The sequence below is a fragment of the Ursus maritimus genome, unplaced genomic scaffold (assembly GCF_017311325.1).
Source record: "Ursus maritimus isolate PB19 unplaced genomic scaffold, ASM1731132v1 scaffold_12, whole genome shotgun sequence".
In the NCBI taxonomy this organism is placed as follows: domain Eukaryota; kingdom Metazoa; phylum Chordata; class Mammalia; order Carnivora; family Ursidae; genus Ursus; species Ursus maritimus.
In genome coordinates this window covers 58840241-58912329 of record NW_024423564.1, presented here as the reverse complement: position 1 = coordinate 58912329, position 72089 = coordinate 58840241, and the positions used below count along the sequence as shown (strand labels likewise).

The following is a 72089-nucleotide window of genomic DNA, read 5'->3' as shown; positions in this document are numbered from 1 at the left end:
TGCCCAAAAGTTTCCTTCTCAGCAGTTTTTCCTCTTCCCTCACATAAACACCTAGAAATAATTTCCTGGTCTATGTCCCCTGGAAGCCAAAGAGCACCTGGACAAAGAGAACCAGGTCACGCTTAAATTGCTTGGTGGAACACCCCCTTCTTCCACAGGCTGCCCGATTAAGCAAAGGTTTTGTTTTTAAAAAGGGGGTGGTGGGAAAAGTGCTGACAATAATGGAAAGCTGCTGCTGGGGGAGAGTTTAAGGCTTGACTAAGATTCACAAAATATAATCAGCATGTCCATAGCCACAGTGTAAACTTTGCAAAAAGAATCCAGTTGGGCGTTGGCACTGTCGCTAGAACAAATTGCTCAACACCTCTGAACTCTGCTTTCCTCTGCTTCAAAGTGGAGACTGGAGATGATAATACAGACTTGCAGGATGGTGAAGAGGATTACAGATTAAATCCATAGAACTATGAGCCTCAGTGCCTGGTAGAGGGCAGGTGCTTAAGAAATGGCTCTTTGACTGCTTACAAAACAGTCTTGATATTCACAACAACCCTGTAAGGGAAGAGTTACTGACCCCGATGTTTCAGATGAGAAAATACAGATTCAGAAAAATAAAACACGCTCAAGATACCACAGCCCTGGCTTGCACTGAGAGGATCTGTAAGCAGATTTATTTGGCTGCAAAGCCTGTTCTCCTTTCAGTAGACACACACACACACACACACACACACACACACACACACACCCCACTGCCACGTTGGTTCCTGCAGATGCAGCGAGAGGAAGGAGATTTTAAGCATGTTTTGTCTCCATCTGAGTTGCTTCCTCTCCTCTGGCTCATTTCTTCCATCTCTGCAGCCCTGGCTGGGGCCCCCATGATCCTGGCAACCTCCCCCTACCCCACGGCTGCCGCCAACTGAGGCTCCCACACAGCCAAAAAGGCATTTGAGAAACCGCATCCCCTCCACTCCCCACCATGCGCCTTTGAAGTGGGCCTGTCATCTGACCGGTACCTACTCAGGCTACAAATCCCAGACTCCGTCCTACCTGGAGCCCGGAGCTCACCGTGGTTCAGTGCAGACACCAGATAGTCTGCCTTATTTTGCACAGAGCTTTATTTCAATCCAGCCTAGATTTACTAAGCACCTACTCTGTGCCAGACACTAGGCTTGGCTCTGGAAAGAGAGAGAAATAAGTGAAACACAGGCTCTGCCTTCAAAGAACCCATGTAATAGGACAAAATCCAATTTGGTTCAGCTTAATAAATTATCACTGAGCACCTATCATATGCAGACCTGTGCTGGGCACCAGAGAATACGAAGATAAATCACATGTCCGTCGCCCCTGGAAGAGCTTCCAGTCAAGGGGGCAGTATCCTACTTAGCACACTAACACCCACCAGACACCCATCGCCTACTAAGGCTCCCACATTGTGCTTCATACACATTCTCCGCAGTCCTCGATATAAAATAACCTTGGAGATAAATGTTTGAAACAGCAGAAAAGTTTTTCTGTCCAAAATCAATCATGATGATGAGGATTCTAGAATTCAGGTCTGCTTTTTGTCTCAAAAGCTGCTAGTTTCTTGGCAGGGTGGTGGCAGATCCGTTGTTCCTATTATTACCTCACATTTGAATGCTGTGCATAGATTTTCCAAAGCATATCCCCTCCATTATCTCATCTGCGCATCAACCTCCCTGTCCTGAGTAGTACAGGGTTTTCTGGGGGGGGAGGCCCAGAGACTGTCACAAGTCAAAGGAAGGAGGGCTGGCCGACATCAAGCCCTGTAGTGCCACCTGAGTCCTCACAACACTCTGGAAAGGAGCTAACATATTTCCCTCTCCTCGACTGACATTTGAGGAAACTGAGGCTTACAGCATTGTTCCCAAGTACACAGAACTAGTCAAGATAAATCCTGGGTTTGAACCCAGGTCCCACAGCAGCCAGTACCTCCAACAGCCAGGTCTGTCCTCAAAACCAACCAGCGTTCTCGTCACAGAGCTGGGACAGCCTGGCCTGCCTTGCTGCGGGACAGAAATGGCTTTGTGGGAGCTCACCACAAGCTTGTTCCCTCGGCCATATGACTTTGGGAGACTCTCAAACTTCTCTGGGCCTCAGTTTCTCATTTATCAAGAGACAAGCTAACCTCTGGGTCTGTATCGAAGGGCTCTGTCAGGGTCTGCGCAGACGTGAAATGGACAGGAAGGTGTTGGAGAAGTCATGTGTGTGCAGGGCTGCCCTCCATAAAGGTTCTGCTGACCTGTGACTATGGAATCAGAAGCCTGGGAGACAAAAAGCAGACAGGCCATAATCCCCACCCCCTACCCCCACCCCCACCTCCACCCCAGGAGTCCTGCTCTGGAACCAGGACCTGTACCTCCAAGGGGCCCAAGTGAGATCCATCGTCCACAGAGCCAGACCTCTGCCCTGCTGACATGTCTGCCTTTGCCTCCTCTGCCCAGCTCAACTTGCAGACTTGGGGGGAGGGGCCATCACAGAAACAGACGGTCTGGTCACAGGGTAATGGCATCCATGCCAAGAGCCCACTTTGTTTTAATGAATGACACCAAACACTTAGGCCATAAACTCTTCAGATTGCTGGGTCTGGCAGTAATTACATGCCTCCCATTAATAAATCCTACTTCTGAATGGTTTACTGCACCCCTTTCTTCAAACACTGCAGGCTGAAACCTGTCAGATGAGGCCAGAGGTCTTGTGAAGAGAAGGCAAATAAGACAGGGCAGCTTTCTGGGCAAGAAAAGCGACAGCCAGTGGCAGGGAGAGGGGCACAGGCTGGCCTCCACATCGGATTCTGGGTTGGAGGAAGGCTTCCAATTCCCACTCCCACACTCAATCAGTTGCTGTCTCATATTTAACCCCCAAATTTATCTTGAACTATCTTCACTGCCTTGATTCGGGATTCCCCAGTCTCACCCCAAATGGGATGACAGTCTGCCTTCTTGTCCCTATCTAGTTCACCTGCCACATTACTGCCAAGGCAGTCTTCGCAGTGTAAAGGTCAGACCATGTCCCTCTCCTGGATTAAAACCCTGCAGTGATCCACAACACTCCAGGATAACCTCCAAACTCTTCTCCAGTCAAGGCCCCTCAGGAGTGAATCCGGCTACCTGCCCAAGCTCATTTCCCAGAAATTGCTCTTCCCACCATACTCACGCCAGCAGATCTCAGTGTGTGGTCCTGGGGCCTGCAGCATCAACATCACCCAGGAGCTCTTGGAAAATGCAAGTTCTCAGGCCCCACCAGAGCTATGGATTCAGAAGCCCAGAGGTGAAGCCCCTCTAGATAATTTTGATTACATAATTTTTTTCAACATTTTTCTTTTTAAGTAATATCTACACCCAACAAGGGCCTCGAACTCAGAACCCTAGATTAAGAGTCACAATCTTTACCTACCAACTGAGCTAGTTGAGCACCCCTGATTGCATAATTTTGATGATGGTTTTGAAAAACACCACTTTACTCACTGTCTCTTAAGCTTTTATGTGAGCAGGAACCACCTGTAGATTCTGACTTAGTTGGTCTGTGGTAGAGCTCAAAGTTCCACTGTTCCAGCAAGTCCCCGTGCAATGCCGATGCCCTTGGTCCACACACCAAACTGAGCAGCAAAGCTCCAGACTTCAGGGAACTCTGTAATCTCCCAAGCATGCCTTCTGCTCCTTGCTCTATGCCTTGTGAGTCCTTTTCCTGTGCCTTCCCTACCTTTCGCTTCCATCCTTTCTCACTTCCCTATCCATGAACATGCCTACTCACCTACCAAAAGTTCACATAGAGAGCCCCTGCACTCATAAGACCTCCTTAACCCCTCCAGGTGGATGAAAGTCCTCTTTTCCCTCTGCTCCCACATGACTCCACACACACCCTTCCCGTCAGAGCACTGGTCACACTATACGGTCTGTCTGTGCTTCCCTGTCCACGAGGAAAATGTTAGCAACAGGACCTCTCGCCTCTCTGTGACCGCGGCACCAACACACTGCCTGGCACACAGCTGGAGACCAGTGGATTGTGAGTGAATGACTGACTGACTGAATCCTTAACAACCAGCCCTACTGGTGGGTAGAGGAGGAAAGTATCTGGGAGGGTTGGCTGTTTATTCTCCTACCTACCACGGGACCTGTACGAACTGCCAGGTTCCTTTTAAAACAGGCAAGAGCAAACTGCTTTCTAAATCGAACTGATGGCCTAATCCTGGAAGACAAAAAACACAGAGATGGTCCCTCTGAACCATGAACCCCAGAGAAAATTTCCAAGAGAGACTATCCAAACAGGAGGTATGTACACGGGCATTCCTCAGACAGGCAAATTCCACACCCTGAAATTTCACAAAGGAAGTTCCTTTATGAATGTACGCCTTCCCACCATACACATTTATTGAACCCCTACTGTGTGAGAAGCATTGTTAAGGAGGGGGATAGAAGATGAACCAGATCTCTTCCCTGCTCCCAAGGTGTGCATACAGTGGGGGAAATAGATAGAAAGGGGTCAGGACCACACAGAGGGACAAAGCCTGGAATTCAGGTGGGCACGGACCACAAGGCAGGTGCTTTGCACTCTGCCAGGAAGGATGAGGACAAGCATCAAAGAAGAGATGATACTGGAGTTGAGTCTTGAAGGCTGAGTTCATGTTTCAAGATACCAACAGGAGAGAGGGTATTGCAGGCCGAAGGCACAGTGCAAGCACAGGAGTGGAGGGTAGGAAGCACACACCCCGTTAGGGGAACCGCCATACTCTGACACAGGAGGGGTAAGTGGTCTGGGGTGGAGGTTGATGTCAGGAAGTTGAGCAGAACCAGGTCAGTCATTTAGCAAACATTTATCGAGCCCCGGCCTGGCACGGAGGCAAGCCCTGGAGAGGCAGACAACCATAAATAACATGGTTTCTGCTCTCCTGGAGTTTATAGTTTACAGTTTGGTAGGAGCAGTAGGAAAAAAAACAAAGAAACAAATGAATAAAATCTTTGCACAATGTAGTGTGCGATTAGCTGAGGCCGAACAACAGTGAGCGATTTAACTGCAGATAAAATGGTCAAGGGTGGGCTCTCTGTGGAGGTGAACTGAATCAGAGGAGGAAGAAAAGAAGTAGAGAGAGAAGAGAACCCGAGGCAGAGAGAAAAGATTAGACAAGACTCCGAAGCCGGAAGGAACACAGCAGATTCAAAAATCAAGAGTGGATGGAATTAGTGAGTGAATTTGTGAATTTCAAACAGTGACCAATTTGAAAGAAGGGACGGGAAACGTGGATGGGCCACACCACCTGGGTCTTGTGGCCATAATGGGCACCTGTACTGATTCTAAGCACCATGGAGCCCAGGGGAGGGCTCATGAGCAGGAGGATGGTATGAGCTAGTTTGTTTGGAGTATTTTGTTTACCCTTTAATTTTAATTCTTTTTCTCCAAAACGATAACTCTAGCTCCTTAGTAGAAAATGGGGGTGGAAGGGGATTGGTGAAGACAGATCTTCGCTAGAAGCTATGCGATGGTCCTGCTGAGAAAAAAAGCCGGGCCCAGAAATAACATAATGGCCAAAAGGATAAAGGGAATAGCCTCGAAAGAAGGTCTCCCTTAGGAAAATTCTACACTAGAAGCTCCAAAGAGTAACTTCCTGTACTTAAAGCGAATACACAGCAAGTTCTCTTTCAGGAGGTATCCAGCAGAAAGAGCACCTCCCCGTTCTGCAACATGCCTTCCATCTGCCTGAATTCTGGGTGGGGAACCAGCCATCTGACTCAAGGCATAAGGAAGCTCTACAGCAACTATATTCCTGGCCAACATACGTACGGAGGCTGGCAGGCACTGAGACAGGCGGATAACACAATTTTCCACCTTGCCATGGGTTGCCCTAAGGCAAAGTACCCAGCCAAGTCTCCCATCAGGCTGAGCTCCTGAGAATCTGGGATCTGAGAAACAGTGGGAAAGGAGGTGGCTCCACAAAGGGAATGGCAGGTTGTACTTAGTAGGCACACATCTGACTTCCTTTCTTAAACCCTCTATGGTGCCTGTCCTATGAAACACACATCATAGCATTTAGCAGCATTTTAGGAAGGGGCGTTTTTACTGGGGCTTTTCAGACATTTCAACAAATCCTAGTGTTAGATCTAAAAGATCTCCGAGGATAATTTAATCCAACCCCCTTTCTGACAGACAGGGAAATGAGGATCCCGCGAAGGGTGATTTTTCTGAAATCATGTAGCTCCTTTTTATGAAGCTGCAGCTGTCATGTTGGTCCTAATTCTCAATTCTGTGCCCTTTCTCTAGGACTCTATTCACACTTTAGTGAATAACTTACTGAGCATTTGCTACACACGGGGCTCTAATTCTCTATCCCATTACAGAAATAAATTTTTTAAACATTAAAACACGAATACATGCAGTATAATGAAATGGAATGCATGACTTGTTCACATCTCTACTGCAGTCATGGACTCTGGGATATTTTGGAACTCCTGAGAGCAGGGAACTGAGTCTTATTTGTCTCTATGTATCTAGTTAAGGAACTGGGCAGATAGCACTGTTTATCAATGAACTGGGGGGAAGGCATTCTGGTTGTTTGAGGATTGTTGACAACTATAAAATGAGGCCAAGTGACGTCTGGTGCAGACAGTTCCAAGCAGCCCTGCTTTCCTGGTGGCTCTCTGGATGGAGATACTGCCGGTAGTGGGTGGGTGGCAATGATTTTTTTCCCTTGCTGGTCAATTGCCTTTTCAGGTGGTCTTTATTAAGTCATCAATCTTTCAACCCTGACAGTCACTGTGACCCACTGCAGCTCAGGAAAGGAATCTTTCTTAATTACCAGACCTTTCTTGCTCCCTTGAGATCCCTGAGTACTACACCAGGTGGAGCTGATGGATGTGTCATCTGGTTCTATCAACGAATGAAGTGTCTTATTTGCTCAAACCTGAGGGCCCAGCTTGCAATTCCAACACAGTCAGAAGCCCTGGCAAGCCACCCATATTTTACATCTCCAGGAAAAGACCTCTTTGCTCCAGCTTTTGGAATACTGCTAAGGGGTTAATAACACAGACTTCAGAGTCAGACCCCCCGAGCTTGGATTCCCATCTCAGCCACTCACTAGGAAGCAGATTGCTCGAGTCCCCAAGCGTTGATTTCCTCATCTGCAGTGGGTTTCCCTCACCTGTGCCACTTCGAAAGGCTGGCAGGCTCCGTCCTTGGGCCAATTTCTCTTCTCTGTACTCATTTCCTTCAGGATCTTACCTATGGCTTTAAATACGATGTAGATGCCAAAGACTCTCAAATATTTGTCTAGCCCAGACCTCTCATCAAAACCATCGACTCAATATTTAACCATACGAACATCTCAACTGGACCATGGAATGGACATCTCAAAGTCAGTATGCCCCAGACCAATCCCTTGATTTCTACTCTGCCCTGTCTTCCCCCATCTTGGTAAATAACAACTCCATCCTACTGGTCATTTGGGCACAAGACCTTCAAGTGGTGTACTTTCATGTTCCATGTGCAAAGCCTGCCTGCTGCACCTTCTGCAAACCCACCTCTTCATAACACCATTCCATCACCACTGATGTCCAAGGCCCCGGTAATCCCTTGCCTGGATTATTGCAATGGTCCTCGCATTGGTTTTCCAGCTTCTGGCCTTGCCCATGGTGCACAGTGCCATGGTGATACTTTATAACATATGATGAGGGGTCACATCTCTACTCAATCACTTCAGTGATTTCCTATGGCACTCCACAGAAGTTAAAGTACTTACAATGCCCTAGAGGGCTCTACAAAATACTTCCTCCTTTCTCACAGCCAAAACTTCTTCTCTTCCCTCTTCTCCCCCCATACACACTCCCTCTCCTTCAAGCCATCGCAACCTATCCTACACCACACTCCACTGTGCCTCCAACCTCCAGGAGGCACAAACCCACCTCAGAGCCCTGGCAGGAGCTCTTCCATCTGCCTGGATCATGCTTCCCCTGGTTATCCAAGGAGCTCAATCTCTTACTGTCTCCGTCTCTCTACTTAAATGTCACATGATCAGAAAGACCTTCCTTTATCCTTCTGCACCAGAACGACCTCCTCTTTACTGCACCATTATCCTCCAGTCCTGCTTTAGTCCCCCTCTTAACCTTAACCTTAAGCTTACTACCACCTGAAGCCCTCATTCAGTTGTGGGTTGTCTGTCTCCTTAACTTACACGTAAGCTCTGTAAGAGCAGCAATTTTGCTCTGTTCACCACTGGGTCCCCAGCATCTAGAATAGTGCTTGGCATATAGGAGGTGCTTTAGAATGAATAAATGACTACATTTTTAAAATGGTCAGTAACTGCTTCCCTACTAGGATGGTGGAGCAATTGAATGGGATGGTAAATAGGGTCTGCAGGTTCTCCTTCCAGTGAAGCTTCCAGTATAACTGCAGGTCCTGGTAAGTGATAGGGTGAAAACATCGTGAATTGGGCCCACTGAAGAAATCTGTCTGTGAGACTCTAATTTTTTAATTATAGAAGTAATGAGGTCAGCTCAACATGGCCCTTTTCAACACGCATTTAAAGAAAATCTACTGGAGTTGAACCAAAGTGGACAGGTGCATGAGCACACACCTAAGACTTATCCCATGCTTCTACTTCCAAATCTTGCTAAGTTGTCCTCCATCAGTTGAAAGAACAATGGCAGCAAATAGAATCAGTTTGTGGATAGGTACCAGACCAGCCTGAACATCCACGGAATCAGCCTGAGATGGAGGAAGATACATCTGGATCTCTACAAATGAACATCTCCAGCTCTGAGTATTGAGGTACGAAGCGGGGAGCCGTGAAACCGCGCACAGATATCGGAAGATAAATGGAAGGGGGAGGGAGCCGCCACGTTCGGGCAACGGGAAGCGGTAGCCACCTGCACAGGGGAGCGGGCGGACTCCCGGACGGCACCCGCGAGAGAGCAGACTGAGACCGTGAGCCGGGGAACAGGCGCAACCAGACTGAAAACTGGAGCTCTGGTGCACTCACTGGAACCAGACTGAGACCGGGAGCTCTGGGAGCACACGGGGGCGGCTGGCGGCGTTAGAAACACAAAGGACAGAGACGCGCCGGCCCTGGAAGTGAGGGCTGGGATGCCGGCTGTGGGGCGCACATCCCGCGACGCTGCAGGGTTGAGCAGCACCAACAGAAACAGAGTTAAAGTGGCCAGAACATCAGTGGAGAACGGTCCGCGATCCCTCTGTTCTGAGACAGAGGCTGGGATTCGGCCACTGCTGCTCTGACTCTCAAAAGAGGCACAGCAAACCACCAGGGAAAGCCGCCAGAGAACAAAAGCCTGGAAATACCGGCTCACAGTGCACCCATCCCCATCCCCCCTCCCAGGGGACACGGAGACTCGACCCAAACAGGGTTGCCTGAGTATTGGCACGGCAGGCCCCACCCCCAGAAGGCAGGCTGAAAAATCAAGAAGCCCACATCCCTTAGGTCCCTATAAAACAAGTGTGCACTGCCTGGGTCCCGGTCAATAATTTGGGCTCTGGACAACCCCACAACCTCTCCTCATCAGAATGATGAGAAGGAGAACCCCCCCCCCCAGCAAAGAAAAGACAATGAGTCTGTGGCCTCTGCCACAGAACTAATGGATATGGATATAACCAAATTATCAGAAGTGGAATTCAGACTAACAATGGTCAAGATGATGTGTAGACTTGAAAAAAGTATTAACGAAAATGTTAATGAGAATATAGAGGCTCTAAGGGCGGAAATGAGAGTGAATCTGGCAGAAATTAAAAATTCTATGAGCCAAATGCAGTCAAAACTAGAGACTGTGACGGCCAGGGTGAATGAGGCAGAAGAACGTATCATCAAATTGGAGGATGGGTTAGTAGAAGACAAAGCTAAAATAGAATCTGGACTTAAAAAAATCCATGCTCAAGAATGAAGGTTAAGGGAGATTACTGACTCAATGAAATGTTCCAATGTCAGAATCATCAGCATCTCCGAGGGGGTGGAGAAAAACAGAGGTCTAGAAGAGATATTTGAACAAATTGTAGCTGAAAACTTCCCTAGTCTAGCAAGGGAAACAAACATTCATGTCCAAGAGGCAGAGAGGACCCCTCCCAAGCTCAACCAGGACAAACCTATGCCACGTCACATCATAGTGCAATTTGCAAATATTGGATCCAAGGATACAGTATTGAAAGTGGCCAGGGCAAAGAAATTACTCACATACCAAGGCAAAGGTATCAGAATTACGTCAGACCTGTCTACACAGACCTGGAATGAGAGAAAGGGTTGGGGGAGCATTGTTAAAGCTCTTTCAGAGAAAAACATGCAGCCAAGGATCCTTTATCCAGCAAGGCTGTCATTCAGAATTGACGGAGAAATAAAGACCTTCCAGAATCGCCAGTCATTGACCAATTCCGTAACCATGAAACCAGTCCTACAGGAGATATTAAGGGGGGTTCTATAAAGGTAAAAAGGCCCCAAGAGTGATACAGAACAGAAAGTCACAATCTATAGAAACAAAGACTTTACTGGCAACATGGCATCATTAAAATCATATCTCTCAATAATCAGTCTCAATGTAAATGGCCTAAATGCTCCCATAGAATGCCACAGGGTTGCAGATTGGATAAAAAGACATGACCCATCCATTTGCTGTACAAGAGACTCATTCTGAACCTAAAGATACATTCAGACTGAAAGTAAAGGGATAGAATACCATCTTTCACACCAATAGTCCTCAAAAGAAAGCTGGGGTAGCAATTCTCATATCAGACAGATTGGATTTTAAACTAAAGACTATAGTTAGAGACACAGAAGGACACTATATTATTCTTACAGGATGTATCCAACAAGAGGATATGACAATTATAAATATCTATGCCCCCAACAGGGGAGCAGCAAGATACACAAGCCAACTCTTAACCACAATAAAGAGACATATAGATAAAAATACATTAATAGTAGGGGACCTCAACACTCCACTATCAGAAATAGACAAAACACCCATGCAAAAAATCAACAAAGAAACAAGGGCATTGAATGCCATACTCGATGAGTTGGACCTCATAGATATATATAGAACACTACACCCCAGAACCAAAGAATACTCATTCTATTCTAATGCCCATGGAACATTCTCAAGAATAGAACATGTTCTGGGACACAAAACAGGTCTCAACCGATACCAAAAGACTGAAATTATTCCCTGCATATTCTCAGACCACAACGCTTTGAAATTGGAACTCAACCACAAGGAAAAATTTGGAAGAAACTCAAACACTTGGAGACTAAGAACCATCCTGCTCAGGAATGATTCGATAAACCAGGAAATCAAAAATCAATTTAAACAATTTATGGAGACCAACGAGAATGAAAACACAACGGTCCAAAACCTATGGGATACTGCAAAGGCAGTCCTAAGGGGGAAATACATAGCCATCTAAACCTCACTCAAAAGAATAGAAAAATCTAAAATGCAGTTTTTATATTCTCACCTCAAGAACCTGGAACAGCCACAGAGGGACAGGCCTAATCCATGCACGAGGAAGCAGTTGACCAAGATTAGAGCAGAAATCAATGAATTAGAAACAAGGAGTAAAGTAGAGCAGATCAACAGAACTAGAAGCTGGTTCTTTGAAGAATTAATAAAATTGACAGACCACTGGCAAGACTTATCCAAAAGAATAGAGAAAGGACCCAAATTAATAAAATTATGAATGAGAAAAGAGAGGTCACAACCAACACCAATGAAATTGGAAGGATTATTAGAAACTTTTACCAACAGCTTTATGCCAATAAATTAAGCAATCTGGAAGAGATGGAGGACTTCCTGGAAACCTATAAACTACCAAGACTGAAACAGGAAGAAATTGATTTTTTAAACAGGCCAATTGATTATGAAGAGATTGAAACAGTGATAAACAACCTCCGAAAAAACAAAACTCCAGGCCCGGACAGTTTTCCTGGGGAATTCTACCAAACATTCAAAGAAGAAATAATACCTATTCTCCTAAAGCTATTTCAAAAAAATAGAAACAGAAGGAAAGCTACCAAACTCATTCTATGAGGCCAATATTACCTTGATCCCCAAACCAGGCAAAGACCCCATCAAAAAGGAGAATTACAGACCGATTTCCCTAATGAATATGGACACCAAAATTCTCAACAAGATCCTGGCTAATAGAATCCAACAGTACATTAAAAGGATTATCCATCATAACCAAGTGGGATTCATCTCTGGGATGCAAGGGTGGTTCAACATTCTCAAATCATTCAGAGTCACAGATTTTATCCAGAAGGAAAAATTCAAAAATCATATGATTCTCTCAATAGATGCAGAAAAAGAATTTGACAAAATACAGCATCCTTTCCTGATTAAAACCCTTCAGAGTGTAGGGATAGAGGGTACATTCCTCAATCTCATAAAAACCATCTATGAAAAGCCTACAGCAAATATCATTCTCAATGGGGAGAAGCTGGAAGCCTTTCCCTTAAGATCAGGAACACGACAAGGATGCCCGCTCTCGCCACTTTTATTCAACATAGTACTAGAAGTCCTTGCAACAGCAATCAGACAACAAAAAGGGATAAAAGGTATCCAAATCGGCAAAGAAGTCAAACTGTCTCTCTTCGCAGATGACATGATACTATATATGGAAAACCCAAAAGAAGCCACTCCCAAACTATTAGAAGTTATAGAGCAATTCAGTGATGTGGCAGGATACAAAATCAATGCTCAGAAATCAGTTGCATTTCTATACACGAATAATGAGACTGAAGAAAGAGAAATTAGGGAATCCATCCCATTTACAATAGCACCAAAAACCGTACGTTACCTTGGAATTAACTAACCAGAGACGTAAAGGACCTATATTCTAGAAACTACAAATCACTCTTGAAAGACATTGAAGACGACACAAAAAGATGGAAAAATATTCCATGCTCATGGATCGGAAGAATTAACATAGTTAAAATGTCCATGCTAACCAGAGAAATCTACACTTTCAAAGCTATCCCGATCAAAATACCGATGACATTTTTAAAGAACTGGAACAAACAGCCCTTAAATTTGTGTGGAACCAGAAAAGGCCCCGAATCACCAAGGAACTGTTGAAAAGGAAAAACAAAGCTGAGGGCATCACAATGCTGGATTTCAAGCTGTACTACAAAGCTGTGATCACAAAGATACCATGGTACTGGCACAAAAACAGACACATAGACCAATGGAACAGAATAGAGAACCCAGAAATGGACCCTCGGCTCTTTGGGCAACTAATCTGATAAAGCAGGAAAAAACATCTGGTGGAAAAAAGACAGTCTCTTCAATAAATGGTGCTGGGAAAATTGGACAGCTACATGCAAAAGAATGAAACTTGACCACTCTCTCACACCATACACAAAGATAAACTCCAAATGGATAAAAGACCTCGATGTGAGACAGGAATCCATCAAAATCCTAGAGGAGAACATAGGCAGCAAACCTCTAAGACATCGGCCACAGCAACCTTTTTCATGACACATCTCCAAAGGCAAGAGAAACAAAAGATAAAATGAACTTGTGGGACTTCATCAAGATAAAAAGCTTCTGCACAGCCAAGGAAACAGTCAAAACTAAGAGGCAGCCCACGGAATGGGAGAAGATATTTGCAAATGATGCTACAGATAAAAGACTGGTATCCAAGATCTATAAAGAACTTCTCAAACTCAATACACGAGAAACAAATGAACAAATCATAAAATGGGCAGAAGATATGAACAGACACTTTTCCAATGAGGACATACAAATGGCTAACAGACACATGAAAAAATGTTCAAAATCATTGGCCATCAGGGAAATTCAAATCAAAACCACACTAAGATACCACTTTATGCCAGTTAGAATGGCAAAAATTGACAAGGCAAGAAACAACAATTATTGGAGAGGAAGTGGAGAAAGGGGATCCCTCCTACATTGTTGGTGGGAATGCAAGTTGGCACAGCCACTCTGGAAAACAGTGTGGAGGTCCCTTAAAAAGTTAAAAATTGAGCTACCCTATGATCCAGCCATTGCACTACTGGGTATTCACCCCAAAGATACAGACGTAGTGAAGAGAAGGGCCATATGCACCCCAATGTTCATAGCAGCATTGTCCACAATAGCTAAATCGTGGAAGGAACCGAGATGCCCTTCAACCGATGACTGGATTAAGAAGTTGTGGTCCATATATACAATGGAATATTACTCAGCTATCAGAAAGAACGAGTTCTCAACATTTGCTGCAACATGGACAACACTGGAGGAGATAATGCTAAGTGAAATAAGTCAAGCAGAGAAAGACAATTATCATATGGTTTCTCTCATCTATGGAACGTAAGAACTAGGAAGATCGGTAAGAGAAGAAAGGGATAAAGAAAGGGGGGGTAATCAGAAGGGGGAATGAAGCATGAGAGACTATGGACTCTGAGAAACAAACTGAGGGCTTCAGAGGGGAGGGGGGGTGGGGGAATGGGATAGACTGGTGATGGGTAGTAAGAAGGGCACGCATTTCATGGTGCACTGGGTGTTATACGCAACTAATGAATCATCGAACTTTATATCAGAAACCAGGGATGTACTGTATGGTGACTAACATAATATAATAAAAAAAATAAGAAAAAAAAGAAATAAAATAAAAATAAATAAATAATAAATAAATAAATAAAAAGAAATAAAAAGAAAATAACTTCAGCCAACTGTGTCACTTGGTTTAGAACCACAGATGTGGGATTTCTCTAGGACCTTGACACGTGACCCCACCTCTCAGGCCTCTAAAGCTGCTCTGAGAAAGAAAGTGACAACACCTGCAAAATCACAGGCGTTGAAATGATGAGAGAGACTGAAAGAGGAAGGGAAGGGAGGAAGAGCCTGAAGCACAGCGTTGGGAGAGAAAAGAAAGCTCAAAATAGATACTATTATACAGAGATATGGGAGTGTATGTGTATAGCATACCTGTCATATAATGTTTTGTGTATTAAGAGACAGATTCCGTAAGCATATATAATGAAATGCTGAAGGACTTATCTCTGAACAGCGGGAACACGGATGATTTTTATCTCTTGTCCTTATCTTTATTTGTTTTCCTCCAATGAACATATTTGTGTAGTAAGAAGGAAAAAGAAGATACTAGCCAGAAGACAGCAAGTCTCACCGTTTCCCAGACAGCAGTGAGACGGTCCAAGCATTCCCCTGTGATCCTCAACTTTACCTCTTTCCCATTGTGTACTTCACTCATCCTAACATGCAAATATCTGCTTGGGAAAAAATGGCCTTCACCAAAAAATAATAATCGCTGAAGAGAAACCGCAAACATCAATCCTATGCGACGGAAAATGATGCATCCCAATGATAAGTAAAGAGATACAATGTGAAGTTATAGGGATTGAACCATATTTCTCCTAATTACAGCAAACAACAACCATGACAGCATTAATAATACCCAGTGCTGGCAAGGGTGCAGTGGAATGGATAGAAGTCTGCATTGTTGAGGACATTGTAAGTTCAACTCTGGGAAAAAAAGCAATCCTGGCAATATGAATTAAGATCCATGAAACATCTCCAAAGGCACGAGAAACAAAAACAAAAATGAATTGTGCTTTGGGACTTCATCAAGATAAAAAAGCTTTTACACAGCAAAAGAAACAGTCAACAAAACTAAAAGGCAAGCTACAGAATGGGAGAAGATATTTGCAAATGTCTTATCAGATAAAGGACTAGTATCAAAAAATCTATAAAGAACTTATCAAACTCAATACCCAAAAAACAAAAAATCCAGTTAAGAAATGGGCAGAAGTCATGAACAGACATTTCTCTAAAGAAGACATACAAATGGCCACCAGACATATGAAAAAATGTTCAACATCACTCAGTGTCAGGGAAATACAAATGAAAGCCACAATGAGATACCCCCTCACACTGGTCAGAATGGCTAAAATTAACAAGTCAGGAAATGATAGATGTTAGTGAGGATGAGGAGTAAGGGGAACCCTCTTATACTGTTGGTGGGAATGCAAACTGGTGCAACCACTCTGGAAAACAGTATGGGGGTTCCTCAGAAAGTTAAAAATAGAGCTACCCTACGACCCAGCAATTACACTACTAGGTATCTATCCAAAGGATATAAACATAGCAATTCGAAGAGGCACCTGTACCTCAATGTTTCTGGCAGCAATGTCCACAACAGCCAAACTGTGGAAAGAGCCCAGATGTCCATCGACAGATGAATGGATAAAGAAGATGTGGTCTATATACACAATGGAATACAACTCAGCCATCAAAAAGAATGAAATCCTGCCATTTGCCAACAATGTGGATGGAACTAGAGGGTATTAAGCTAAGTGAAATAAGTCAGTCAGTCAGAGAAAGACAAATATCCTATAATTTCACTGACACATGGAATTTAAGAAACAAAACAGATAAATATAGGGGAAGGGAAGGAAAAATAAAATAAGAGGAAAACAGAGAGGGAGGCAAACCATAAGAGATGCTGAACTCTAGGAAACAAACTGAGGGTTGCTGGAGGGGAGGTGGGTGGGGGAAAGGGGTAACTGGGTGATGGGCATTAAGGAGAACACTTTATGTAATGAGAACTGGTTATTATATGCAACTGATGAATCACTAAATTCTACCTCTGAAACTAATTTAAAAAAAAAAACAACATGAAATTGGTTGCTGTATTTCATTCAGTAGTTCAACATCAGGAAGTGTATCTTTAAAACATAATAAAAGGTGCTGTCAAAGATTTATGTTCCAAGATGTTCATATTAACAGAAAAAAAAAATAGCTCTGGTCTATCCACACAATAAAATGTTAAACCACCATTTAAAACCATCGTCTTGAAGACAAGGGGCAATATGCTCATAATATTTACAAATGGTCACCGTTATTACATGTAAGTCATGAATGAAAGAGTCTAAAACACTTTAAAAGGAAATATAACAACCTATTCATATTGGATATGAAAGAGAAATAGAAAATGAGTGTTTTTATTGAACTTTCTACAGTGTGGGTATGCTTCCTTAAGGATTTTCTAAAATCCATTCTAAATTAAATTGGGGTGGAAACATGCCTTCTCTGTACCTCAGCTTCTCCATGCCTCAGTTTCCTTTCCTCCAAACAGTGCTTACTGCAGGTGTGTTGTGGGTGTAGGACAAGTTAATACATGTGATCCATTAAATGAGAGAAGTCTCTGATGTGCTCCAACAATACAAGGTACACAGCAAATACTCAATGAATATTAGCCTTCCCCATTCCCCTTCTACTACATTATTCTAGGTAATTTCTCTTCTCACTTAGGTCCTTTATGCACCCCTACCTGACCTGCCTTCAGACTTCAGATTTGTTACCTATCCTGAGTACAACTTTCTAAAAGCAAACACAAAGACTGTCTGTTCACATCAATTCTCACAAACCTCTAACATCTTCCAGCTTTAAGATGCTATCCAAACACTTCAGTCTATCATTTTATGCTTCAGGATCAGCCCTAAGTTTCCTTATAGACTTTCATCATCAAGCACAAAACAGCCCTTTCTGCTGCTGAAAGGCGAATGCAAATTTATCCTGCAGGCCAAAAATAAACTGGGAAGGGGCCACGCGCTGTTGACGTGCATCAGGTACTTCCTGTTCCTGAGCACCTTGCAGCAGTTAGCACTGCCATCATTTTACAGAGGAGGAAAGAGGCTGAGATAAATGAATTGCCCAAAGGCATGCAGCTAGTAAATTACAGGGTAGAGATCTGAACTCCACGCTCCCCAACCCCAACACCAACCCCAGGGCCTATGTCCTTCTGCCTTCCTCCCTGCGTGCCTGCCTCATGAGTATACCTTCCAGTTCAGGTCTTCTGCATCACCATTCTGCAAACATGCCATGTTTCCTCTGGGACCCCTTAGGTTATGGCCTCTGGAATGTTCCATACATACACATTCTCACCCACGTGAGTGTGCATGCGTGCGTACCACACACATATATCCCTTCCTAATCCTTTCTCTCTCTTGAACTCTAAAGTTCCTCCCTCTAAAACCATTTAAATCCCTCCTCTTACCTAGCTTTCCCTTACCCTACCTTATTCATTGAAGTCCATCTATGTTAAGAGGTGGTTCACCTGCAGTAAAGGGAGTACTGAGATTCGGGCTTAAGGGGAGCTGAGAAGTGGTGGGCCTGCAGAGTTCCACCTGCAGAGTGCTGACAATCTAACAGCTAAAACTCAGAAGTGCCAACCCCAAAGAGGGTCAGACTCGTCAGAGATGAGGGAGGGCTGGCTGAAGAGGCAGGCAGGGGGGTAAGAGCTGCCTGGCATGAGAGGGCATTTCACGTCCGTGAGGGTGGAGCCAAGTCCCAAATGAACCTGTCATCCTAGACAAGTCACTTCTCTCTGGGCTCAGTCTCTTTCAATACAAAATGGTATTAATGAGCTGGCTGTCCTCTGAGCACCCCTATCTCCACCCCAAACTCAGCATAGTGCCTGGCACATAGCAGGTATTTCAATAAATGAACTCTGACTTGTAAGATGGAGGGGAGAGGAAGGGAGTTCTTCCCGAGAGGAAGAGACTCTCCTCTTCTCAAGCTTTAGGCTCTCAAGTAATGATTCCTGCCCCAGGGTTGATGGATCACCCTTCTCCCCCTTTCTCTCAAGATCCAGGCCAGGTTTTCCCTGAGACCATGACCATTCTTAGGCAGGGAGTGTTTAATTATTTCTCTGTGAGCCTGTACCCCAGCTGGACAGAGTTAATAAACCAGCCAGGTCTTTATCTTAACAAGGAGTCTGAGGATCAAATTCTCCCCTCATTAAAGTCCCAGAAATCTCCCTGACAGCGAGGACTGGGAGTTCTGCAGTCAGCCTGAACTCAGAATTTGGTTTCTTAGTGAATTCCCCCATGCGCTCAAGCCTTTAAAGGTTGGGAAAGCTAGGGAGAGAGGGAAGGAAAGAACAGGAGGGAAGGAGGGAGGGAGGGGGGGGAGGGCCTTGGAGAGGGGAGGGATGGAAAACAAGCCTCTGCTAGAACCCAGGACATGGACATGAGGCAGGAAGGAGCTTTCTGAGACTGCTGTGGTGTAGAGCTGGTGATGCTGTGGACCACAGTGGGGCTCCCACATGCCCTCTTCCGGTACCCTCTGAACACCCTGAGCACACGGAGTCTTCTCTGCTGCAAGAGGACTGAGCCCCCAACTAGTACAGTTTGAAGCCTATCCTCCTTACCCTGGAGCCTCAGCTCTTTCCAGTCACTGCACAGGTTTCCCCAAATACGCCTCCAGACCGTGGGGTCACCAGGAGCAACTTCGCATTCCCATTTCCGTCTCCCAACAACCATCCAGGACAAGTTCAGAGCCAAACACTTCTTACCTCCTTCAGATAATGCCACCTATGGGCATATACTTATGAAGAAGCGTCTATAAGTAGGGAGAGATTTAAATGTGCGCACACACACATACACTCGACTCGTTTTTGGCAGTTTTTCAGTATGTACCAATGCACGTGTGCCGGTAGTGCCCAACATGGAACCCTGAGACCTGAGTTCAAATCCTGCCTGTGGCACATACTATCCATGTGAATTGAACAAATCTCTTCATGTCCTTGAGGTCTGATTCCCATCAGGCAGAAATAATAAGGCAGCATATCTTCCAAGGGGGTTGTGAGGGCTAAATAGCAGAACACACATGCCAGTCAAAAAGAAAAATACTGTGTGCTTTCGCTTACATGAGGTAGCTAGAGTAGTCAAATTCATAGGAACCGAAAGTAGAAGGGAAGCTGCTGGGGGCAGGGAGGAGAGGGAAATTGGGGGTTGTTAATGGGTGTAGAGACTTTCAGTTTTGCAAGGTAAAAAAGTTCTGGAGATGGGTTATGAGAATGAGATGAGAATGAGAATGTGCTCAACACTATGGAACTGTGTTCTTGGAAATGGTTCTGATGGTGAATTTATGTTTTGTGGGTTTTTTACCCCTTTTAAATGCAAATAAATAATACACGTGAAAGGGTACGACATAGCGTGGCACACATACTGTGCTTGATTTTGTCACACACACACAAGCACATGCACCCGCAGTACAAGCAGTGCTCTTTTGTTCACACTTACAAGCAGCACACTGGAACCCTACTGTAGGAAGCTGTTCACAAATAAATGAACAGTCCATTATCGGCTGCCTCGCTTGATAAGCACAAATTACATGCTAGTAGACAGGGAGGAGGGAGAAGATGGCATAGGAAAAATAAATAGGAGAAGCATTAGGTAATATTTCAGGACTTGAGGCTAATGCTTTGTCTTTTTCTTTGCAAAATATACCAGTGTGTTGTTGGAATGCCTGCATTCGCACATAGCTACCATTCATTCGGCATCTCCTGAACACCAACTATTTTAAATACATCATCCCACTGAACGTTCCAGATCCCTCATTGCCACGGATGAGGTAGTAATCATCTCTGGGGCACACATGAGACAACCGAGGCTCAAAGAGCCAGGTTATTTATTCAAGGTCACATGGATAGTTGATGCAGCTTTATTTTGAACTCCAATTTCTCGAACTCCAAAGTCCATTTCCTCTCTGACTGACAAGCCAGTCCCCTTTCCTTAGACGCCTAACCCAGCACAGTGCGAGGCACCCTGTAAGTGCTGAGAGCAGATGCTGGGTGTGGATGTTGGCAAATACGTTCCTTCGAGCTAGAGGAATATACTACACCCTGGAGTAGGAATCAAATGAGTCATGGGGCAGACTGAGTGCCAACTGGGTAATTCTGCATGTTAGTTCTAGTTTGTGGGGCCCCTAGAGGCCCAGTTAGGATTGCCCAGTGAGGGGAGAATGCCAAGGCTGATGGGGTCCCAGGCACAAGTTAAACCACCAGGGACTAGCATTCAGGGTGGAGAGAGAGCCCCAGTGGTGGCAGAAGAAGGAAAGCTATCAGGGTCAAAAGGCAAGGCAAGTCCAGAAATGAAAACCAAAGCAATGGACTTAAAAGTAGTGTGAACCAAAAGTCCTATGGAGAGGAGCCCACAGCACGTATGGCCATCCATGAGAGGGAAGCCACACATGATTTCCCCTTCAAGTAGGGCGTGGGACATGACTGGCCTTAGAGAGACCACAGGGGAGACACTTAGCATGTTTCTGAAATGTGCCTATCATTATTCAATGAGATATGTGCACTAGCCTATGAGCCAGAGCTCAAACATGAGTCTGACTCTAAACTCTGGTGATAAGGACAAAGCAAAGCAGTGGCATTTTCCATCTTAGGTGATTTAGTCCCTAGTCAGCCTTACAAAGGAAACAAGGGTTAGGTCTTCCCCTCCACCGTCCATGGATTTATTGGAAAGGAACCTTATGGGTTTTGGGAAAATTAGAGCTAAGAGAGAATTGCATTAGTCAGAGGACACACTGTGGCAGGGAATGTTGAAGACGTGGAGATTACCCCTCTGAAGACAGTGTGGGGAGCGTGACATTGGGACAAAGGTCTCGCTATGGGCTGAGTTCTCCCCCCCCCCCCGCCGCCCCTTCCAGCTCTGTCAGAGCTAGGAGAGAGGTACTGAAGGTGACACTCACCATAACGCTAAGAAGGGCTAAAAAGAAGTCTTCCCATGGCCTTCAGAAGAAGGATGGTCAGCTCTTGATTCTGGTGCACTTGTCTGAGGGAAATGGGGCTGTGTGTGGTTGAGGGCAACCTGAAAGGCTCTGAGGGAAGGTGGCATCAGAGCTGGGACCTGCATGAAGGGAAGATGCTGAGCAGATGGGGAAGCACATTCCAGAGGGAGGGAGCAGTGGGTGCCACGCCTGGAGGCAGGGATGATTTGGGAGTGCTAGAGGAACAGAAAGAAGGTCCACGTGGGGGGAAGCTAAAGAGTGCCTACCAAGTGAGGCAAGGAGAAGTACCTAGTGACTCCTGAGGGCAGGTGGGGGCAGAAGTTGCAGAACACTGGTCTTCTCATTTGTAAGTGCAGATAACTCCCCTCCCACTAAAATACTGGATAGGTGAAAGAAGTTTGCGAACTGAGACACGCTATTCCACATCTAGGAAATATTCTCATGGTACTATTTCTCTGAGGGCCAGGGAATACTCACATAGAAGGTTGGCTGTGGGCTGCACTCTTCTCTTGATTTTCCTATCACCCAATAGGCAAGTGAGTAAATAGCAAGACCAAAGCATGTGGTTTGGCAAGAACGTTCTTCTTGGAGTCATCTTATAACTAGCAGGCAGGGACCGAGTAAGGAGCACACACAGGAATGAATATGGGGGGGAACTCCCTCGTTACTTGTCACAAAAATCTGAGAAGAGCTCATCTATGATGACTGCTAACATTGGGTGCTTTGACAGGTGAAAGCACGTCCTGCTTCTGAATGAAGCAGGGACAGTAAGTTCCCTGGGTGCTCCTGTCCAGCACTGGAGGTCACTCATGGAGAGGCAACCAGGCTAGGAGAGGCTTAGGAGGAGATCTGTGAAGAATTTTCTGCCTAATCATGCCAGAATCCTTTATTTGACCAAGAACTTGGTGTTAAGTTGGGTGGGAGGACTTTAAGGTTGTTTTCTGAAGAACATGTTATTAACATTCAGACAGTATTGGCGGTGGTGACCCAGAATTCCTTCCCACATACCCAGCCAGGGTGGAGAGCAAGGGAAGGGACTCTCCTCATCTGAGTATTTATCCTACATGCTTGCGCTCAGACATAAAACACCCATGCTTGGAGGTGTAATCTCATCTCCTGCCTACCCATCCCCCACCCCACCAAGGCTGTTCATGTCATGCCTTTTACATGTGTGCAGGAGGAGGAGGGCTCATCACCTCCCTGGAAAGAGCCAACAGCTGAGAGAGATAAACACTGGACTGAGAGAAGACATGGGTTTGGATTCTAACTCCGCCCCTTCTCCCCTGAATGTAGGCAACCCACACGATCCCGCTGCGCTTCAGCTTCCTCACCATAAAACAGGGACCTGACTCCAGCCTTCGCCTACAGGTTTGGGTTGCTCAAGGAACACTACCCAGATATGGACTTCAACAAACGATTTGGCTTAATAAAGAAGAAAGTGCAGCAAAGAGATGTTAAAGCTACATGAGTTGTCTCTTTCTTCCAAGAGCTCCAGGTGAGACGGTAGCAAAGTATTATAATAATCAGCAGCAGTAACTTTACAGAAAGACACCCCTGAGATATCTGTACTTAAGAAACTTCCCTGAGGCTTTGAGAATGATTTGATTTGCATACATTTGGATGGCAGACAAATATTCAGGAGCCTACCCACCCCACATGCACAAAGTGAGTCTGCCTTTATTGTTACAGTTTATTCTTACTTGTTCTTTGATTTGACAGACGGCCTTCTGCCTCCCCTGCTCCCTGCCCCTCAATCTCCTGGGAGCTGCATTTGTTAAAGAGTTGTGATCTTTCAACCAGTAACGACCACTTACCAACTTTCTGCAAAGTGCTGGGCAGAGGATTAGCAGTTTTCCCTCATTTTTCTTATTCTTGCAACAACCCAAGGAGATGGCTGTTAATGTGTACCCCATTTCACACACAAGGACACTAAGAATCAAAGAGGTTAAGTGACTTGCCCAGGGTCACAGGCGCTGAAGTGAGGGGGGCAGGCTAATTTGGCTCCCAAGCACTCACTCTATGGAAGAGACACCAGAGCTTCCGGCTGGCTGGAGAATCGTCCTCTGTTGGTTCTACCATAGATGCACGCCCCCAGCTCCTCCTCGCCAGTGGCTCCAGGCCCACGCAGCCATCCACGCAGCCAGCTCTGGCGTCCCCTGAAGTCAGCCATCTGAGGGCTGCTCACTCGTAGCAGATCAGCAGGACTTTCCACTGCACGGAGGATTCCAGCCTTGCCAAGTTCTGCACCAGCCAGGCTCCTGGAGGTGGGCCTCGTGTGTTCCCATTGCATAAGTGTTATTCCAGCCAGTTCCTGGAATCGGAAATACGGCAAACCATTCACCTAGTGGGGAGCCCTTGCCCAGGAGGGACGGTTGTTTGGTTAGCTGTGCCTTCAAGGCCCTTTCCAGGAGACCAGTTTGTGAAAAGGCTTGTCTAGCAAGGCTCCTTTCTTAAGTCAAAGTTGCTTTATTTTCCCTATTCTTCAGTCACCCAACACATACTTTTCCACCCAATGATCTCTGAAACCCACCTCAGCAGCCTCTGCCCTGGCTCAGCCCCGCTGCCATCTCTGGCTGAAATCACACTGTGGCTTCCTTGCTGGTCTCCCAGGTTTCCTGCCTCCAGCTAGCATGGCCAACCTCCACACGGCAGCCAGGAGGATCTTTCCAAATGCCAATCCTCCTGCATTAGGCCCCAGCATAAAATCCTTCAATGGCTCTCCAGCATCTAAAAAATAAATACTCTCTACTGTATCTCTTATTTGCAATGAGAATGTATTATTGTTATAAATGTGGGGGCGCCTGGGTGGCACAGCGGTTAAGCGTCTGCCTTCGGCTCAGGGCGTGATCCTGGCGTTATGGGATCGAGCCCCACATCAGGCTCCTCTGCTGTGAGCCTGCTGCTTCCTCTCCCACTCCCCCTTGCTTGTGTTCCCTCTCTCACTGGCTGTCTCTATCTCTGTCGAATAAATAAATAAAATCTTTTAAAAAATAAATAAATAGGGGCGCCTGGGTGGCACAGAGGTTAAGCGTCTGCCTTCAGCTCAGGGCGTGATCCCGGCGTTACGGGATCGAGCCTCACATCAGGCTCCTCCACTATGAGCCTGCTTCTTCCTCTCCCACTCCCCCTGCTTGTGTTCCCTCTCTCGTTGGCTGTCTCTATCTCTGTCAAATAAATAAATAAAATCTTTAAAAAAAAAAAAAATAAATAAATAAATAAATAAATGTGAAAGAAAATGTTTTAAAATGCTTATTTAGAAATGCAAGGGAGCACCTGACTGGCTCAATCAGTAGAGCATGCAACTCTTGATCTCAGGGTCGTGAGTTCAAGCCCCACACTGGGTGAAGAGATTACTTAAAAAAAAAAAAAAAAAGTTTCACAGATATGCTTCCCTCCCTAGAATGCAACTTTTTTGAAGAAGGAAAAAAAATCTTTTCTGTCTCTCTATTCCTAGAACACAGTTCAGTGCCCTAAACATTGTAGGTACGTACTCAAGATGTGCTTATTGAAGTTCAATGAACTAATACGTACCCATTTCATAGGAACTTATGAAGAGGATGAGATACCCATTGCACCTAGATTGGATCAATAAAACCCCAGCCAAAACAGTTTCATCAGTGTGTGCAACATTATCTAAGATAAAGACTTAACTTCCATGATAACTTTTGCTACTGAGAATGGTTCCTAGGCCCCCTTTGTTAATTCATTTTAGACTAGAATTCCAGATTGGGGATCCATTTGTTTGCCCAGATCTCTTGTATACCAATGAAGGTATTCAAATTGCCTAGGGATCCTCCTTTTGATGAGCTCCTAAGAGAGAACTAGAGTAGTGTGGACATATACCAGGAGAGCAATTTCAGCCCCATGCTTCGTACTTCCATCTATTTAGAATGCCAGTGACAGCCTTTCTCACAGCTTATGTCTTGGGGGTCAAAGCTACGTTCGGTCACATACTAGCTCTGTAACCACTTCACTTCTTGAGACTGTATGTTTGTATCTGTTCATGGGTTACTTGTGAAAAACAAATGAAACTTCATAAAATAAGGTTTTGTATATAGATGATGAATTCAGGGAATACAGCACAGCACTGAAATGATTAAAGTTACCTATGCACAAACCTGTCTCTCCTGCAAGATTAGGCACTTGAATTAGAGAGACTTGTCTCTCTAATCCTGCCTTCCTCAGAGTTCCTAGGATGTCCTCTTGAACTGATCAGGTGATAGCCAATGATCTGGGCAGAAATAGATATAAGGCCTGGATGTGTTGGCACCACTGGCCTCTAGTAAGAACAAGGCCAAGGCTATGGTAACAGCTGTAGGCCCTAACACCAGCTTGTGTCTGTGAAGCAAAGAAGACACATGGTTAGGGGAAGGCCGTACACAGTTCAGTCTTCCAAGAGGCCTTCCAGGGGAGAGTTTTCTTCACATCCTCACTGAATCTACCCAAGTTTTGGATTTATCCTGTAGTTCCAAAGGCTAAGAAACCTGATTTTGTCAGTCCCCAAGAGCTGATCCTTCTCTTCTTCACACCAAGAGCTAATGTAGAAACCAGACTGCTCGTGTGTTACTGGACAGTGAGAGGAAGAAGGTACCATAATATGGAAGTAGACTCCACACATGGGCACGACTAACACATTCTCTCCCCCTGGGCCACACTGCTTGCAATGTCACATCATACATGCTGAAGATTGCAGCGTGACCTACATATGAGCACAAGAGGAATTACATGAATAAACTGTCTAATAGCACCTAATTAAGATAGTCTTATGTGATTCCTAGCACACAGCATGGACAGCGTGCCAAAATTTCTCTCTGTGACTCTGCTTTCCTCCCTTCCTCAGATATATTTAAGATCAATGGCTGGATTAAGATCAGTTGACTCTCACAGTCCTGGGAGCCATCCTGTCTCCTCACTAATCCTCTTGGGCCTGTCTTAAACTTTAACTCTCAAAGAATGATCTTGTTGCCATATTTCTGAGGTCCCCCAGGAAGTCCCTTGTAATCTATGTACTGACAACAATGGTGTTCCTTGAGAACAGCCTGGTGCAGTAGAATGAGCATAAAATCTACAGTCAAGAAACTGGGATTAAGAACAGGCTCAGACACTTGCCTGAAATGAACCTCATCTCGTCATCTGTTAAGTGGGAATAATATGCTAGTAACTCCTCCTCTAGGGTAGTGGCAAGGGTCAAATGAGGTCAAGGATGTTATCAACCCCATATGACAGGCTAGTCATTATTTCTGTTCTTTTCTACAAAGTCTGGGAATAAGCAAGATATAATTTTACTCTCATTAGGCCATTCTGTAGTTGACACAGACAGAAAAACCACCTGTCACATAGGAAGCAGGGTTTAACACTCAACCACTGAGTAGCCATCTTCCCTCTCAGACCAGTCACATCTCTTTTGCATCTGAACTCCTGGTCCCAGGCTTCCCTAAAGGACATGTCTGAGGAAGCATCCAATTGGATGTATTTCCAGAAGAGCCGTCTGGGGAGAGGTTTGATGTTTTTGCCCCATTTTGCATATAACTGGAGGTTCCAGTGATATGAAAGCCAAGAACTGGGTGGAGATTCATCCAGAAAATAGCCAGACTTTCTGGATACCAGAAGGCGTTCACTTGGGGTTGGACTGATTCAGCCGTCAAGCAGTAGCAGACACAAAGATTCCTTTTTAATGAGCCCTAATCAGCCCACCCCTCATACAGTATGAACAGCATGAGCAGTATTTGGCAGAGGAATCTACCTACTGTGGGGTCATCCACCCGGGACTGGCTCAAATGCGGCCCAAAGAACTGGGAGGTCCTTGCAAAACATCCACCACTGTTAATTACAGGACAGTGGGCTGTGGAAACCAAAGCAGATGCTGACTCCCATTCTATTACCAGCTTTGATGCGCATGCCTCAATACTTCCTAACACCCACCCCTTTGTTTCAGCAAGACATATCTCCTGATTATGATCTCCTCATACCATGACCAGTTCCTGCCTCCGAGTCTTCGCTCATACTGTAACCTGTCAACAATTAGTGCAGGGGTGGGGGCACACGAAGGCCTTATCTGTCAGTCTCTAGTATCTAGCATGGTGTCTAGACAGAGAAGCAGCTCAGTGAGTGTCAGGTGGATGCATGAATGAATGAGTCAGTGAGTGAATAAATGAATAAGTGGATGAATAAATGAAGGAATAAATTAATGAATGGAGGCCTTTGCTTTCCTTCTTCAAATATAAACCAGTGGATTTCTCTGTTTTATCCTAGGACTGTCCAGACTGCATGGTTTTCATAACACAGCAGAAAAACAGGTCAATGAAACCTGGGGAATCAAATTGAGTTTCAGACTGATGGGGTTTAATTCCCAACCATCCAGTGATAGCCTAGGGGAGTCTAGCACCAGTGCTAAGATCTAGGTGCACAGATTTGGTATAAACTCTGAACAGTAACTTATTCTGTTAAGACGATTTTTTTTTTTTTTAATCTCAAGTTGTGTCTCCATGGTGCATGACCTGAGTCATTGTCACTTGTCTTCTCATGTCAGAACAGGGTCCACAGAGACAAGATTGAAAATGATGCTTTTCAAATATCCAGAAGTGTTTGCTTCTCTTACAGCTGCAATATAGTATAAACATCATTATCCTTCACTTTACTGCTGAGAAAGTGGGATCTCCAAGAGACGAGGTGACTTGCCCAGAATCATCACTAGCTCACAGATCCAGGATCCAAATCCGAGTCAGTGTGCCTCTGGGTCCATGCTTTTCCATCCACTACTAGAGATGGCTAGGTGGGTGGTTCTCAAACTTGAGCTACCTGCAGGGCTTGTTAGAACCCAGATTGCTGGGCCTCCCCTCCAGAGTTTCTGATTCAGGTCTGGGATGGGGCCTGAGAATTTGCCCTTTTAACATGCTCTCTGGTGAAGATGCTGATGTTGGTCCAGGGCTGACACTTTGAAAAACATGTGGCTAGAGTATCAGAAAGGACTCATAACTGCAATTTATAGAAGCCAACTGAGGATAAGCTGAGTAAAAAAGGAGCATCTTATCACATGGATATCAGGGCATGTACTGACACCCAAAGGAAGGAACAGGATTGGGTCTCAGATAGGTCTGGAGCCTCTGCCTCCAGCTTTTATCCTCAGCTTCTTTTTGAAATGTGCTTCCTTCTTCTCCCTCTCTTTACTCCAGCTCCTGAATCTGCTCCCCTGTCTAGTGATAGACCACATGGTAGGCAGCATCTTCCAAGTTAGGCCATGCAGAGCAAGCAACTGAAGGAAAGACTGAATCTTCCTCACTATCCTAGTCCCAAAGTCCCCAAGACTCACTTGAGTTGGGGTGCCCACTCTTGGTCTCATCATCTGTGAGCAGGACCATTATGTGGATGGTGTTGTACCAAGTGGCTACCAGAGGCCCATCACTGGCACCACACAGAGTGACAAAGAAGGCTAGTTTTCAGAGAAAGGAATTGGGTCATAAACTCAAGAGCTGACCACCACGGCTAGGGTGTGATAAATGTGCACACAGACAGGAAAGAAGTGAGAAAGCTGTATGAAGCCTCAAGAGTAACCAGAACATGAACAGTGGTTGGGAAACCTTTTAGAAGAGGCTGCTGAGGGCCTTCAGAAATAATGTTTTTCCCTGGGACTAGAAGAGACAGTAAACAGTAAATCCATCTGGTTTGCAAACTCTCCTAAACCAGTCTACACAGACAATTCCTAAGGCTGAAAAGAGCCAGTTCTGTTTTCTTAGAAGGAGAACAATGGAATGTGGAATTTCAGACCAGTGCAGCCGGCCAAGCTGGGTCAGGGAAAAGGCACAGATTACATTCATTAATGTTTTGCAAACCCACCCACTCCCCCCGCCACCACCACCCCCTGGCCTCTCCTCTCTACCCCACCCTGCAAGGGAAGAGCCTACAAGTTGCTAAAAAGGGTTGAGACAGAATTTGAGGCAGACCGGGTCAGATGTTCAAGGAGGACTTCCCATGCAGGCACCCACATCAGCCTGGTGCCGTGTTTCTGGGAAGGTTCGCGCTGCCACCAGGCCATGTGTTGCAGAGCAAGGATCCCTGCCCTGGCTGCCCTTCAGAGTCACAGGCTTGCTTGTTGGCAATTCCCATGATCGGAGTATGGTGAGGGACAGGTGCCAGTGGCAGGCACAGGGGGAAGAGCACTGGATTTATGATCCTCAGTGGGTTCAACTTCTGACTCTGGCAAACAGAGAGACTAGCCCAAGTCAGTCAATTAAACTCCCTGCCCTCCCATCTCGTCAACTGAAATTGGGCCAAATAATCATCCGTGTCCCTCTGATTCACTAGGCTGCTATGAATAGCAAATGTGATCGGCTGAGACTATCACACATGAGGTCAGGACAAGGCCACCCCTGGCATGTATGATGTTTTTATGTAAATTAGAAAAAGGCACCACTTCTCCTAGGTCAGCATGCATGGGTTAGCAAGCTGAGCATGGGCTGCATTTCTTCCCCTCGGCTAGGCACCCTGGCACAGGGAATACCTCCACCACCTTCACAGTGGCCCCTGGGTCATCAGGGCCCCCTTTCAGAGGGCCGCAGAGTGGCCTCAATCAGCTTGGGTGACAGCAAGAGGCAAGGAGAGCAGTCAAGGCAGCCGTAACCACTATCCTCCCAAGCCAAGTTAAAAACAGCCAGAATGAGCAATCCCCATCTAGAAACCTACCCTCACACCCATGGAGAAAGGCAGAGGAGATAGTCATAAATATGCTTTCACTGACATACTTACATGGAAACGTCTGCAGAGTCAAGAAAAACCAAAGTTTTTATAGAAGCTTCAAACTGGCTGGTGTGAACTTACATATTTTCACAAAACTCCCTCCAGCATCCTCTTTCCTAGGTCGTACTATATTAAGTTGGACTTACAGGTCCTTCCATTACATGTCTATATAATATGAGTAGAAGTTTGGGGTTTAAAATCATGTATGAGCCACATATTCTCAGCTACTAGGATTCATAAACATAAGTGGGTGTTAACCCTATTTGTCCCTTTCTGCTCTTTACTAGAATCTGTTTTTCTTTGATTAAACTCTTTTGCTTCTGTCCTTGTCTAAAACACTATTAGGCCCATATTCCTATTCATTTATATTTTGCCTCACTGCTTTGCACGCTTCTGCTGAGCCACAGTGCCCGAGCCTCTATCTAGTACGTGGAACCACACAAAGGGGGGCATGCAAAGCACAGTCTTGGTTTTTACGTACCTAGTCCTGAACTATTTGTCCTTGTCTCTTCCCCCAACCTCACTCCACCCTGCTCTTGAAGCTCCTAGATTCTGGCTTCATGGCCCATTTTTCCATTTACATCTTCACCTTGCCTAATGAACTTGAACCTCCACCTGCTCCCGCCAGCTAAAGATACTGAGATCACCTCCCAGCCAACAACACTGCGGTTCCCTCGTCCCAGCCTAAACTGTTGGGGTAAATACTTCTATGGGTTTGGCTGTGCCCTGCGGCCTCACACGTTATCAACCCCACCCCTCATGAGTTATATACCCAAGAGGCCACCCAACCTCAGGAACCAGAAAAGAGTAAAGGAAGGGGAACTGAGGTGAAACTCAGTGAAATTTGGAAGGAACAGAAAGGGGCCCTTCCTTCACGAGGGGAAAACCAACCCAACCCACTTGTGAAGAAAGGCATCGTGAACCGCTCGGGAATAGAGTCTGAACCCCATACTAGTAGACTACTGGGAAAAACTCACTGATGCCCAAGCGGACCTTTAGGAGGCTCAAAAGAGCTGTAAATACGTTTCATAAAATGTCCAGTGAAAAATCACTATAGGTTCTTAAAGCTGATTTGTCAGTTAATACTTCTGGGATTAGGTTGCCTGTATATGTATACCTTTCTTAAGTTCCTGAATGTTTCTGAAATCTGGGGGTCTACTGGCTTCCAGGCTTGTTTCACTCAAATTCACCCCCCAGTAGCCAGAGATCTTGCCACTTGTCCGCTAAGAACCCACTGGGTGCTCCACCACTATTAAAGTTCAATGTGTCCTTGGTCTGGACACAAGGCCCTGCAGGACCAGGGCTGGCCCACTCACCTGTTTAGATACCTGTCCCCATCACAAGACTCTTTTTAAGGCAGGGCCCATATCTTCTTCATTTTTGTGTCCTTATCACCCAGAGTCACACAGCCATAGTGAACACTCCATAAACAGTGACCGCATCGATTAACTAATTCATATCACAAAGTGCTCCTGATTGGGACTTAATCTTATTTCATTTCTCATCTTTCTATAAAGGAAAAAAAAATAAGTGACATCACTGTGTTTTCAGCCACCAAACCACAGTGGTCCTGGACCATGCGAAAGCAGTCTGTGTGTCTGCGGGATTATGTGGCTGGGCTGGGACTCCCTCCGCAGTCACTGCAAGGCTGAGTCCTGGAGCACTAAGCCAGCCCTGGTTCGAGCCCCGCTTGGAGAAGTGGAAAATAGCTGGTAGCCACTGGGAGCTTGCAGCCAAGGAGATGTTTTTCTAGTCTGAACCCACACACCCAGACAGTCCCGAGAGATCCTGAGGGCAACTGAACGTCCGCTTACACAGGAACTCGACTCCCCACGGAGGCCGCCCCAACACGAAGCCCACCCCCCTCTTACTCCCCAGTACCCGGTGGTCTGACGCCCACTTCCTCCACCACGTTCCACAACAATGAGGTCTCCTGGCGCCCGGTCTAGCTTCTGGTCCCCCTTCCCTTCCATTCCAGAATGCCTCATGGAAAGGTTCTACTTCAAAGTTTTCACCCAAGAATGAGGGATCCTTTTGCTGTTCAGCAAAGCCGGCATCCTTCAGTGCACTCGGCAGGCTTCAATTCAAGGGTTCTCTCCAGGACTCTTGGTAGCACGAAGCAGCTGTACTAGCTGTCTTCCCACCACAGACCCTCTTTACATCTCCAAGGCCCAAAATAGCCCAGAATGGAGGCATGAAGCAAAGGTCAGAAGCACCCCAAGGACAAGCAGGCACTTGTCTTGTCGACCCGCTGACATTTCTGCTAACTTGCGACCCTTTGTGAGAGGAAACTTTTCTAGCAGGCAGCTGAACTGAGGGTGTTGGGGAGAGGCAGTATGTATAGTAGAAAAAGCAAGGGCTACAAACCCAGAAGGTCCAGGTTTGGGTCCTTGCATCCCGCTGTGGGATCTCTAAGCCACTGAAGCTTTTGGAGCCCCCTTTGCTAAGCAAGGGTCTATGAGGTCAGATAGAATTCCTTCTCGGCCTTTTGGCTAAGATCAAGTGTAGTATCTGTTCTTATCAGTTTAATACGAGGTCAGAAAGATATGATATGCCACATACATAGCCAAGGAGAGAACCAGAGAAGTTGTACCTTCACTGAGTGCCAGATTCTTCACCTATAAAAACCAGACCCCTTAAATTCTCTCAGCAACTTCCTGAAGCTCAGGGAAGTTAAAGAGCTTTCCAAGGTCACACAGCTAAAGTTCCAGAACCTGGATGGAGCTCGGTTCTGTCTAATTCCCAAATCATATTTCCCAAGGCCCATCCTTCCAAAGTAAACATAGTCTCTGCTTTGAGCAAACTCAAGTCTTTGAAGTTATGTTCACATCTAAAAATATGTGTCTTGTCCCCATCTATATTCAGTAGAGATTCAGTAGAGACTTCTTAGGCCGGGTGAGACATATGGGCTGGGCTTTGAAGAATGCGTTGATATGCCCTTTTTTTCCTTAAGTGCCAGCAAACCTGATCCGGGTTAGTGGCCCCCCAGAAGCAAGCAGAAAGGACCTGTGAACGCCTGTGCTGTCTGCACTGAACTCACCTGCCCACAGCTTCCTACTTCTTTCCCTCCTTTCCCTTCGCCGTGCTACCATCTGACTTGAAGTGTACTTTATCTTGCAGATTTGAGCGTATCTGTGTAAGTAAGCCGCCTTCATATATTTTGCAACAAGGCTGAGGATGGGCCAGTTGCCTACTCTACCCCTACTAAAGTGTAGACAGGCCAAGTTTAGACACCTCTTGGCCAGTGACTGGTTTCAATCCTCACTTTTTGTGAGGCCCCCGTCTTGAAAGCCCTCTCATTCCTGCAATTGGAACCACTTCGCCCTCTCCGGCTTTGCCTCTAGGTTCACTAATTAGGGACATTGGGGAGCCCCAATGTGGGCAGTCAGGGTTTGGGGGCACAAGCAGGTCAGTCTGCTGAGCTCACTCAGAGGGTGGTCCCAATTTCAGTGAAAGTGCTTATGGTGTGTCTGCTGGCCACTGTCAGAGCCTCAGTCCTCATCTGTCCCTATGCCTACCCTCGGCTGAGGTTTCCCACCCAGTCCCCAAGTTCCTCTGGGACTGGGCCTCTGCTCTTGTCAGACCCCATTCTGGAGCCAACCCCGAGGCCTTTAGGTGTGAGCACAATTTGGGACACTTGGAAGTAAGGCACTAGGACTGCACTCAGATTTGACCTTTAAAATCAGTGGGTCAGAACAGAAAAATGCAAAATCACTTGAAAGAGCTAGAAGAGTTCCCAGCCAGGAGAGGCTGAAAACCCCCATGACTTTTAAAGGAAGGCGAGTCACACTGCAAGGGAGCTGGGCAACCATTTCAAGTGAAAAAAGAGAGAAGGTCATAAAGTCAAACCAAGGGACACTGCCTACGGAGAAGATTCAGCCTAACCATCTGTAGCACTTACAGTCTCATTGGCGGTGCTGCACCTACTGCGTGGTAAATAATTGACAAGTCTTACAAGGCTGTCAGATGTAGTTATTTCTCCTTGTTCCTATTTCATGCTCACCACACAGCCTTGCATACAGGGGTTAGTTTTACCGGTAGGTCTGCTTTCAGGACAAGCATGAGCTTATTATGCCAATGGGAACATTCCATTCCTGTAACCTTGAATTAGCAAGTTATATGAACAATTTGGCTTCTGAGACCTCCTTCAATCTCCTTAACAGAGTCTACCTGAGTCAAAGAAACACTGCCAGAGACCTCACAAAGTAGATGTCTACGTCTGAAAACCAGCACAGCTGTGGAGAATTCACCAAAGAAGTGAATGACAAACTGTGAGACCCTTTGGTGGCCAAGCCACTGAAGATCACTGGGTAGGACATGCAGCCAAAAAGAGCACTCTTTCCTACATTTGAAATTCCACTTCTCCCTGATTCTCCAAAAGCTTCCATCCACAAGAGTCAGGTCTGTATTCCCTACTGTCTGCCCCTTAGTGGGATGCCTGTCCACCCCTCTCCCCATAGACCTCACTCATCCTGATGGACTTCTTGGCACCTGTTCTCTGTCTGGACTGCCCACCATAGTCCCTGGGGAGCAAGCACACCTTGGCGGAACTTAACCTTCCCCTGTGTAGTTGGGAAGACTCTAACCACCAGCCAACACTCTGCTGGTGAGAATAATTGCCAGTAACCAATCCCTCGTCATCCAACCTGTCCCACTGCCTAACCAAAGTCACTCCCACTTAGCTCCCTGGCCACTGCCACCCCACCCAGCTCATACAGGAAAAAGAAAATTGTCTCCCTGGGTAACTAATGTAGTAAAAAATTTCATATCCTAGTATACAGCATTACTCAAACTGGATCAAGAAACAAGAAGGTGGCACTGGAAAAACACAGATTTACTAAAACAGACATTTTGTGTTTGGTTATCCAACCAGCAGAGATCTCTTGATATCACTTGTTGAGGAAGCAGGGAAACAGAACTGTTCACCTACCAGTAATGGGAATTAGAATTTTTACAACTTTCCTGGGGGAAAAGTTATATTATATTGAAAGTTCATTATATTGAAATGTCTTTAAAACCTAAATGTACTTTAAATCATCAATTGCATTTTTAAGATTTTATCCTAAGGAAGTAAAGATACAAACAGAGATTAAACTTCAAAGAAGTTTATTGCAGTATTTTTTAATACTAGTGACAAACCAGATGCCAACTACATTATTTAACAATAGAGGATTGGTTAAATAAATGGCACATGCATATAATTAACTACTATGCAGCCCTTTTAAATCACATAGAAACATATTTATAGATGCAGAAAGATGTTTACAATAGATACTGTTAAACAGAAAAGCAGGTTACAAATACATACATGGGAAAAACGTCAGAGAAGACATACCAATGTGACAGTAATTCTTATTTTTCATCTGTTTCAGTATTTTCTCATTTTTAGACAGTGAATATGCATTACATCAGTGGTAAAATTAATTAATTAATTAATTAAAAAATAAAATTTGTTTTTTTTCAACAGTATGGACTTGGGACTCACAGACTTGGGTTCAAATCCCAGCCAGGCCACTGACTAGCACTATGACCACGGAGACATTACTCACACTCTCTGAGTCTCGTTTTTCTCATACCCAAAATGGCAATACTAGCACTTTCCTCATGAGGCATTTGTGAGGATTACATGAGGAAATATAAATAAAGCGCCTGGCACTAAGCAGACATTGATGACATTTTTCCCTTCCTTCCCGGATGTCCAAAAATACCTCAGAACAACAATTCACAAAGACAAGGTGGTCACACAGGCACCTAATTATGTAAAATGTAGTTTGAAAACTTAGTTAAGACTCATATTTAATGCCCCAGGCTTAACTCCTTCGGCCCTGATCTCCCCGAGCCCACACGGTGGCACACACATGGAGAGCCGTAGGTTGGCAAGTCTGTCTTGCCATGCAGGTGGCATTAGGCATGCTGTGTTACCCAGCCCCATCAGCAGGTGGGGCCGGTCTCCATTCCGTGTCTACTTACAGCCTCCTATGCCCACTGGCCAGCACCAGACAGGGCTCATGGAAGGCCATCCCGCCAGGCCGACTGCAAGCATTGGGACCCTCCTCTCTCACCTGTACTGCTCCCACCTTGATTCAGATCCTGTTCATGTTCCACTCTTACCACTTTGGACTTGAGCCTCCTGGCTCATGAATCTGCCTACCCATCAGGAATCTGGCTGGGATCTGCCCTGTCTTCTTCCAGCTTCTCATTCATTCACTCTCCCAACTTTATGCCTACCCAAAGCATACTCAGCTCTGTGGTAGGATACAGAGATCAATCAGACATAGGCACTGCTCTGGGGGCCCCACAGTCTGGGGAGAACACTGACAGGGAAATTATAATGCTGTGGGATAGTGACTATGAATATAATACTTATCGTATTTGTTCTATGCTTTTAAGAACATTAATTAATTTATTTAAAATAACAATAACAGGGGCGCCTGGGTGGCACAGCGGTTAAGCGTCTGCCTTCAGCTCAGGGCATGATCCCGGTGTTATGGGATCGAGCCCCACATCAGGCTCCTCCGCTATGAGCCTGCTTCGTCCTCTCCCACTCCCCCTCCTTGTGTTCCCTCTCTCGCTGGCTGTCTCTCTCTCTGTCAAATAAATAAATAAAATCTTTAAAAAATAAAATAAAACAAAATAACAATAACAAACCCACTGCTTGTTCATCTAAATAACATTTTAAATGAAAAAAATCTACATAATATTAGTTAGAAGAATGGTTTGCTTCACATGTTTGCAAATCTCTTTAATATCTGACTTCCTAGCATACAGGTGGATTTCTGTATCCTCTTTGGCATTCAGTCTATGGTGATATGGTATTTGGTTGTGTTAAAAGATAAAAGATAAACTGAGGCACGGCAAAAATGTTAAGACTTATTTGAGCAACAATCAATTTGAAGCAGGCAGCGCCAAACCAGTAGTGGTTAGGACTGCTTCCCTGGCAGGAGCTAGGGGCAAGACTCTGGAGAAGACAAGGAAGCAAAGCAAGGCAATTACTGGATTGGCTGGAGCTTAAGCAGTGGTTGCCTTATTTCGGAAAGCCTATTTGGCTGTGACTGGTTGTTCTTAGATTTTGATTTCTTAAACTTGAGGCATTTTCAGGCTTAAATTCTGGTTTGCTTGCCTCGGCTACTAAGGCATTAGAACTATCTTCACCTCCTTGTTTAATTAGTTTAAAAGTTGAACTAGATGAAGAAACAGGGCCTCACACAGACGTGGAGTTGGCAAAGGAAGGACTATTTTAATAGCCTATTCAGGTAACTGTGGATATTCTTCTTTGATACTCTCTACCAACACTTAATGAGAGGTGGTTTCTTAAAGGACAGCTGTAGTGTGCAATCTGACAGCTCAGGATGGGGGACGCCAGTCTTCCAAAATTCTCAGTTTTCATTTAAACTCTCATATTTGATCACTGGCAGCAAACATGGTCACTTGTTTTCTGTGAAGTGACAGCCCCCAAAATCTGCCACCTGCCCAAGTCTGATAACTACGGTGCATGTCGGTCATTCTTTTAAGGGAAATGGTATTCTGAGAAAAAAGTGGCTAGCTCAGTTCCCAACTCAAACAACCATGCCAGCGCACTTCCTCGAGACCACCAGTGCACTGGTAGGCAGCAGAAATGCTTTATGTGTACTTCCCATTTCATCACACAAAACATTTAAGATAAGTACTCGAAGGTTGAAATTTAATAAATCTGGTCACTTTCCTGCTTCACCAAGCACACCCTGAAGTGAAACTGGCTTTTTTTTCCCTTTATTTTGCACATGTGGTGGTGAGTCATATGATTACTACTGCAGTTTGGTACCACTGCCTTGATGTGTACTAAGACACCAGCAGTTTTACCCACTGTCACTTTTGCACCAGCAGTTCAAACACCAACTCAATGAAAAGAGAAAGTAAAATCTTAGTAGTAGGATAAAGATAATTCTGATCTCATGGACCCCTGAGAGTGTGTGAGGTTCTTCCAGGGTCCTCAGACTACACTTTGAGAACTGCTGCTTTATACGCTACTACCAGGACTAACATGGGGCTACAGGAGCTTCCTCCCACAGATCAAAGTTTGGATTAAAGCCCTGCCCTGAACCTCATGACTGCAACAACCTGCTTGGCCTTGGCCAGCCCCTTTCCTGCACCTCTACGAGTCAGACCCAGTCCCTTGACCTCCAGGATCTGACTTGGATGGACCACTGACCACCACCTGTCATCAACCAGACCAATCCAGCCTGGACTGCACTTCAGCTCCCCTCACTCCTACAGAAGCCGAGGGGAACTCACCTGTCCCGAGCCCTGACTGCGTGCCAGGCAGGCCTTTATCTCACTTCATTGTCATAGCACTCCTGCGAGGTAGATATTATCATACCCATTTTACCAATGAAGAAACTGAGACCCAGGGAAGCAGGATTCCCACACAGATCTGTCTGACCCAATAGCGAAGGGCCTTGTGCTGCCTTCTGGTCAGTTCTCACAGCCCCATTCCCACCCCCAGTCTGGACTTCCTGCCCTTCGGGTCCGCCTGCTGGTGAGGTTCCAGCATGCCTCACAACCAAAATTTCCTGAAATGAGAAAATTCCCAGCACTGGCAGTTTTAATCATCCAGTGTCTGAATTCCTAACGTTCACAAATCACTCAGATGCTGGAAACTGTGAGACACATCAGCCTCCGGACTAGATCATCGATAACGTCTGAGCGGAGTTCGCCTCAGCCCGTGTGTGTGGCGTGTGAGCCCCGGAGCCGCGGCCCTTCCCCGGGGAGCACTTCCACCCAAGCTGCTGCTCCGTCATCTCTGTCTTCAGACGGCGCGCGGGAGCTGGCATCCTCTGGCCTCTTCCTCAGTGCCAGGGGCTCCCTGGAAAAGCCAGAGCCCATTCAAACAAGGCACAAAACAACTCCCCAGGATGTGACCGGGATAAGAATCACATCCTAAGACTCAGCTTCAGGAAAGTTCATCTCAAAATAAACCCAAAGCTGAAGTAAATAAAGCATTAGGATTATTTTGGGAGAGCAATTTCACAGAACTAGAGAAAGGGAAAAAAAAATACTATTGTCCACAGCCTTTGTTCAGACATTCTGCATTTCTGGTACGTCTTGTTAAGTGGTGGTTTCATATCTGACATTGATGCGAGGGGGAAATGACCCATGTTTATGAAAATTATACCATTTCTTCTAAGGGTAAGAATGTCCTTTAAGCAGTGGTTTGAGATAGGGCAGAGAGTCTGATGAGGATTCAAGGTTGTGATGATTAAAGCCAGGCTGGAAGAAACATGTAATTTGTACAAAAGAACCAAGAGAACAACAGCTCAGGAAGAAGCGCAGGGAGCACGTACCAAAGGGACACTGCAGTCTTGGCTCCTAGGGGGAAGCAGGGCCACAAACAGAAACCATGATTTCATCGGACAAGAGAAGGAACAGGCGTCAGCATAAAGAAGGGCAAAGCGGCTGCCCTCACTCACACATTCTACCGTAACGAACAGGTCGTGCTCTCACGATGTGACCACGATCTTCCACAATCATGCAATCATCCAATATTTAATGAGTCTGCTCTCCTTGGTGAAGCACTGGGAATATCTCACGGATGACAACACTGTCTGTGCCCTCGAGGAGCTTCCAGGCCAGTGGACAAAAGAGACGTGTGAACAGGCAAGAATAGGAAGGTAACAGTGCTATTAATTCTGATGGGGAAGGAGGTCCCCCCAGGATGCTTCCTCAAGAAGAAGGCAGTTGACCTAAACTCCCAGTGAGGACAGCAGTGGGGGTGGGGGAAAGGGTAACAGACAGAGGTGGATGTTGATGGCCAGCATGATACCCCAAAGATACCAGTCCTCAACTTTCTTTGGTCTGTGTTGTATCACTCTACTTCAATCCTTCAGAATTGGTATAACTTCTATGGTCCTTAATTTAAACATGATAAGCAATAAATGGTCACATTTGACTTAGAAAAGCTGCATAATCTAGTGGTACAAAACGAGGCATCTGAGGGCAGACAGACCTGGGTTTGAATTCTGTGTCTGCACTCACTAGTTATGGAAAAGTTGCTTAACCTCCTGGAACCGTACCTACCTCACAGAGACATTCTAAGAAACAGAATGAAGCACTTCGAGTGTGTGGCACATTCTTTCTCTGAGATCAAGTACCCACTTCCCAAATAGCCCTCAATTGCATGTATTACTATCTCTCTCCAATGCCACTACCCAATCCGGCTGCCGTCCTCTCTCCCCTGGACTCCAGGACAGCCTCGGCACTTCTGTCCCTGCTTCCAGTCTTGTTCCCCTTCCGCCCCTTCTTCATTCGGCCGCTCAAAATGCTTTTAGGTGCCTATGTGCCCCTCCCTTTCCCTGCTTCAACCCCTCAATAGCTTCCCTTGTCCTCACTGTTGAAACAGCAATGGCTCTTGGGGCTTTCATCATCTGGCCCTGCTGACCTCCCAGCCTGATCTGCTCCCAACTGGCCAATCATACTCCAACTCACTTTTGCCTCTAGAATTTCGCATGCTCTTCCCTTCCGCCAGGAACACAGTCCCTGCTGCCCCGCTCTCTCCTTCTTCAGGCTAATGCTCTCCTTCCCAATGTTCTATGCTTTTCTGCTGCTTTCAGGAAGCTCTTCATGACTCTTCCCTCACAGCGAGACTGGAGCTGGTGCCCCCTCTCTGTGCTCCCATTACCCCATTCCCACATTTTCCCCATTGCCATACTCTATTGTAGTCAACTTCTCTGTATCCATCGCTAGATAGTCCTTTCTTAGCAGGTTTTGTTCTTTCTGTCCCCACTATCTAGCCTGTTTTAAACGAATGAACGATCTCACAGCTAATGAATGGCAGAAATGAAATTAAAATCCAGGTCAGTCTAACTCCTAAACTCATGGCTTCCCCCATCCCCACTAAAACCCAACTAAAGACAGGTAGTGCCATGCCCTCTGCCCCACTGACCTCCCACCAGCCCCTCCACTACCCTCTGCCACAAACACATTCTACAGCCTCACTACTAGGTGTGTGCTCACTTTCTGCCAGGAATGCATGTCCCTCTTGCAGACGAAGGCTCTGTATTGTGCAAAATTATCATTCTCAAGAACAACACTCAACCCACTGATTTTGGTGAAAACATTCTGCAGTGACAATGATAACAGGGGGCTTTCCTGGGTTTAGGACATTGGTTTTGGGGAGTGGCAAAAACCACATTGCAACTCAGTTCAGGAGAAAATTCCTGGAAATTTGAGCAAGCTGGTTTCTTACTCATTAAAGTGCACTGAGCCAACTCTCATTCTTTTGTCAATATTTACAGATTGAAAACATGACAAACTGCTCTCTGTGCTGGTCAAGATGTGGACACTGATTGATAGGACTGGGGACAAAAATCCCCTGGGAACAAAAAATAAGTTTTGTGACTGGCTATAGGATAACTTTTTCCCGTTTGGGGAGGTCTCACCACAAAATGGGAAGAGCACGTGTACTAGCTAAACATGGGAGACACTCCCCTTCACTCTCCCACCCAGAGCTTTTTCAGTCCAGAACGTGAAGGGACTTGCATGTCATGTAAGGAGTCTGGATATTGACACTAATAATGCCACTCACTGAAGACCTTCATTGTGGTAGATATATTTAACGTAATTCTATAATCCCAAAAGCTATGAATTTATACAATCATATTATGAATTTGGAAAATGACATAGGGAAGTTAAGATCCATGTCATTGCCACTCAACTGCTAAGTGACAGAGACAGGATTCACATCTGTCCTTTGTTCTCTCTCTCACCTGCCATCCCTTTCCCAGGGCCCCAGGCACCATCATCTCTCTTTGGAAGAGCTCCAAATGGTTCTCCCTGCTTCCTCTTTTTCCTTCTTCCGATGCAGAGTGTTCTTTAAAAATGCAAATCAGTTATATCGACCTTCTTGAAATCTGCTTGAAATCCTTCCATTGTAACAGGCATTGTTGCTACTTCCCAGCATCCATACTGCTCGTAAAGCTGTGGTTTGGTGAGCCTAGTTAGCTAATCTGGGGAGTCCCATTAGCGCTGCTGCAGGAATTGGTAATCCGGGCATTGCATTCTCTTGGCTTCAGAGATTGGGCAAGGTGTGAGGAGAAGCCATTAGTCAGAAGCTCTGAACTGATACTTTGTTTTCATTCTGGGTCAGTCTCTCTATCCCTGTGTCTGCCTCTGTCACTGTCTCTCTCTCCAGAACATGAAGGAAAGAGCACAGCCTCTGTGCCTGCTGGAAGCTACCTTGAGAGGGAGGCACTGGCCTACATGGGAGGAGAATGGAGCCAAGGGAATCCCAGAGACAGAGCTGGAGCCCTGACTGTGCCACATCTGAGGACTCTCTACCTTTCAACCTTTCAGTTATGGTGCACCAATAAACCCTCTTTATTATGCAAGCCAGCGTGGGTTAGGTTCCCTATAACCTGCCACAGAAGGTCTCCTGAGTGGTTCAAATGCCTCCCAGTGTACTTTGAATTGCATCCAGATGCCCTACCTTGGTATTAAAAGCCCACTAATCTCCAAGATCAATGAGTGGTGAGGACAAGAGCTAGACTTTCATTTACCCTGGTATTGCCAGCCCCTCACATCAGTCTAGCACATAGCAGGCACTCTATTAAAAACCCACAGGTCTCTCTCTAGTACATCATTTACTCTCAAAGTCAGGGTTTCTGGCTGCGGTCCCGCTGCATCACATGCTGGACCCATCTCTCTGCAAGTCAACTGCATTTTGCCAGACATCAGTTTTATTAGACATTCAACTCCCCCATCAGTATCCTTGGGAAGACCACCATCAGGTAAGGCTTGGCCATTCTGCATGGGAGGATGTCAAGCAGTACCTCTGATGGTCAGACACTCCAGTAGGGGGCAGCGTCCCAGCAACGCCTAAGCTGCAGACTGTGTGAGCCCACCTTCCTCCCATCCCCTCTAACCCCTCTTGCCCAAGGAAAACCTCTGGAACAGGCTGGAATTCCCACAAGTAAATGGGGAGGAGACTCAGAGCCATTATGAACTGGGTAGCAATGAATGTAGCCGGTGGGGCATAGGGAACGTCCAGGCGCAGGTCAGAAGCACAGTTTATTCCTTTGTTTATCTAACCAGCAGGCCCTTCCTGCATTAGGCCCTCTGCACTGTGGCTTCCTCTGCCAGATCACCCAGCTACTCTACCCTCTCACCAACCTTTGCCTTAATTCTCTGCAGAGTGTTTATCAATAACTGATTTTATTTACCTATGTGTTTATTTTTCTCTGTCCCTTCTTCTGAATATAAACTCCATGAAAGCAGAGACCTTGACTGTCTGCCTCACCACCACATCTCTGGTATGAAGAATCCCCCCAGTAAATACACATTATCAATGAACATGTGGCCTGCCCCCGCCCAGGAACCCACCTCCTTAAAGGGCTGGTTCTGCCTCATGAGTTAGGCACCCTTCAAATATGACCTCCTCAGGGAGGGGCTGCCCCCTCATGGAGCGTGACCTCGCCTCCCAGAACCGCTTTTTGCCAAGACATATGTGTATTTCCTTCATAGCTCTGATCACACTATACAATTATCTCATGTGTTTTTATTTACTTGTCTGCCATCTGCTTTCTCAAACTCTGTATCATTCCCTTTGAATCCCCAAAGGCAAAAATCACTGCCAAACATTAAGTAGGTGCTCAGTGAACTTTTATGGAAGGAATGACAGAAGGTGGGAGGGAGGGAGGGAGTCTCCAAGGCTTTGGAACTGGTGGACATGAAGAGATAAAGCAAAGAAGGAATCAAAGTTGATTTTAGAGTAACTTTGTGAGGTAAACAGAGCAGGGTTTGCTACAGGAAGAAAGCACATGTCAGCCATGTTGTGACTGTCTCAAAATAGCATGTCTGCTGAAGTTCCAATTTGGACCCAAATCTCTCTGATCCATTTTCCAATTCCCCTTCTCCTGAATCATGCCGATTTCCTGTTAAGAACTTATCTACATACATGCTTAAAGGAGCAACAATCTCCCTTACCCCCATCGATACAGACTCTCCTGAGGTGGAGACTAGCTATTTGAGAAACCATAACTGAATCTCTTGGTTTGTTTGTCTTCACAATGCTTCAATTAAACCACTTTAATGAGGCACAAGCAGCCAATACCAGTCTGATATAAAAGTCTTTCCACGCCTTTGTGCTACAGCCAGGTCTCTGGCTTCTCTCTCTCAATTATTACCTTAACCATGCCCTGGAGACTGAAGGAGCCAGTTTATTTTGACTGGGAGATTGTTAAACTGCAGGAGGCAAATCCGAGACGCTGCCAGGCTGTGATTTCCATTGCTCCACATGGCCACGGGGTGCTGAGAATAGCCAAGGCCGCTTCCTGCTGGAGGAGGAAATGGCAATTTCCTCAACTCCCGGAAACATTACTTCCTCTCTGGTGCCTAACTCCGTGTTAACCAATCAGACAGCCTCTTCCCACCCCAAGCCCCCAGAGACCTGGCTCAAGCCTGTAGAAGACATCCTGTTTCCCCTAAGGAAGTAGCCCCACTTGAAGGAGTCTCTGGGGTATTGAGTGAGGGGTGGAGAGGTAGTGGGGCAGGAAGGCAATGACCAGTAGTAATAATAATAGTATTATCCAGTGTCAGCTAAGTACTAAGCCCCCGCCCCACCCCCTTGTCCTGACACTCAGAGATCTAAGTAAACTTGACCTAAACTCTCAATGGCCTTTGATAGTCCAAAGTCATCAAAGATAGAAAATTCAGTCCTTTTCTTGTTTGTACAGAAAATAAGCTCACACCACACATTCCAGGAATTTAAAAACACTGCAGTGGAATTTGAGTGGTCACAGGGCACCGACATATTTCTTGGCAAGTAGACTCATGGAGATGGCTCTGAAGCCAAGCTTCCTGGATTCAAATCCTACCTCACACTCCCTATCCCTTATTAACTATAAGTTGTTAGGCAGGTCAAATTCTCTAGGCCTCAGTTTTTTCTATCTTTCTCTCTTTCTAGGGGAATAATGGTACCTACCTCATCAAGATTCAATGAGATAAAGCACTTAGAACAGATAAAGCACTTGGCACAGCTCAGTACTCAATAAATGTTCATTATTGTTTTATTCTGCTTCCTCCTCCCTTTTAGAAGGGGAAAAAAAAAAAAAAACCCTTTCCTTGTCTCATGAAGAATAATGGTACCCCTTCTCTGAAACCTTGGCATCAGCCAGTATACATGCCCTTGAAATTTCAGCTTCTATGGGAATAGGCCTTGTCAGGGCATTCCTCTGAGCGCTCTCCCTGTAGGCCATTTGAGTGAATACAAATTTCTCAATCTCATTATCATTTATTACCATTGAATAGCACCCACTCACCAAATGATGTTTTATGGTATTATTCCATTTTTAAAAATAAACTTCATATTTTAGGATAGCTTTAGATTTATGGGAAAAGGGCAAATATATAGTCCAGAGTTCCCATATAGCTCACACTCATAGATCCCCCAATTATTAACATTGTACATGAATATGGTACATTATTATATATTATATATTATTAATTAATATTAATATAATTAATATTATATACCATATTTAATCTATATTATATAGATTAAATATATATTATTATATATATTAACGAGCCAAGGCCAATATATCGTTATTAACTGATAAATCTGTATTTACTCAGACATCTTTATATTTTATCTAATGTCCTTTTCCAGTTTTAGGATCCTATCCAGGATAACACATGATATTTAGTTGTCTTTCCCTGAGGTTCATCTTGGCTGTGACAGTTTCACAGACTTTCCTTGTTTTTGGTGGCCTTCACCATTTTGAGAACTGGTCAGGTATTTTATAGACTGTCCCTCAATTAGCCTTTGATGTTTTTCTTATAACTCAGATTGGGGCTTGGGAAGGAAGATTGCAGAGGCAAAGTGCCATTTTGTTCATATCATTTCACCATACACCAATATGACCTCTCATTGTTGACACTGACCTCGAACACCTGGCTGAGGCAGTTATTTGCCAGGTTTCTCCACTGTAAAGTTACCTTTTCCCCCCCTCCCTTTCCATCCCACACTCTTTAGAAGGAGACCACTATTTGCAGTCCACACTTGAGTAGGGAGATGTACTTCACCTCCTTAATGGCAGAGTATCTACATAAATTATTTTGAATTCTCCTATATGGGCAATTTGTATGTTCTCCTCCATTGATTTATTTGTTGAATCATTTGTTTATACCAATATGGGCACCTGGGTATTTGTCCTGTATTTTGTGTTACAATCAAAATCTTAATTTACTTATTTTGTTGTTCAGGTTACTCCAGCTTTGGTCACTGTGAGCTCTTTCACTTGGTTCCTGCATCGCTTTGACATAATCCATCATGGTTTTGCTTTGTTTTGTCTTACTTTTGGAACTTCCTCACTCTCTGGTACTATGAGATGCCCTGAGCTCATCTTATAAATTTCCTGCCCCAGTCTTAGATTCAGCCATGTCTCTAAGGAGAACTGATTCCTTTTATTGTACAATGGTGTTAGCAACCAAGATCTGGACACTAAGTGTGCTCACTGTGACTGGAGTGTCCTTGCTTTTGGGCTCTCTCAGCTGACAGAGCTAGGAAATATATGTGTGTACAATAGCTGGTAACCCATGTATTTATACATACCTATACATATTTCTATATGTAGCCATCTGTATCTATATTGAGCTGAACACCACTGACACTGATGTCTTCAACTCTAACCCATTACCACATGCGTCATTTTAGCTTCCTCCTCTTGGTCAACTAAATACTCCTACTCCAGTAGGAAGAAAGTTGGCTCTCAGCATCCATTTATTTAATTGTTCAATTACAGCACACAGATGACCCCTGAACAATGTGGGGGTTAGGGACACCAACCTCCATGCAGTCAAAAGTCCCCACAGAACTTCTGACTCCCCAAGAACTTAACTACTACTAGCCTACCGTTGTCTGGAAACCTTACCAATAAAAGTAGACAACACATATTTTGTCTGTTATAGGTATTACAGACTCTATTCTTGCAATCAAGTAAACTAGAGAAAAGAAAATGTTATTAAGAAAATCATAAGGAGAGAAAATACATTTACAGTACTGTATTGTAAGAAATCTGCATGTAAGTGTACCCACACAGTTCAAACCCATGTTGTTCAGGGGTGAACTGTACTTGTAAAGCAGTATCAGAATTGTTGACCTATATTCCATGGGAACCAACTTTTTAACAAAAGTGCAGTGCTAATATACAGTTCCTTTCTGCTTTTAGTTTTACAAACTCCACTCATTTCCAAAGTTACTTTTAGTTCAGTGACTTCTTCCTCCACTCCCTTCCCTAAAGTTGTGTCATACATGTGTAATACAATTAGATTGTTCTGTCACATTCTCTCCCCATCCTGGATCACTTGATGTCTCAATGGTTTTCCTTTGATGTGTATACATTAAGGTTCACTCTGTGCCGTAAAGTTCGATGTGTTTTGATAGTGCATAATGTCATGTATCCACAGTTATAGTATCATACCCTAAAACAAACTCCTAAGCTTCACCTATTTAACCCTCCTCCATGCTCCTGGCAACTACAGATGTTCTTAGCCCTGCTTTAATTTCACCTTTTCTAGAAGAGCATATAACTGGAATCACAGAGTACGCAGCCTTGGCAGACTGCCTTCCTTCACTTAGTGATACGCATTTAAGAGTCATCTGTATCTTTTCAAGGCTTACTAGGCTCTTTTTTTCTTAATGTGGAATAATATCTCATTGTATATATGTACCATAGTTTTTCCATCAATTGGGGAACATCTTGGGTGTGTGGTGGGAGGAGGGATCCAGTTTTTGGCAATTATGAATACTAGTGTGCAGGTTTTTGTTTGCACATGAGTTTCCACGTCAGAGAAATACCTAGAATGCAGTTGCTGGGTCATTTCGTGAGATTATATTCAATTTCATAAGAAACTGCAAGACTGTCTGCTAAAGTGGTCAAGCCATTTTGGATTCCACCAGCAATAAAGGAGAGTTTCTACTGCTATATCCTCACCAGTATTTGGTGTTGTCAGCATTTCAAATTTGGGCCATTCTTATAGGTGTGTAGTGTTACCTTGCTACTGTTGGGGGTTTTTTAAGATTTTTATTTATTTATTTGAGAGAGAGAGAGAAAGAGAGAGAGAGCATGGGGGGGGGGCAGAGGGAGAGGGAGAAGCAGATACCCCACTGAGCAGGGAGCCCGAAGCAGGGCTTGATCCCAGACCCTGAGATCATGACCTGAGCTGAAGGCAGACCCTTAACCAACTGAGCCACCCAAGCACCCCCCTTGTTACTGTTTTAACTTGAAATTTCCTAACGAAAATTATGTTAATCATTGTTTCATGTAATTAGTTACCTTCCGTAAACCTTCTTTGGTGAGGTATGTTTAGAGCTTTTACCCATTTTCTTATTGTTGAGTTTTAAATCTTCTTGTATATTTTGAATATAAGTCCTTTACCAGACATGTGTTTTGCCAATATTTCCTCACATTCTATGGCTTGTCTTTTAACTATCTTAATGGTGTCTTTCACAGAGAATTTTTTAATTTTTTTTAATTTTTAAAAAAATTTCAGAAGTTTTTAATTTTAATAAAGTCCAAGTTACCACCTTTTCCTTTCAAAGAACATGACTTTGGTGTTGTATCCACAAACTCATGGCCAAGCCTCGAATGATTTTAAATGATGTTCTCTTAAAAAAAAAAAAAATGTTCTCTTATGTAATCCTGATACTGCACTGCTCTGAGGCAAGGGGTGTTACATACATTTTGCAGAGGGAATGACTGTTGCCACACTTTTCTCTGAAGTATCTTTAAACAGGCAAGAGAGAGAACAGGTAAGAACTGAGAAAGAATGGGTAGATACAAGCAGGCCAAGACAAGTATTAAATATCTTCAAAGTTCTCTATTCAGCCTTAAAATCTGAGCTTATGGCTCTCTCCTCCACTACCTAGCTGAGTTTGTTTTAATAATAAACATTATTTTATTGTTGCTGGAGTGCGTGCATGCACACACGCACACACAAACGCGCACGCACACCACCGCGACCACCATTGTGATAAAACCTGTGCTTCATTAGGAAATTTCGTGTTCATTGACTGGGTGACTTTGTGTCCTCCAGCACAGTGACATGCTCTTTCCAAGAACATTTGTACCTCAGTTTGGAAAGCAAACTGGACTGAAGGAAGGGCCAACGTTAAGTAACTTGTCCCATGTCATGCAGCTAGCAAATGACAGAGCCAGGATTCGATTCCTGAATGAGCAGACTCCCAAAGCAATGCTCCCAGAGCCTAGGGGCTACAGGGTCCTTGACCAGAGACAGTCTGGCTCAGGAAGGCTGATGTCACCTCCATCTCCAGGAGGCACCCTTCCCCCGCTCCCTGCTGACCTGGCCTTCACAGCCTCTAGAATCCTACCATGTAATTTAGGCTTCCCTCCCCCTTTAAAGCATAAACTAGAGAAAGGGACAGAGCAACCCCAGGATGTGCCTATCACTGAAGCATGTACATACGGGGGGAAGAACCAGCCTTAGGGGATGATAAAGAACCTGAAAAAAATTACCAATAATAAAAAACTTTCTATGTCAAAACCAATCTTTGCTGAAACAACAATGCACATAATAAAACGTATTGAGGAAACTTATAATTATGCCAAATTAAGCCGTGTAGAAGCGTCTCTCCGGCCGTGAGAACCATTGATTTCTTGGTGCAGTTGCATTCAGTGGCTGGGGCTGGGGTAGCCGCAGTTCTGAAAGCAGCGGCTTCGTGAGAGAAAGAGGTCATTCTCTGAGAGGAATGGCCTTTGCCCTCCAGAGCTAGGATCCGACTGGCTCCTCTGGAAGGAGTGGGGGTCGCTGGCATCTCTCTGTGACAGCTGCTTTCAGAGCCCAGCACCAGGCAGAGGAGCCTCTTTGCTCCCCACCCACCCCATCTGGATTTCATGCATTCAGCAAACATTGCTGTGTGCAGGCGTGGACCCCCAACTCAACCCTCCTCCCCAGGGTTCATGGCCCCAGAACTTCCCTGGAAGTGTCTCTCTTTTCCCACACGCTGTCCTGGAGTCCAAGGCCTACATCTATGTCTCTGCTGTACCCATGACTAACTCTGTGCTCCTGCCTGCCCTCTCTGGGCCACTTTCCTCTCTCCTCTGCACGACAGGAGTCACAGGACTCTAGGTGGGGCTGGACGGGATGCTTCCACCTTTGTGGTTTGACAGAGATTGCTATTCCAGCAGAAAGACTGACAAGAAGGTGACCACGTTGCTGAGACTGGCCTTCAAAGCTTGCTGCAGAAACTTCAGGGCCTTTAGGTAGCAAACGCTTCCTCTCTGATGTATCTAAAACATGTAGCACCACGTGCTAAGCCAATCAGTGTTAAAACTTTCCTTCCCTTTTCTTGCAACAGCTTCAAAGCGCCCCCACCCACTTTTGCATGCCCCACTGCCTGGGACAAGGCAGCTGTGCCCCATGCCCCACTTACGCCCTGAACCCCAGTACATCTTCAGGGAAAGCTTTGGGGTGACCACTAACATTCACATTTCAAAGACTCCAAAATGGGGCTCCAAGCCCCATCCTGATCGGCATGACTGAAGGATAGAGCTGGAACAGGGGTTTTGGAGGATTAACCAGCTTTCCCACTGAGAGGCCGGGCAACTTGTGTTACTAAATCCTCCTACCGGATTAAGCCTGAGCCCACAGATCACCCACAGCCTTGAACAGATGTGACACAATGGGACACTTTCTGGGCCTTGGTCCAATGAACGGGCTAAAAGTAGATGCTGCATGGGCACATGGCACTTGTCACTCTCTCCCTTCTGTTATTTGTAGAGACAGCAGGGTGTCTTAAAAAGAACATGAGCCAAAAGGCCTGGGTTTGCTCCCAGCTCTGCCTCTTGCCAGCTGTGTGACCTTTAGTGGGTTACTTTACTTCTCTGGGCCTCAGTTCCCTCAACAGAAAAACGGAGTTCGTTGTATGGATTTCACAGACTCTTGAAGGATTCTGAGATAATACGAAAAACTCATTTCCTCAAAGATCACGTGCATGAAACATGAATGGGACTTCCCCAGGCTGGGCTGAAGGCCTGGCTCAAATGTCCTCGCACATCTGTGGCTTCCCTCACTTATCTTCCTTCCTCCACCCATTCATCATGGTGCCTTGCCCATGCTTCCATCTTACACTCTTNNNNGTTTCTCTCCTTTTAATGGTGGCTTTTCAGAAATAAGGGTTCCCTGGTATTTATCTTTGCTCTCCAACAGCAGGCCACACATGGGTGCCTAGAAACATCGATCAAACTAAAAACACTTTGTACTGGTGCCCCCTCTGTGATCATGAACTGGCATATCTATCAGTATGCCCCATCTCCCCTCCTAAACTGTAGGTACTCTGAGGGCAGCGACCAGGTCTGATTCATCCATGTATCCACCATGGCACTGCTGGACACAGTGGGTATTCATGAGTACATGCGGAAAACAAGAAGAAAGACCCCTCTTCCCAAGAGCAGCTCACCCAGCCAGTTATCCTAGCCACACAGCCGCCAGGCAGACCCACACTCTCACTCCTCCCTGTGAGCGCAAGGCCCACACATTTTCTTAGTCCTCCTGGCCAAAATCTTTACAAAATTCAAAAACCTGGCTATGGTTTTTCTTTCTGGCAGGACTTTCCTGTGTGAAGATGTTTAACTCAACCAGTCACCCAAAGGTTACAGTCATTACAGGGTTGCCGGGGTTATGAGACAACCTATCCCCAGCCCCATCAGGCAGGTTAATCTGTCCATAAACATGGGTGGGGAGGACCCACCTTCCATTCATTGGCCCCACTTAGACACAAGCTGCTGCTTCCAACTTCTGCATCTCTGCTGGTGCTGTTCCCTTTTGTCTGCAATGCCTTTAGCCATTCCCCAAACCACACCCTCACACGGAGATCCCTACACCCACCACACTTCCGGCAGCCAATTTGCCTACTTGACTCATACTTCTCCTTATGAATACGACTCAGGTGTCACCTGACAGACACAGAGGCGATGTGCACAGCAGGCATGCAGAACAGCTGTCAGGAGGCCAGGCATTAGAGGCGAATCTTAGCCCTAGCACTAATGAGCTGTGTGACTTTGGAAAAGTCACCTCCTAAATCTGAGCCCGTTTGCTCATCTGGAAAATGGGAATGATACCTTCTTCACAGAGTTGCTATAAGAAGTAGTAAACATAAAGAGTTCGGCATAGAGCTCAGCATGTGGAACACTCTCAGTTAGCAGCAGCTGTGGGTGCATAGGAAGCACCACCCCTGGGCTCCAGACCAGACTAGGTGCCCCTTCTCTGGACCCTAATAGCAACCCGTGCTTATCCCTGTAGTTGCCATTCATCTGAGTGTTTTAATATCTGCTCATTATTTGTGGCCAAACTAGACAGGAAGCAACTCATGGGCAGAAACTCTCTCTGCCTTGGTATCCCCAGGACCCGAGAGCAGGTCTATTCACTGCACATGTGAATGAATGGATGGAAGGAAAGAAGGCATGAGTAAATAAAGTGAATTAATAGGCCTTCAGGCTACACTGACAGCAATGCCTATTCTAAGCCCCACTAGGGCTACAGCTGGGGCTGCCCAGAGTGGTTCAGGTATGAACCATGCCTAGGATATCACACTGGGCTTCTGAAGCCATGGAGTAGTGGGGCAACAAGAACTAAAACATAGACTCCCACATGTACTTGTTACTGCTGAGCCTGCCCCCTCACTCCTCCCAAGGCCCACCTGGCATCTGACCTAATAAATATTTGCTTGGAATGCAGAGATTCCTTTATTCATTTAAGAAATACTTACTGAGCCAGACACCATTCCAAGCAACAAGTTACAGCAGTGGATGGGACAAGCATGTTCCAAAGACAGACAAGAGGAAATATGATTCCTTAGAGAGGTGACATAAGCCAGTATCACCTGTCACTGTGGAGGTAGAGGAAGAGGAGGAAGAGCCCTGGACAGGGACCCAGGAAGCCCACATTCATACTTTGGCTGCTGGCACAGTCATCTTAGCCAAGTCACATAGCTTCTCTCTGTCCCATGACATGCTCCTTATGCAGGATGGCCATATCTGCCCTACCCACCACAAGGGCAGATACTCATATTGGGAATGATTCTAGAAAATGCTGTGGAGTCAGGAAGGATGACAGCTTACTGCCACAATGAGCTGGTTCTGTGACCTCTGTCTACCCCTCTAAGCCTTTGCTTCTTCCTCTGTAATGTAGGATAAATACTCACTTGGCCTACCTCCCAGAGTCCTTGTGGTCTCAACCTAGACCACAGAAGGACACAGGGCATTGTAAATGGTAGAGAGCACAGACGTTGAACTCCCTGCTGTGGGCCTGTACTTAATCCACTCACCCACGATTTTCTTCAGGGGAATCAGTTAGCCCCTCTGACCCTCAGGGTCCTCATCTGTAAGATGGGAACAATAATCCCTGTCTGGCCCAGCCCACAGTGTTGTGAAAATCTAATGAAATTATGGATATGAAAAGCTTTGGGAAATGTTGACATGTTGTATAAATGATAAGGTGCTCTGTAAATCTGAACAACGATTGTTCTTTTTGTTGTCATGCGGAATTATGCTCCCTGTGGTAGAACTGGACTTGGTCCACATCCATTTCTCGCCTATCCAAAGAGAAAGAAAAGAACCATTAAATGGTCTCCATGTATCTCAAACACATGTAGAATCTCACTTGATTCTTGAGGTGACCCCATGTATTATGCAAGAAAGAGGGTTTTTTTCCATTATTAGGAAGGAAGATAGAATAGGATTTCAGGTTGCCACTGTTGTACCTACAGTGTGACCTTGGGCCAGTCACTTTCCCTCTCTGAGCCTTATTCTCTACATTTGTCAAATAAAGAGAGGAGATTCTTTTTAAGAGGCTTATGGCTACAAGGAAAAAAGAGGTGATAATCAATAACTCGATTTGTTATCTTACAGCAATAAGTCCCAGGCTGGCTATTACAGGGCCTCAAGGGGGTCAGGGCCACAAGCCAGTTTCTATGTGATTCTTTAACAGTGTCAAGACCGCTCCTGTAGCTCCAAACTTCACACCCTCACTCAGTAATGCCCAAAGGCAAGAGGAGGTGAGTGTTTTTCTTGGGCCTCTTCTTAAGAAAAAATAAGGAAAACTTTCCCAGATATGCCCCTTGTATTTCATGATGGGGGGGGGCAAGAGGGTGATCACATACCTCTTAACTAAACAATGGGGAAAAAGCAAAAGCAATTACCATGATGAGCAACAAAGTCAGTGTTCTAATAACAAGAACCAAAGTAGAAATGGCTGCTGGGTAGGCAACCTTCAGTGTCTGACACAGGCTCTGGATCTCTGAAGTCCATTCAAACCCCAAAGTGCAATGATGAGATCAGCCCAAGGTCACGGAACCCCATGGGAGGAACTGAGACACCACCACCGCCCCCCCCGGGTCCCCAAGCCCTACCCTGTTCCTAGTGTTCCATTAGGAACCACCTGGGTGGCAGGTAGTGCCAGTGAATGAACCCAGACCCCACACCTCTCCTTTGGCCTGCAGGACACCCATTCAGCCAAGGTGCACCTCTGGCAGCTTTCTAAATTCTATTTCTAGAAATAGCCTAGTCCACAAGGCCCAGAGCCAGTGACCCCTTCCTTTCCTTCCTGCATCTTCTAATAAATAAACAGAAACTGATAAGAGTGACTTGAACAAAATAGAAGTCTATTTTTTCCCCACATAAGGAGCCTAGAAGCAAACAACCCAGGGCCCCATCATCTCTAAGAACCCAAGTTCCTTCCATCTCTCTGGTTATTTTGTGATCCAAAATCACTTCTGCAACTATCTTTATCATTGTGCTAACATTCTAGAAGGAAAAGGGAAAAGTCAAAGCACCACCACAAAAACCTTTATCTGCCTTACTCTCTCTGTTTTGTTTTGTTTTTTAAAGTAGGCTCTATGCCCAACATGGGGCTCGAACCCACAACCCTGAGATCAAGAGCCACATGCTCTACCAACTGAGCCACCCAGGCACCCCTCACCCTCTCCCTTTTTTAAGGGGATTTCCCATACATCCCATCCCAAAACTTATACCTCATTGGCCAGAACTTCATCACAGGGCCAAACCTTGCTGCTAAGGAGGCTGGGAAATCCTTTTTAAACTGGGCATATGGCAACTCCCAGTTCACTTAAATTAGTAAGCAACACAAAGAGAATGGACATTGGGCAGGCAGCTCGCATTCTCTGCTATGGTTCCAGGGATGATCATCGGAGTAACGTGAGTTCTGGACAGGAGATGCGGGTGGTTGATCCCTGCAAACTGTTGGAGGACAGGGGACACTGGGCAGTGGTGGTGTTGGTTGTCTGTTTCGTTTTGTTTTCGCTGGCTTTCATCTGGCTCCCTGTGGCACTCCAGACATGTCACTACATCTCCCTGAACTTCCTCATGCAGAGGGTGGGACTTCTAGGCCGACTGTGGGCAAAGGAATCTGAGGACAGGGTTCATTCCTTCATTTGTTCATTCTTTCCTTCGATGAGAATCTACTCTCACATCTTCCTCACACATGCCAACAGCTGTGCTAGGCACTGAGGATTCAGAGATTCATCCTCAACCCTGCTTCCAGGAGTTTATAGTCAATTGAATAAAGCCCAAGAAAACATCCATTATGATACACTGTGCTAAATTCTACGTTAAGGATAAGCACAAAGAAACAGGAAGCTGGGAGAGGGGCACCTAACCCAGGCATCATAAGGAGGCTTACAAGATGAAGAAGAGCCTGTTGGCAGAGGAGGTTGGAGAGTACCAGGAGGATGGCATGTGAACAGATATGAACCTATGGAAGAGTGTATCATGTTCCAGAAACATTTTCCCACTGCACACTGACCCTATGGTATGACTCTGGTTTCTGAGCTTTTTGTCCCAGCTGGTATTGTTTATTCTGCTTGTTTGAATTTGGACAGTTCGGAGATTGGATCTCAGCTCTACCACCTAACAATATGAGTCCAGGCAAGGGGCTTCATCTTGGACTTGAGCTTTACCATCGTCATGAGCTTCCGTATCCTTGTCCATAAACGCCATCAGTCATTGGTGGTAGGGACTATTATCATACATGCATGTCTTAGCCAGATCCTGACACACAGTGAACTTTCAATCCCTATTTCTTCCCTCCCTCCCTTTCCCCATGGCTATAGGGTGAACCAGGAAGAAGAGAGAGCCACTGGCAAACAGCTTAAAGAGAACAAGAATGGTTTCTGTGTTGATCATGGAACAGGAAAAACTCAGATAAGAGAGAAACCACAATGCATGCCACAGAGCCAACTGTATTGTTCGCCCAGGTAAAGCAGCTGAAAGACCTCCCACAGCAGGGGGTGGGGGAGGTCAACTCAGAAGAGAACCACCAAGCCTTGCAGCCGTGACCCCTCCCGCAATTCCCATGACTCCCTGTGCTGGTTGCCTCCTCTGGAAGAGCATAATCTCTGCCCTGCCAGGCTGTTTGGGCTGTGTACATGGGCTGGCAGGGGCACCGTAGATTCCAAACTCCAGGCAACCCTGGCGACTCACCTCTGTGCTGTTTGCTAGTGCTGCGTCTGTGCCTTCCTTCAGGCTCCGCTCCACCCAGAGCTCTCCCTTCTTCCTTTTACCTTCCACATCCTGCCCATCCCTGATAACTATGTCTCCAGGAAGCGCCTTCTGATGGCGCCGGTCCGCACTGACCTGGTGCCCTCAAGATGTCTCCAGACTAGATTGCGCCATCAGATGGTCGCTCTCTTTCTTCCATTTCTTTCTGTTCTGCTCCATCCTCACCTCACCTGGACAAAGGCCCTCTGGTCTTCCCCGTCTCATCACTCTCAGAGGGCCTCCCCCTGCCCCACCACTGCCCACTGAAAATCCATGTCCCTTCATCTCTGCCCTCCGATATGATGACTTCATTCCCTAAATGGGCCACACCCCAGATCGTCTTCCCTGTCATTAGCTTTCAGGCTTTGGTTTACATGTCACCCTCTTTGGAAGCCTTCCTTTGGCCTTTGCCTCTAACCCCACTCAGACTAAGTATTCTTACCAAAGGCCCCTTTTGCACCCTGTTTCCCCCATGACTCCTCTTACCAATGCTGAAAGGAAACAGTTTATGCCTTTTTCCCCATCTGACAATAAACTGTATGAGAGCTAGGGCTGGTCTCTCCCACTCTTCAGAGTTCTAGCCCCAGGACCTAGCCTGGTGCCTCTCTGGGGCAGGTGCACAAATGACCTACCCTGAATTAACCAACCTTCCACCGACTACACTCAATGTCATCATTGCTCCAGCCAGTCCCCAGCATTTATCCACTGTCCACTAGGTGTCAGGCACTAGACCAGGTCCCAGGAAAGAATGATAAATACGGCAACCCCTGCTCTCACAAGATCCCAGGCTGAGGGGGACAGGAGACAACTGCAGGGTAGGGGGATGAAACCATGAGGAGAGAGACAACCCCACCGCTGTAGCAGTACAGGAAAGGAAGCCAAAACTTCATCTGGGAGAAGCGGGGAAGATTTCTCAGAGGAGGTGGCAGTTGATGGGACCTTCCAGATGAGGAGGAGTTGGCTAGGTTGAGGAAAGAGGACTGGGCTGGACAAGGTGGAAGTAGCAGCATGTGTAAAGACAGGGAAGGAGAAAAAGTCCCTGCATTAGATTCAGGCTGAGAAGCCCAGGGTGATGGGGCTGTGGGGTCCATGAGGGACGAGGAGGCAATGAGGCTAGAGAAAAAGGCAGAGCCTATGTGGGAAGGGCATCGCACTGCCAGGTGATGCAACTGAACCCTGATCCTGCAGGCAGCAGGGAGCCATGGAGACCTTTGAGCATGTTAGTCATGTGTCCACGTTTGAGTTATAGAATGAAATCTCTAAGCACAGTACAACCTCATATCCTACCCTCTCTTTTCACACACTCTCATTCATGACCTCCATCCTTCTTCCTGCACACCAGTAGTTCTCAAGGTGCGGCTCTGAACCAGCAGCAGCACATCAACCGGGAATCTGTTAAAAATACAAATTATCAGGCCACACCTGACCCACAGAATCTGAAACACCAGGGATGGGGCCCCGCCATCTGTGCTTTAATAAGCCCTTCAGGTGATTCTGATGCATACTCAAGTTCAAGAACCAGTGCTCCAGACAATCCGATCTTCTAAGAAGGGAAAGGACAAAATAACAATGTCCTTCCTTAAGCTGCAGAGTTCTCCAGAAACACAGCTACATGAGGGTCTCCTCATTGCAGTGAACTTACTCCGTCCCCCAATGAACATCACAGCACACCTACTGCATGGAGACAGAAGGCAGAATGGTTCATGCCCTTATTCATTCTGCACTTTGTCCTACAAATACTATTGAGCACATGCTCTGCACGTTTCCAGCTTGAACTCAGACACATCTGAGCCTTGAGTGGAGCAAGGCCTCCAGTGCGGAGGTGAGTCAAGAGGGCTGGGTGAGCTCAGTCCCCAGCTCTGCCTGCAGGAGGGGCTCTTCTGGGGGGAATCCCTAGGTGTGCATGGCTCGGTCCCCCCTGCACAGGGCTCCGGCGGAAGAGGCTCCTAGCTGTGCAGGGAAGGGCATTGGGTGCAATGGGGCACTCCAGCAAACACCAATGACACATGTTTCATATTACACGCAACATTCTTTGTGGGAGCCCCAGTGAAAAATGCACATGGCCAACCAACCCTTCTAGAGAGGAGGGGCCCCAGGAAAGGGGATTTGACTGCTGGCTTTAACAAAAATTAGAAACAAAGTGAAGGCTTTGAGTTTGCTAGAAAAATACACAGTTTGTTTGCGCTTTTATTTTAAGGATCAAGAGATGGTCTCGATATCAGGGGATACCTGAGGAGCCCACCTGGGTCTCAAGACAATGGTAGAAAGTGCATGGGATCTAGCATCTACCCCAGCTCCCTGACTTCCTTGCTGTGTGGCAGTGGGGGATCCAGTGGGGGATCCACCTGCCTGGCTGAGCTTCTATTTTCTATTTCCTCATCTCAAATATGGTAATAACACTGCACTTCCCAGAGAAGGCACTATGAAGACCCTGTGAAATGGCATTTGCAACACTACTTTGTAATACATATCACATAAAAGGGATTCTTCTTATCATTATTATACATAGATAATTCAGAAGGAAATATTGTCCAAAAAATTACCTGACAGCATAATACAGTGGAAGAACTATGGATATAAATCCAACTTCACCGCTTACTGGCTGTGTGACCTCAGGCAAGTTACTTCACTTATCTCAGCCTCAGCTTTCTCATCTGCAAAATAGGGGTAGAAATGCTCCCCAGCAGACAGGCTGCTACAAGGACGAACGCATACTCTCTGTAAATGTCCCTGGGCTTTAGAAGGTGCCTCCATCCATGTGAGCACTGCAGCCCAAAGACGCCCAAAGCGGCACCGCCCATGCCCCCAGTGCAAGGCCACTCCAAGCATCAGCTCTGTGCTACACATCCCCTCACTGGAGGAGAGGAGGTTGCCTGCTCCCCCGACACACTTCTGAAAGCTGTTCTTCATGCTCACAGCTCTCAGAGCCTCCCCGGCCACCTCGATCAAGTTACAGATCCATTCGTTTCCCCTCGCGAAGCACTGTGGTCTGGGAACTGCCCCCCTTCTCCAGCCTGGTGAGCTGAGCCAAGAGCTCAGCTCCAAGTAGCACAGCACCGGCACTTCTCATTAGGGCACACAGAAAGTGTCACAGCTGGCCCCATGGTCATTCCCTTGTATGTGTCTTCATCAATTTCCAGGCTCCTGGAAGGCCCCCCAGCCTCCACTTCTTTTCAGCTAAGTTCCCTGGAGGGGAGGGGGCTTCATAAACCCACAGAAACCTGGCAGGTGTTGGTGAGGGATCTGATCCAAGGTAGGGGGGGCAGGAGTGAACACTGGTGGGCCATCCCCCACATCCCAGGCTCCTTATATGCACAGCACATCTCAGCAGGAGCATCATCTTTCTGGCGGCTCCTCCGCTGACCCCCCCAGACTCTGTGAAGTCCTGCTACACACTCCCTTAGCAAGCTGCACTTCTTCTAGCAATACATACAAGGCTGTGTTGAGTCTTTCTTTCCAGGGAAGCTTCGTGAGGGGCAGGATCAAGTCTACCTCCTTCTCCAGTGATCCGCTAGCACCTGCCATAGTGCTTCCCCATAGTAGGTGTTTCGCACTCTACCGAATGAACAAAGAAAACCGCAGGGCCATGCTGCAGGGCTAATATCATTTTCCTGACTTTTCGGAGAGGCAACTGAGATTCCAAGAAATGAAATGACTTAGCCAGTAAACAGTGGAGCTGAGATTCAAACCTGGGCTCTCCAGGCCTTGCTGCAGTTGATTCATATTAAGATTAGGCTGAAAATGTTAACAAAGGCAATTTTTAAAAATAAAGAAGCTGAAACTGTTTGCCCAGAACTCCCTCTCCACCCCCAACACAACATGATTTGTACCAAGTGAGAGGATTCTGAGAGCTCTGCGCAACCCGCACAAGGCGGAGAACGGGGACAGGGGTGGCCCTTGTCCCCCAGCTGCCAGGGACCGGCTCCTCACGCGGCGCCCCTCCCCAGCTGATCCCCACCAGGGCAGGACTTGGATGAAAAGTCTCTGGAGAACAAAGACCACATTTTCCCCTGAGAAGCAGAGAAGCCAGCGCTGGGGAAACAATGGCCTTGCTAGGATCAAAGAGAGGGAGGCCCAGAGAAGGGACAAAAGCTGAGTCCCAGCAGGATAAGAATGACAACCTGCTCTCCTCCTCCTTTTGCAAAGGTCTCCAAAGAGCATACATGCAGCCCTGGCCCCATCCTTTGAGGCCCACCCCGCATTCCCATCTCCCCTCCCAAAGGCTGTCCCTCCCCACACCACAGAGCTAGGAAGCAGTCTAATTGTCCTTCCCCCTGCCAGCCATGTTCTATTCCCTTCTAGGCCTTCCCTCATTTTCCTCTGCCTAACGTGCCCTTCGCCTCCTTTCCTCTGCAGTGCACTTACTCGGGCTTCAGCTGAGCTGCCCCCTCTCTGCCCTCTGTGATCCCATGACATCTGGATCACTTGCACTCTGCTGTATGTCGCCCCCATCCAGGTGCCAGCTTCTAGTTACAGCATTGACCACACTGAATTATTACTACCAGTGTCAACACCTGCCTCCCCGACCAGACTAGGGCCACACGGAGGCTGGAACAATTTCTTACCGATTTTGTAAATGCATTGCCTGAGATGGATAGGTCAACAGTTTGTTGAATGAATAAAGCAATGAATGGTGTAGAGTGAGCTCTCCCAAGGCATGGAAATCCACTTTGGGTGAACCCAAACCTCGTGACCACTCAGTGTCCTTCATTTACGTTACGCAAATAGCATTCTTAAACTGCCTCCTCTGTTCATGGCCAGGCTGGGTGCTGAGAATGGATCAGTCAGCAAAACAAAGTTCCTATCCTCATGGAGTTACAGTCCAGTGGCTGGGGACAGGGAGACAGACCTCAATCAATCCCATAACTAAAAATTATGATCTGTGCTGTGAATTGGAAAGCACAGGGAAAGGCAATAAAAAAGCATATTAATATGTGCATCAGTATCTGTTGAGAGCTCACCGTATACCAGTCAGAGGTCTAGGCTCTGAGAGGGACACATCAGAGAACGATGTCTGTTACAGAGCTAGCCTAGCTTGTAACAGAGGACACTGGTCCAGGCTGGGAGGGCTTCCCTGAGGAAGTGAAAGCTGAGCCAAGATCTAAGGGATGAGCCAGCATGAAGAAGGCAAAAGGCAGGTGGAAACACTAATAGTTTGCTAGGAAAATACAAATGCCTACACACTAAAATGCCCACAAAGAACCTGGTGGCAGAAGCTGGCAGAGTGGTCAGAATGTGTGAAGGTCAGACTCTAATGCCCAGAGAGGCTCTGTCTTTGCCCAACATGTCCCCATGCAGATGGAGATGGAGAGAAGCAGCCCCAGAGTCCTGGCTCCAAGTGTGCTGCCTCAAAATGCCCTGCAATGGTCAGAGGGATTGGAGAGACCCTTCTCTGACAAAAAGATGGGGCCCAGGGATTAAAGCACAAAGCAACACCAGGAGGGGCCCTGCTGGAGGACCAGGCTCAACCCAGAATTCCCAATCAAGGGACAGCCACGTACCACAGCAAAAATAAGAAGTGATGCCTTATGATATGTTCACTCAACAATCATTTACAGTTTGTAGTGCATGTTCATATAGGAGGTCCCGTCTCTTCTAAGGGTGGTGGTCAAGCCCTAGGTTTCAGTGGGACTGGGTTCTACTCAGGTCTTCTTCTTAACTGGGATCTTAGATGAGTTATTTCTTCACTCTGAGTCTGAATTTCCTCATTTGTCTCTTGGGACCAATCCCTCCCACTGGCAGGGGCTATGGTTAGGATGGTGTATTATAATCAGCTCCCGCCTCCATAACAAAGCACCACAGGCTGGGGGGCTTAAACAACAGCAAGTTCCACAGGCTGGAAGTCAGAGATCAAAGTGTCAGCAGAATTGTTCTTCTGAGGCCTCTCTCCTTGACCCCTAGATGATCGCCTTCTCCCTGTGTCTTCACATGGTCTTCCCTTTGTGTCCTACTTCCCTCCTCTTATAAGGACACCAGTCATACTGGATCAGGGTTTTTTTAATTACCTCTTTGAAGGTCCTATCTCCAAATATAATCACATTCTGATGTTCCAGGATTAGGATTTCAACATATAAATTTCAAGAGAATACAATTCAGCCTATAAGAGTTGGAATAATGCTTGTAAATTCTTGCATGATGCCTGGCACACAGCAGGCACTGGCTAGACAGTAGGTGTCATTGGTATTGGTATCCCAGGGAGGCACAGTAGGGTAGATGACCACCAGTTCTCCCTTATATACTCTAGCAAACAAATGGGGGCTGGGAAGTACCAAACAAGGTACTAAGTTCTAAACCTGTCTTGCTGCCTGGACAACCTTGGCAATACCTTGTCACCTTCTTGGTAACAACAAATGGGATGCATCCTGCACCCCATAATATCTATGTTCCTTTTCTTCTCACATAGTTCCATTGTGTAAATAGAAAAAAAAAATCAAGTCTCCAGCTCTGGCCACTCCAATGGCAAGACAGGAAGGAAGTGAAGATTCTACTATCTTCAGAACCAGTCCCACAAACATTCACCAAGGACTCAGCTTCCAGCTGTTGTTCTGAACATGTAGTTGAAGCAACTTCAGAAAACATTCTTTTCCTTACCTTTCCCCTACTTCCCTACCAAGCAAGTAGGAGCAGCATTTTTCTTAGAGGCAATCAGTTAAAATATTATCAGGCAAAGAAGACATAACTTAGACAGCTGTCCTGACAAGACTCACCTGTTCCCAGGTCACCCACTGATATTTTAGCTAAGATTCATCCATTTGGCAACCTTCCCTGCCCTGACCTGGCCTGGCTTGGCAAGCCCAGAACAGCTAACCCCCCAGGAGCAGGGGACAAAGACAGAGTACCAACTTTGAGGTAACTTTTCATCTTGCTGCTTGTTTGATGAGATGCAAAAGAGGTTGTTGGGTTTTGTGGGTTTTTCTAAAGACTGCATCAGCATAGCATTTTTGCAGTGTGAGCCCAAGCAATTCCTAGAGACTGGCTTTAGTCTATTGTATTTGCTTCCTCTTTGAATCCAGTCAAATCAAGATAGTGATGTCAAAAGAGATGAGTGAACACAAGAGAGAGGCTGAAATGGCACTGTGGCACAGCAGGAAAAACAAAATGGGTTTTGAAAAGGTGCTAATTGGTCTCCGGGCCAGTGAGGCCCTATTTGGGAGCTCACTGTGCTCCATTCTGAGTGCCATATTTTGTGTTGATTTTCAAAATGACCGATGCTCATTGCATAAAATTTGGAAAATAGAAAAATGTAAAGAATATACATATATACACACATATTTATATACACTCACACACACACAAACTCAGAAGCCTATCATCTCCAGATAATTATGGAAATAATTATTAACGTGGGGATGTATTTTATTTCAGTCTTACTTTATGTTATGTTGAAATCATACTAGAGATAATTTATATCTTGTTTGTGTGGGGTTTTTTTTTTTTAGCTTAAATGAGGTATAACTGACATACCTTGCTTGCCTTAATTAGCATTTTATCATAAGCTTTATTTTAAAGAAGATTTAATGTCTGCAAACCACCCCATTGAAGGGACATACCACTGTTATTGAGCCGCTCTCCTGCTGTGAATGTTTCAGTTAGTTCTGTTTTCTGCTTTATTGTGGATGGCTTTTCTTTTATTTGTGGTCTGTTACAAATAATGTTACCTTGGACATTCATGTACGTTATCCATCTTTTTGTGAGGGACTGTCACGTCCTTAATTTCCTACACTGTATTCTTGAAACAACCTTCAGAATTAGTGTTCACGTGGAGGAAAGGAGGGACCCAGAAGCCAAGTGACGAAACACAGCTTGCAAACCCAGAGCTGAAGCAGAGCCCACTTCTCAGACCTCAAGCCCCACACTCGTTCTACCACTCTGCACTTCATGTTACAAGGTGAATGCCAGGGGCATGAACCATCTGATAGCCACATCTCATCAGGACGAATTGGAGGAACCAGAAATTCTGCACCTGGAGGAGAGAAGACTTCAAAGGCAAAAATTTCTTCCAGCACCTGCCGGGACAATAGACTGCCTGAGGCAAAAGCAAGCAAGGACTTCTATTTGGAAATGAGAGTGATTTCCATTCAACATAAGGAGAAAGTGCACTGCCATGAGTTTGACATTAGATGGACCTGAGTTTGAATTCCTGCTCCAACACTTACTGATTGTGTGACCTTGAGCAAGTCACTTGTGTTCTATGAAACTTAATTCCCACAAATTTAAAGCATGTAAGGCTCATCTGAGGGTCAGTGTGCATTTAGTACAGTTTAGTTTATATCAGGTGTTCAAAAAATAGTCCACTATTATTTTTTTTTAAGATTTTATTTATTTATTTGACAGAGATAGAGACAGCCAGCGAGAGAGGGAACACAAGCAGGGGGAGTGGGAGAGGAAGAAGCAGGCTCCTAGCGGAAGAGCCTGATGTGGGGCTTGATCCCACAACGCCGGGATCATGCCCTGAGCCGAAGGCAGACGCTTAACCGCTGTGCCACCCAGGCACCCCAGTCCACTATTATTTTTAACATTCTGTTATAGCTGTCCAGTCCCAGAATGGGCCATGTTGGATGTTCAAGCAGAGTTGGGATATCATATATGGTAGAAGCAGCCAGAGGCTGAACCAGGTCGTATCTAAGTCACTTTGGAGAAAAAATATTAGCCAGGGTTAGGAGCCCTGGACATAAGACCTTGCTCCATTACTTAGCAGCTGAGGCCTAAGGAGAAATTACTTAGCCTTTTGGGGCCTCAGTCACCTAGTTTATAAAAATGGGTGTAATCACAATGCACTCCTCACTGGGCTACTGGGGAGAGAGAGGAAACTGTTCATATGCAAGCACTCATTATAACTCCAAAAATTTCCACCAAAGTCCACTAATTTTATGATTATCGTTCCAACTCAATGATGCGATACTCTCCTGGGGTTGCACAGAGAAAATACAAGGGCTGCCTTCCGGACTCTGCCGCCCTTCACACAGTCATTGTATTTTACGTAGTTGTTTAAAGAGAGTGCCAGGCAAGATGAGCAGTACACGCCTGGAGTTTGGACGGGCTCACAGTGCTGCCTGTGGAACTGTCTTTCATCTCCCAGTAATGTCTGCAGTATTTATAGAACAGATAGCGCCTCGTCTCCAGGGCTGGGGCCGAGCCCCTGAGAACCCTTCCCCAGGCCCCTCACCTCTGGGTGTGGGACACTCAAGTTTTGGACAGCTGACCCTTTGGGTTGGAATGCAATGAGCTAGGCCGGACACATCTTCCATCAATTTCCTTGGGGAAAGAAAGAGCACAGAGAGACAGCCTGCATTCATTTGTCTGATCTCAGCCATCCCTGGTGTCTTTGGGGTTTTATCTGCTCACTGATCGCAGCGCCTAACTGGTGCCCTTCACTCAAACGTCCATTACATAAGGCCAGACATTCCTGATCCTCGCTGCTCTGACTTCCATCCATCACTTAGAAATGGACAGGAACTGCATTCAGAAGAAGAGGTGGCTCATAACAGCTTCACCCCATAAATTCTAATTACATGTCTTCTTAGCCAACATTAGCTTTCCTCCATTAAAAACTTGGGATTTATATCAATCCCCCATCAGTCTCCTTAAAGCAGAATTGGGCAGTTGAAAGCTCTGAACACAGGTAAACCTGATAATAAATACCAGTCTGGCATTTATTTGTGATGTAAGGCAAGCCAGTAGATAAACGAGAGAATGTATGTGAGACCCTAAGCCCACTGCCAGGGCCAAAGAGAACACTCTGTAAAAATTAGCTGTTGTACTAGCTGTATGATTTTGGGCAATTCACATAGCTTCTGTGAGCTTCAGATTCCTCATCTGGAAAAACAGATCATCTGTAAAAGGTAGTTGGGGAAAAGGCAGTAAGTTTCACACTTGGAACGGGCTAGGTTCATCTTCTGCTTCTTTGATCTGGGGAACGGTTTCCTTGCATGTGGTTTAAAGGCACCTCAGAGCTTCAGGTTCCTTTTCTATAAAGTATAAATAATAATACCCATTTTTCAGGGTTGCTGGGAGAATGAGAGAGAATATCTGGAAAGTCTGTAACAGGAAGAACCACTATGACATTATTCCTGATGGGTGACTGGCAGAAATGATGGCCATTTTAATTCTGAACGGCGGCGATTTAAATTTGGCTTCGGAAGCCATCACCTTCTTCAAAGGGTGGAAGGGTATAAACGCCATCCAACATCACAGCAAGTGGGTACTGAAGGCATTGTGGGCGCAGCTAATGGGCCACATAAATTAAATCAGAACCAGGCTCAAATGACACAGGCAGCCACTAAGTGCTTTGGTACAGGAGACGACTACTCTCCCATCTGTCCTTCCCAGCCTTGCCCTGCCCCAGTTCAGGAGTAGATATTCCTCTAGACCCGAATGCATTGAACAGTCAAAACAAAATAGATTCTTGCTCCCTGTTTTCATTCCCTCCTCAACCCCCGTATCTACCCTGGTCACTCCTCATCTAAAAGTGGTTTTGTCAGAAGACTTTCAGTTTAAAGAGCTTCAGTGAATTCCTAATATCTCCCAAATGAAGTTCAAATTCAAAGCATCAAGTTAAGGTCTGCTAGAATTTTCCACCACATATCCTGAGGTGAGCTCATGGTACGGTGGAGGGGGGCTCTGGACTAGGAATCATACATGCTGAGCTGAACGCCGGCCCGTGCCACAGAGTGCCTCAATTATGTGGACAAGTTTCCTGGAAGAAACTAGTGATTATCCCGCAGGTACTGCAAAAAGGGAGCCGATGCTAGGCACTTCTGTCTTGTTATTTCAGGTATCCTCACAACAATGGCTGTGAGGCAGAGATGCTTATTGTCTCCGTTTTGCAGAAGTGGGACAGAACTCAAGACCAAGCAACACTGATAGAGTCTCTGCGATCACTTCCTGGCGTAAAACGTGGAGGTCCTAGGAATGCCTCTCCACGGGAAAGAGGAGGACCCAACTGACACATCATGAGGTTCAAGGCTTTTGCCAGCATCCCCTCGGCTTGAGTGTTGGTACTCTTCCTGGCCTCATCATCCTTTTTTCTTGATCTGTGGCTAAACTGTACAGACCAGCATAGTGTCTGGAATGAGCATGGATTTAATAAAAATCTGCAAGTATTTTGGAAGCCTGGATGCATCACCAGGCTCCCAACATAAAGAAAAGAGAAGGCAACTCCCCCCCAGCCTCAACTAGAGCAGGTCTCCCTGTTATACATTCTCAAAGTTCCACTGCATTTACCTATAGCTCAGAGAATTATACACAGTGGGAGCACTGACGCTGTGGAGTTCATGAGGGTAAGAATTATGTCTAATGTGCTTATCACCATATCCTCAGTGCTGAAGGAACAGATAATTAAGAAGCCTGTTTTACCTAGCATCCAGCATGAATAGCAACAGGACGGAGCAGTTGAGACAAATCATACGGGTTCACAGTAATGTAATTGCTGGCCAGTGTTTGTTAGGCCATTAACAGTGACAAGGAGACTAAGTTGAAGTTTGCTTACAAACTACTAGAAAAGCAAAAGTTTAGCCCTCGAGTACCTGAGTTCAAATCTCACTGCTTCCCCATCACCCACTGCATGATGTGGGGAGGTGCCATTTCCTTCCTGGAATGACAGGAGGCGGGGTCAGGAGAGTTCACAACTTGCTTCCAAGTCTGATATTCACATTTCCCACTGGCTAATTCTTTTAGCTCCAACGTCTAAGGATATTTCACAGAGAGCTGAAATTGTGTCCTTAATATTAGGAAATTAGAGACACTACTAAGGGTAAAACACATGTTGACCAACACCCCACCTCAGAAGGGTGCAAAGATTTAGGATGTAGGTAATTCAAAAGGAAAGAGAGGCCCCAAATATTAGGGTTAGGGTTTTTAATGTGACCAGAAGGGCTTCTCAAGTTCTCTCTCTCCCATGTTCTCCCTCTCTTCCTTATACATACACACACACACACACACACACACACACACCCCACACACCAAGTTAATCCTACTACCCATGTGGACAAAAAAAAGAAGGAGAAGGTGGAGGGGAAGAATGAAGGAGGAGGAGGAGAAGAAGGAAAAGAAGGAGAAGAAGAAGATAAGGGATAGAGGAGGGAACTGGCATATAGTGTCCTAACTACTCCCCCTTCTCTAGCTTATTCTTGTTCAAAGCCCAGTTCAACCAAGCACAAAGCACCACCTCATCAATATTGCCTGCAGTGGGGGATCACATCTGTTCAAATGCGTATTTCTAGGCCCCACACATCTCTCCACTGGCCCCCTCCCACTGTTACACTTACTAACTTCCGAGACTCACTGCATAAATGCTTAGCTCACTTTAGGAACTATTCAAATGTGCCACTTTATATATTTATATTTTTTTAATAATAAATATATATTTATTTATTTACAGAGAGTTTCAAGTATATGAAATCACCAACATTCAACCATTTCTGACCTTTGAAAGTGGCAATTTCATATGATTCAACCTAAACCACTGGCATATGTGATTCAGACCTCAGCACAACCTTCCAAGTAGGTATGTTATTTCTATTTTGCAGCAAAGAACAGAGGCTCTGCAGGGCTCCACATCTTGCTGAAGGACACGGCATCAGTGGGAGGCAGAGGAGGGTTCAAACAGGTTTATCCGCGTCCACCCATGTACACCCCTGTATTTCTGAACTTGGCGGCACCGCTCCTCAGGACACTGTGCACTGCTCTGGCCACAGTGTCCGAGGCTGGCGCCACCTCTGGCTCAAAACAGGCTGTGAGTTGGTCCCTCAAGGCCCGGGCTATGTGCGCAAGTTTTCAGAAAGCTTTGTTTCTTGTCAAGCCCTAAACTGATGTTTTTCCTGGAATGGCTTTTGGAAGGGAGCACGATTGCCGATTAAATATGAAGTGGTTTGAAACCTCAGTGTCTCTCTGAATAACGTAATGTGTACTTCTGACGACCAGGAAGGGGTGCCAAGGGGTTGTCTCCTCAGGGTTATTTACATGTCCAGGAATCCAACACCCCCTCTGGAAGCTGCTGCAGTGACCCTCTTTGGGTCTGACGCTCCCCGCTCCCCGAGGGATCCATACCCTGGAGTGGCCTGAGGGCTGGGAGGGAGGACTGCTGTCCCCAGAGCCATCAGCTCTGCTGGCTGAACCCCCGCGCCTGCCGAGAGCTGGCTGCAGAGCTCCATGCCCAGAGGAGGAGGCAGAGACACACAGACACACAGTCTCCCACCATCTTAGCTTGGGGTTGGGAGACCCTGGCCCATGGTGCCCTGGAAGGAATCCTAGAGGCTGGTGGAAGGAAAAAGAGAAGCTTTGTCTAGAAGGGCCTCCTATGTTAGATCTATCATCTCTTTGAATTCTTCAAAGAACCCTCGATATGGTTGTTCCTGTCATCATTTCATAAATAAGAAAAACTAAAACCTAGGAAAACTAATACTTTCCCAGGTTCACAGAGGATTTGAACCTAGGACTGATTCCAAAGACCCTGTTCACTTCAGGAAGGAAGGGACAGCTGGGGGGAAGGGGATTAGCTTTCTGCCATGCACTGTGCTAGATGACTTCCTCTCCATTATCTTCATTATTCCTACCATTCTTGTGAGGAAGGTGTAACTATGCCCATTTCACAGGTAAGAAAACTGAGGTTTAGAGTACTGCAGTGTTTATACCCAAGGTCACACATGCAATAAAAAGTTAGAACCAGGCTACAGTCAAGGCTGGTCCTCATTTCCGACTCCCTCACACTGCCTTACTGATGATGAGTCCCAAAGTCTGGATCTCTTCCTACCCCTACCCCTAACTGATGTGTGATCTGGGACAAATCACTCACCTTTTGCAACCTCAGTTTCCCCTTCTGAATCATGAAAAGGCAGAAGAGTCTCTCAGGTTTGTAAATATGAAACAACAGAGGCCCATTAAAACAGTCCCTACGTGTTGGAGAGACAACTTGGCTCCTGGTTGGGTTATGAATAAATATTGTTTAAGTAATTGGCCATTAAGCTGTCTTTGTATTGGGAAAATATCTCAGAAGACACCAAAAGCATTTATGTCGGTCACTAGGGAGAGGTTGGCAGGGGGACTGAGATGTAGGAGTGTTTGGGAGAAGCAAGAGCTTCAAGATATCCTCGGAAAGTCCCTCAAACAGCTCACGCAGTCACCAGCTCACTCGGCCACAGCAGGAAAAGTGTAGGTGATCTGGGACTTGTGCAATGTGATTCTAGGGTTACTGAGAAACCAGGTGATATTTTTGGCACACCTGCCTATAGTAAATGTACTACCAGGTCATCACCCCCTATTTCTTCACCCCCAATTTCCATGCCCCTGACATCTGCAGGAGTCAGGGTGTGCAAACGTTCAGTACTGGGCCACCAGTTAGAGGAGAGACTAATCCTGAAGAAGGAAAAAAATTCATTTGCTGCAAACCAAATGAACACCAGGCCCATAGTCAATAATATAAGTAACAAATACTACAGTATTTTTTCCCTAATAATAAGAAATAATAGCAATAAAAAGAAACTAAGGACAAATGAGAACAGTGGTAACTGTGACCAACATATCCAGAGCTCTTTCTTTGTTAATCCTTAGGACAACTTGATAAAACTCTATGCCCACTTCACCATTTCGGCCCCCTGAGGCTCAGAGAGGTTGAGTGATTTAACGAAATCAGACACCAGGTAGCTGGCAGATTGGGAACCTGAACCTATGTCTGTGACTGAATGCTCTCGCTGCTCTTCACTGAACCATGAGGCCTCCCGGAAGAATTTCATGAAGTTAACATGTCACTTTCCCTTATTAACTGTGCCACCTCGGTCAAGGCACTGACTCTCTCCAAACCTCAGTTTCCTTATTTGTAAAACAGAGTTGTGTGGGGACCAAGAACATTAGATCTGTTCGCGTACTCACCCAGTCATTCCACAACCACCTGTGGGGCTCCCCTGGTATATGGGGCACTGAGCCGGGTTCTGGGGTTTGGGAGCTGAACGAGAATCTCCGCTGACAAGGACAAAGGACCGCGATGCAACTAACGCAAGGCAGCATGCTAAGCGTTATTAGAGCACTGACAGCACACCCAGCAGCACCAGATAAATGTTCAGGGTTCTGAGGAACCTGACATAAATTATTATTATTGCTGGTCACTGGAACATTAAAGGCTCATTTCCCTTCTGAGTCTCCCTTCCTGGGCTCTCCCTTCAGATCCCGCATTCCTCAGATGGACACTTGGGCCAATAGAACTTGTAAATGCAGCTGTTTCAGAACTTGCAACACAATGGACCTTTTTTCTCTCTTTCTTTTTTTTTTTTTAACC

At 45.9% G+C, this 72089-nt stretch overlaps 1 non-coding gene and 1 pseudogene across 1 annotated transcript; one reads left to right on the top strand and one right to left on the bottom strand.

Moving 5' to 3' along the window:
• Positions 1–32747: 32747 nt before the first annotated feature.
• LOC121102143 lies at positions 32748–32873 on the top strand (annotated as a pseudogene).
• A 22289-nt stretch (positions 32874–55162) lies between these two features.
• TRNAK-CUU lies at positions 55163–55235 on the bottom strand. Its single transcript has one exon. It is a non-coding gene; the product is annotated as a tRNA-Lys (tRNA).
• Positions 55236–72089: the final 16854 nt, after the last annotated feature.